The sequence below is a fragment of the Euphorbia lathyris genome, chromosome 8 (genome assembly GCF_963576675.1).
Source record: "Euphorbia lathyris chromosome 8, ddEupLath1.1, whole genome shotgun sequence".
In the NCBI taxonomy this organism is placed as follows: Eukaryota; Viridiplantae; Streptophyta; class Magnoliopsida; order Malpighiales; family Euphorbiaceae; genus Euphorbia; species Euphorbia lathyris.
Genome location: NC_088917.1, coordinates 12,698,326 through 12,770,414, shown reverse-complemented (window position 1 = coordinate 12,770,414; position 72,089 = coordinate 12,698,326). Strand labels below are relative to the sequence as shown.

At 34.3% G+C, this 72,089-nt stretch overlaps 2 protein-coding genes and 1 long non-coding RNA gene across 4 annotated transcripts; 1 reads left to right on the top strand and 2 right to left on the bottom strand.

The window, feature by feature from the left end:
* Positions 1-14,118: 14,118 nt before the first annotated feature.
* LOC136202833 (uncharacterized) lies at positions 14,119-17,330 on the top strand. Of its 2 annotated transcripts, XR_010674620.1 has the most exons (4): positions 14,119-14,214; positions 14,303-14,473; positions 15,197-15,391; positions 16,204-17,330. It is a non-coding gene; the product is annotated as an uncharacterized lncRNA (long non-coding RNA). The 2 variants fall into 2 exon arrangements; XR_010674619.1 differs by lacking the exon at positions 14,119-14,214 and having other exon boundaries at positions 14,226-14,473.
* Positions 17,331-19,841: 2,511 nt separating this feature from the next.
* On the bottom strand, positions 19,842-40,706 carry LOC136203851 (uncharacterized). The gene is made up of 28 exons (XM_065995078.1): positions 40,071-40,706; positions 39,786-39,978; positions 39,438-39,597; positions 38,555-38,691; positions 38,279-38,382; positions 38,029-38,104; positions 37,722-37,813; positions 37,586-37,641; positions 37,055-37,091; positions 36,794-36,892; positions 36,578-36,682; positions 36,412-36,484; positions 35,587-35,750; positions 34,883-34,937; positions 34,684-34,728; positions 33,832-33,952; positions 33,551-33,750; positions 26,333-26,424; positions 26,197-26,252; positions 25,604-25,693; positions 25,411-25,510; positions 25,195-25,299; positions 25,031-25,103; positions 22,188-22,351; positions 21,461-21,515; positions 21,263-21,324; positions 20,210-20,299; positions 19,842-20,114 (listed from the first exon to the last, which is right to left on the bottom strand). Exons 1-26 carry the CDS (start codon positions 40,071-40,073, stop codon positions 21,266-21,268), a joined length of 2,514 nt encoding a protein of 837 aa, XP_065851150.1. The 5' UTR covers positions 40,074-40,706; the 3' UTR covers positions 19,842-20,114; positions 20,210-20,299; positions 21,263-21,265.
* A 19,939-nt stretch (positions 40,707-60,645) lies between these two features.
* LOC136203582 (small ribosomal subunit protein uS17) lies at positions 60,646-63,327 on the bottom strand. The gene is made up of 6 exons (XM_065994776.1): positions 63,180-63,327; positions 63,041-63,081; positions 62,828-62,928; positions 61,180-61,324; positions 61,014-61,103; positions 60,646-60,918 (listed from the first exon to the last, which is right to left on the bottom strand). The coding sequence occupies exons 1-6, from the start codon at positions 63,189-63,191 to the stop codon at positions 60,828-60,830; spliced, it is 480 nt and encodes a 159-aa protein (XP_065850848.1). The 5' UTR covers positions 63,192-63,327; the 3' UTR covers positions 60,646-60,827.
* Between the last annotated feature and the right edge of the window lie 8,762 nt (positions 63,328-72,089).

The following is a 72,089-nucleotide window of genomic DNA, read 5'->3' as shown; positions in this document are numbered from 1 at the left end:
AAATAAATGACCAGCACCGGCAAATGAATTTACGGTTGGATGATATTAATGAATGCAACAAAGAGATGAGTTTAAGAATTTATATGGTGGATTCCAATATCATACTTTGAGGAGAGAACACACGTCAACCCGACGCCGGTTATTATCATTTTTCCGTCGTCAAGGCGTAGTGACCACACCGTCTCCACCGGATTCACGTTCACGTAATCAGGTTATATCTAATCTTTTCTTTACTCATTTATTTTGATTTGTTACAATACTCCTATTTTATATTATGTTTGGTACAAATTTTAATATCTTAATTTGGATACTTTAATTTCATACTTTTTCTTTCTTCATTCGTATGCTTATTTTCGTACATTTTTTTCGTGTTTTATCAATTTTTGCACCAATGAGGACATGGTCCAATTTAAGTGTGGGAGGAGATATACATATATCATTTTAGACATACGAATAAATGCAACAAAAAAATATTTTCACAAATGCAACATATATTGCAACACTATTTTATTAATTTAACATTTTTATACATTTATAATTTAATCATAAATTAAAAACATAGATTATGATTATTTTTAGGTTATCATTATCGATAGAAATAATATTTCTATACGGGTAATATTTTCAAATTTTTCACAAATCTTCGACACGATTTTAAGTAAAAATTGTCTCGAGTAAATGTATTTAAGTAAAAATTCTTTATTTTCAATCTCTATTTCATATCATGAATTTCATGATACAATAAATCTTATTTTAAATTTTCAATTAGGTTTATAGGCATTAAATTGAACTAACAATTTTTAGCTCGGTTTTGATTTTGTCTTACATTAACACCAATTGAAGTTTTTAAGGAAACTTTAGCCATAATACATGTTGAATTTTAAGTCAATATAGGATGAATGTGATATCTTTCTTTTTCCCAAGTTACAATTTATAATTCATATTAATTAATCAATAAATCGTATTCTTGACTTTTGGCCATGATTGAGACCAACCTTATCACAATCGAGGTATGAAAGGGAAGAAATAAATAAGTAAAGCGTACTTTTGGCCACGGTTACGACCACCCTTATCACAATCGAGGTATGGAAGGAACGTTTAAATAAGAAAAAATTAAGCGTGTTTAAAGTTTAAAGTAACGATTGCGTCCACCCATGGCATGGTCGGTACCTCTTAAGCGAACACAAATAAAATGCATATAAAGTTACGGTCGAGACCACCCTTATCACGGGCGTAACTAAGCAAGTAAATTAAACTTAATACTCATATATCATAATTTAGGTTTGGGAAAGGAAATTTGGTGCTTTGAAATGCCTTGAGATGAAAGACTCAATAACATGTGTGCTTACATCGTCCCGAATACTTCAATTTAAACATTGAAATACAAGACGAATGATATATCGTATTTATACTAAGTTAGTTTGATGTTTTGCGTATAAATTTGCCATGCGAAGTTAGTCTTTTCGGCTTAACTAATTTAAAAAGTAAACACAAAGATATATGTTTTATTTCCAAAAAGAGATTAGTTAAGGAATAAGTTCAGTGAAATTTTGCTCGGGACTAGCAAAAAATTAAGTGTGGAGATTTGTTAAGCCCAAAATATACCTTAAATATCATTAGTAATTACATCAATATTGTTACAAATTTGTGTTATTTATATCTATTTAGAGTACTTTTACTTTCGAATATGTTTTTTTCTTGCAAGGTACCTAAATATTTGGTAAAATCCAAATAGGAACGAAAAGAGCTCGAAAACAGAAGAAAAACCTTACAAAAGGAGTCAAAAACAACAAAGATCAATTACACCAAAACGAGGACAAAGACGAAGTCAGAAATAGAGAAAAATGCAGATTATCAGCAGAGAACCCAAAATCCTCGGTAGAGAATTTGGGGCCGTGACCGCGAATCCACAATCCTCGGTCGCGACACGCGTTCCTCAGCCACCTCCTTTCCTTTCGTTTCAAAGACAAATTCAGCTCCCCATCCTCGGTAGAGGATTTCCATTCTCGGTAAGTGCAGAAATCCTGCCAAAGTACAATGAACACATGTTAAAATCCAAGAAACGCGTTCGTTCGGGTGGATAAAGACGTCCTTTCACAACGGACACGACTCTTAACCAATGGACACAATTCTTCACAACGGACACGACTCTTAACCAACGGATACGTCTCTTCACAAAGGACACATCACTTCAGTCACAACCCTTCAACATCTATAAATAAAGAGTTGATATGGAGAGAAAAGATGTAATGTAATATTGAGAGAGTTAGATTAGTGCAGAGTTTATGCAGAAACTCTGACTCAGAAAAGAGTCAGAGTTTAGATTTTATTTCTGTTCAAAGCAATATGCTGTACACACATTGTTTACTCAATAATAACAAGTTTAGTAGCGTTTAGACATTGTTCCAGTTTAGTTTACATTTTGGTGGTAGATGAAATTATTCTCCATTCCAAAGATTCGGCGAGAAGAATTAGTAAAAGGATCCGCCCCTGAGTCTGACAAACTCTAAGGAAACCCAAGGAAAGGATTGATCAACCGTTCACTTGCAAGCCCTCGAAAGTTTCCATGCGATTTCACTCTGTAAACTTGTATCAAATTCATATTTCATCTAATAAAGTCCGTTCTATTCGATAGATCTTTATGCAGCACTTATGGTAACCAATCCACTAAAGTGACTGCTGGTGTTTTCATTAAAACGTAGTTAATTCAAAATCTTTACAAGAAAACTTTATTGGACACTTAGGCAAATTATTATCTCGGTAGAGTTTTAATTTGGTTAAGGACATTATGCCGGTTAAGGGTTTTGCCGCGTTCAAAGCCAATTAATTAGAGGTTCCGTCATTTATTTCATCGTTATAATTTATACAAAGTTTAAAGTTGTTTTCTTTGCTTAATGCAAACGAATACATTTATTTGTTTTTCTAAAAAGTTCTAAACGTTCCTGTCTTGCAAATTCACTTTTAAATCAGAAATAATTTCTAACATCTAAATACTCTAATCTAATTATATTTCTAGCAATTTCAAAACCAAATCCAATTTCAAATAACGTTTATCTATTTAATAAACCTTAAGTCGTATTTAAACTGAATTAATATAAGTTTTCGTTAAAAGGCGTTCTCTGTGGGATCGATATCTTTTTATTACTACAAGCGAAACCGTGCACTTGCGGAAATCGCTCAACACTGATCTTTCTTCTCCCCCATTTTGCCAGCACCGGGTGGAGGAAGCTTGAAGGAGTCAAGTAGAACAGCTCTTGTGAGCTCAGCAGAAAAGGTCTTCAACCGATCAGCGCTTTCATCTATTCCATCGAAGATTGGGGCGCCGTTATCCAAAACTTTTGGATCAATACCAATCTGAGCAGCGCTGAGCATACTCAGGACGAAGGCTTGTCCCTTTCCCAGCCAAGTTATAGTATCTGTCAACACAGCAAACGAGTTGTGGAATGTCTTCAGAAGAGAAGTATCGTAATGCTCGCGCTGAAGATTCATGTGACGTACATGATCAAAAAATTTCTGGAAAGTGGTCAGTATTTGATCTTGCTTAAGTTGGTCGGTGTCCATCTCTTCCTTATGGAGATTCAGCAGACGGACAGCTTCGCTGAGTTGCTCCATTGAGCATTGAGAACTGTTTGCAAGCTGTTCGTTGGTCTTGATTGTTCGGTGTGAAGCTGGGCGAAAAGCATCTTAACTTCAGAAGAAGTTGCATACTTCGCATTCTCAGCAGCCATGGTCTGAAGTTGTCCTTGGATGGCGTTGATGTGTTGAGCCATGGATAGTTGGACTTCTGCCAGCTTTAGAAGTGCATCCTGATTGGATTGCTGTGCTTGCATTGAGGTCAGCATACTGAGCAGATCCTTCACCGACTTCACTTCATTTAGAAGTAAAGTGACTTGGGAGAGCTGAGTAGTGTCACTGGACACAGACACATCAGCAGGTGCAGTGGGTTGATGAAGGTCGTTGATAAGAATCTGGACTGAGTTGATCAGGTGTCTTCCAGACTCAGTGGCAGTTATGAAGTTAAGAGCTCCTTCATTATTTGCGCTGGGTGTAGCAGTTTGACCGGTAGGAGGAGGGATGAGTTCAGCGTTGGAGTTTTCCGGAAGGTCAGTGACTGGAGTTATATTCTGAACTGATGCAGATGGTGGAGTTGATAGATCAGCAGAAACAGTTTCTGGTACACAGCCAGACTGAGTTGGAGCAGTACTGACTGGAGCAGAAATATCTTCGAGATTTTTCTCGGTTTGAATTATAGGGTCGGCAGTGACATTGATGTCGGCTTGTTCCTGGGTAGAAACAGAGGCTTGATTTTCTACTGATGGAGAGGGTTGAATTGATGGTGCAGGTGGAGCAGGTTTGCGGAAGAATTTGAGTTTGATCTTAGATGGATCATTTGTTGGTGCGCTGACGGGTAAGTCTAAGGTACTTACCTTCACCAATCTTCTTCTTTTCTTAGATAGAGGAGGGTCAGCTTGAACATCCCCTGAGTGAGATGGAGAGACTTCTTCATTCTGATCAGCATTGTGCTGGTCAGTTTGATCCTCGTGTTGTTCAGCTCCATCAGCTGACTCAGTGTGAGTTGGGTCAGCTTGATCATTATCACTAGCTGTCTCTTCAGAGTCAGCTTCCTCTTCTTGCTCGCCTTCTTCTTCCTCATCACTATCATCTTCTTGCTCAAGCTCTTGCTCAATCTCAGCAATGAACTGATCATCCAGTTCATCATCAGCATTATTCTGCTGCTCAGTTTCACCTCCTTGACATTGTGTATGGTGAGAATCGCTGGGAACAACAAAGTCAAGGGGGAGAGCATCAACGGGAGTCAGAGAGGAAGACTTCTGCCTCTTTTGAGGTTGATTATCAGCATCTGTGCTTGCCTCAGCTGCAGACTCACCTTGCCTGCTTCTTTTCTCAGTTGACTGAGTTTTCTCCTGACCTGACTCAGCAACTGGCTTAGTCTTCTTGGCCTGAGGCTCATCTATCTTAGAAGGAGTCCCACTGGCTTTCCTCTTTCTATCAGCAGGAGCCTTTGTTCTCTTGCCCTTTGTTGGTGTTGTCTCCTCAGCAGGCTGCTCACCAGATTACTCAGTTGGTTGCTCAGCTGTCTTGCCTTTCTTCAAAGGCTGACCATACTTCAGGGCACGCAGTGAAGCTGCCGTGATTTCTGAGCCCTTGACTAATTCTTCTCCTTGCAAGTCCACCTGGTGGTCAACAAGGATTTTGGTGATTAGAAAGCCCAGCCTCAAGTTGTTTGTGCTTCTCAGGAATCCAGCAATGAGAAACACAGGCATGTTAATTGGCTTGTAGGTCAGCATATGCCAGATGAAACACTGCTCGAAGTTGGATGCTGAGCTGGTGCAGTTAATCTTCTGGTAGATATAGTTGATCAGTAAGTAATGAGCCATTTTTTTTATGTTGGCCCATGGATGAGCTGGAGACCTCTCCTATGTGCCCTTCAGGCTTGCAGAAGGTCTGGTCATACTTAGTGTTATCTTGGTCACCATTTCTTCTCAGCTTTACTCCTTCATTCTTTAGGCTGAGGAGAGATGCTAAATAGGTAGGGTTTATGAAGATTGTCTTCCCTTTTACCTCAGTCACAAGGTAATCCTGGTCTTTGATGTCAACCTTGAGTTTTTGGTAGAACTCCATAACAAGGTCAGGATAGGTCGGGAATCTGAGGGAAAACAGCTCAGTCCATTCGTTCTTTGAAATCCATTCGCAGAAGGGCTGTTCAGATTCTACGAATGTTTGGGATACCCAGCATGAAGGTTCCACCTTCCATTCTCTCACATTTTTGAAAACCTTGGTGTAGGTTCTGGGTTTAGCTGGTTTTGCTTGGGCAGCTTTTCCTTTGCTCTGCCCAGTTGTCTTAGCAGGTGAGGGCCGAGTGGAGATATTTGCTTTGGGTTGTTCATCGGTGTTGGTCTTAGAACGACCGGCACCGGAGACATTGAAAGAGAGCTTCGACATTCTTGAAGAAGAGTTTGAGTTCTTAGGGTTTGAGAGTGATTTTCTGAATTGCTAGAAGTTCAGTACGCGTAAAGAACAGATAGTGGGGAAATGCCCACTATTTATAGATTTTTAAATTAGAATTTGCTTTAATTTTAAGTTGGTTTTGCCCTTGGGTTGTCCGATCGGCAGAAATCATGACAGTTATGACACATTATGACATATTCGGCGCATACGTCATCCTAGGTGTCAGTGTGCGTGCTTTAGCATTGATTGCGAATGATTATCTTACTCAGCGTTTGTAATTACAAACGTTCCATATTCTGAGTAGTCAGTTTTGTTCAAACGGATAGTTAGAGTAATTTGTTACTCGGTCTGAGATAACTTACTCGGTGTGCATCTATTACTGGGCATGTGATATTTGATAATAGGCTTTAAACACTCAGCATGGTATTCACTCAACATGCATACATCACATTTGTACTTAGGAATTTAAGACAGTGGATTAAACATACCAATGGCTTCTCTCAGTATATTGAATTGCTCTCGTGCTAGAGGCTTTGTAAAGATATCAGCAAGCTGCTCATCTGTTGGAACATAAGTCAGCTTGATTTCTTCTTTGAGTACATGATCTCTGATGAAATGATGTCTTATGCTGACATGTTTCATCCTGCTGTGCTGGATTGGGTTCTTTGATAGGTCAATTGCACTTTTGTTGTCGTATTTGACTTCAATTGTCTTTGTTTGAACACCATAGTCTTCAAGCTATTGCTTAATCTATAGGACTTGAGCAACATAGCTTCCAGCAGCAATGTACTCAGCTTCAGTGGTAGACAAGGCTACTGACGCCTGCTTCTTGCTGAACCATGATACAAGACAGCTTCCTAAAAATGGCATCCTCCAGAGGTGTTTTTTCGTTCCAGCTTGTCCCGTCCATAGTCAGCGTCAGTGTATCCAATGAGTGTGAAATCATGAGTATTGGGATACCATAAACCTGCATTCACTGAGCTTTGCAAATATCTAAGGATCCTTTTTACTGTTATGTAATGGGATTCCTTAGGGTTAGCTTGATATCTAGCACAATAACATATTGAGAACTGAATGTCCGGTCTACTTGCTGTTAAGTAAAGTAAAGAGCCAATCATACCTCGGTATAACTTGCTGTCTACTGACTTACCATTCTCATCAGCGCAGAGGACAGTGTCAGTTCCCATAGGAGTGGATATTGGCTTACAATGTTCTAATTCATATTTCTTCAATATCTCATTGACATATTTAGTTTGACTGATGAAGATGCCATTCTTTCCTTGTTTAATTTGAAGTCCAAGGAAGAAGTTGAGTTCTCCCATCATTGACATTTCAAACTCAGTCTGCATTTGCTTACTAAATTCCTTGCACATAGATTCATTAGTAGCACCAAATATAATATCGTCAACATGTATTTGAGCCAGCAGGGTATCTTTACCCTTTCTCTTAATGAATAAGGTTGTATCAGCCTGACCCCTGACATAATTTCTAGTTAGCAGGAAGCTGGTCAACGTCTCATACCAAGCACGTGGTGCTTGCTTGAGGCCATACAGAACCTTTTTGAGTTTATAAACGTGGTTTGGGAACTTAGGATCCTCAAACCCTGGAGGCTGATTGACATAGACTTCCTCGTTTATAACTCCATTAAGAAATGCACTCTTGACATCCATTTAAAATAATTTAAAGTTCATGTAAGATGCATATGCACATAAAATTCTAATTGCTTCTAGCCTTGCCACTGGGGCAAAGGTCTCACCGTAGTCAATACCTTCTTGCTGACTGTAGCCCTGAGCTATAAGTCTTGCTTTGTTCCTGACCACATTTCCTTATTCATCCAACTTGTTTTTGAAGACCCATCTTGTTCCAATGGTCTTCTGACTCCTAGCTCCCATACATCATTTCTTCTGAACTAATCGAGCTCCTCTTGCATAGCGTTCATCCAGAATTCATCGTGCTCAGCTTCAGCGAAGTTCTTCGGCTCCTGAACTGAGACGAAGGCCACGTTGCTGAGGTACTTCCTGAGTTGATTCATTGTCATCAGGGTATTCCCAGCAGAGTCAAGGATTGCACTTTCTGAGTGCCCTCTTGGGATTCTTATCTCCTTGGGTAGATTTATGTCTTGTGCTGTGTTTCAACATTCTCTGCAGAAGTAGACTGGTAAATGAAAACAATTTTAGGTTCACTCTTACTCTTGGTCAGCCTTTTAGTGAATGACTCAGTAGCTGGTTCTTGATCAGCAGGTACTGAGTGTGGATCATCTTCTATCAGCGGCTGGTATCTACCTGCAGGGTTAGTTTCATCGAACTCCACATGTATGGACTCTTCTAAAACTTGAGTTCGCTTATTAAAAACTCTGTATGCTTTGCTGTTTGTTGAGTAGCCCAAAAAGATAGCCTCATCAGCTTTTGAATCAAACTTTGCTAAGCTATCTTTGGTATTCAAAATAAAACATTTACAGCCAAAGGCACGAAAGTATCCAATGTTGGGCTTTCGTCCTTTCCAAAGTTCATAGGGGGTTTTCTTTAATATAGGTCTAACTAGAGCCCTATTAAGAATGTAGCACGCTGTGTTAACAGCCTCTCCCCAAAAATACTTTGGAAGCCTCTGCTCATCCAGTATTGTCCTGGCTATTTCAACCAAGGTTCTGTTCTTCCTTTCAACAACCCCATTTTGTTGAGGTGTTCTAGGAGCAGAAAAATTATGGTCAATGCCGCTGGCTTCACAGAATTCAATAAGCTTTTGGTTTTTGAATTCTCCATCATTATCACTTCAGATGTGAGCTAACTTTAGGTCTTTCTCATTTTCAATTTTTCTCACCAAATTTGAAAATGTCTCAAAGGTCTCATCCTTGCTACTCAGCAAGATGACCCAAGTGTACCGAGAGAAGTCATCTACAATGACCAAGGAAAATCTTCTTCCACCCAGACTCAGCGGCTGGACTGGACCGAAGAGATCCAAGTGCAGTAACTCTAACGGACGCTTAGTTGAGACAATGTTTTTACTGTGAAAAGATTGTTTGGTTTGTTTTCCAGCTTGGAAAGCGTGGCATAATTGATCTTTTTCAAATTTAAGTTCAGACAGTCCCTCAACCAATTGCTTTCTTGCTAATTTGTTCAGGAGGTCCATGCTTACATGACCAAGTCTCCTGTGCCATAGCCAGTAATTTTCTTCCTTCGAAACTAAGCATACAGTTTTTGAAAACTTTTTCTCTAAATCTAGCATAAAGACATTATCTATGCGAGGGGCAGTTAAAATTAACTCATTTGATTTTCCCTCGTATATTTTACATCCAATAGCATCAAATATAACTTTTCTCCCATTGTCACATAGCTGAGCTACGCTGAGTAAGTTATATTTAAGTCCGCTGACTAGGGAGACAGATTCAATAGTAGGGTTACCTCTAATGGTTCCTGACCCTACTATCTTACCCTTTTTGTTGTCTCCAAAACTTACGCTTCCTCCTCGTTTACGCTCAAACGTGATGAATTGAGTTTCATCACCAGTCATGTGCCTCGAGCATGCGCTGTCAATATACCACATCTTTGACTTCTCAGCACACCTCAGGCTTACCTCATTTGATTGCTCCTCATTGTCTGATTCATCGGAGGGGTCAGCATGCTCAGAAACGCATGGCTCAGCAAGTTCGTTAGCCATAAAGCATATCTTTGCTGACTCGGTGGCCTCAACTTCTGTTGATTAAGAATCATCGTTGTCACTCCAAGTTGCCACCATTGCCTTTTTGCCATTCTTTTTGTCTTTCTTCAGCGTTGGGCAGCTTGACTTAATGTGGCCAGTTTGATGACACTCAAAGCAAGTAATAGGCTTTGAGCTGTCCTTTTTGTATTTGCTGTCGCTTGAGTCAGCTTTATACTTGTCAAACTTTCTGTAAGGCTTCTTAGAATATTTTTCATTCTTTCTGAATAGCCTTTTCATTTTTCGTGTGAACATGGCCATCTCTTCGTCATCTGTTGAGCTCCCTTCAGTGGAGTCAGCTTTCATGACAAGAGATTTCTGCTTCTTGTCTTCAGACTTTTCTTTCACCTCAAAATTTTTGATTGAGATCTCATGGGTCAGCAGTGAGCCGATGAGTTCATCATATTTGTAGGTGGTGAGATCCTGAGCTTCCTCAACAACGGTCTTCTTTGCTTGCCAGTCTTTAGGAAGACTTCTGAGAATCTTTTTGACTTGTTCTTCCTCAGTGAAGATTTTTCCAAGTCTCTTGAGCTCGTTGATGATGTTTGTAAATCTTGCATTCATTTCAGAAATACCCTCATCATTGTTCATTTCGAACAGCTCGTACAATCTCATCTGCTGATTCACCTTGGACTCCTTTACTTTGTTGGTTCCCTCGTAGGTGACTTCCAGCTTTTTCCAGATCTCTTGTGCCGACTCACAACCTTAGATTTTATTATATTCTGCAGCATTGAGCGCATAGTGAAGCATATTAATAGCCGAAGCATGATTTTGAAGCTTCTTGAGATCATCCTCTGTCCATTTGGCCTCAGCTTTCAAAACTGTTTGGCCAGCCACAACTTCGACAGGTACAAATGGGCCTTGGACTATAGATAGCCAAGCACTCATATTTGTAGCCTGGATGAAATTTTTCATCCTATTCTTCCAGAAGGTATAGTTAGACCCGAAGAATAGGGGAGGCCGAGTAATGGACAGCCCCTCATTTGATTGCTCCTCATTGTCTGATTCATCGGAGGGGTCAGCATGCTCAGAAACGCATGGCTCAGCAAGTTCGTTAGCCATAAAGCATATCTTTGCTGACTCGGTGGCCTCAACTTCTGTTGATTAAGAATCATCGTTGTCACTCCAAGTTGCCACCATTGCCTTTTTGCCATTCTTTTTGTCTTTCTTCAGCGTTGGGCAGCTTGACTTAATGTGGCCAGTTTGATGACACTCAAAGCAAGTAATAGGCTTTGAGCTGTCCTTTTTGTATTTGCTGTCGCTTGAGTCAGCTTTATACTTGTCAAACTTTCTGTAAGGCTTCTTAGAATATTTTTCATTCTTTCTGAATAGCCTTTTCATTTTTCGTGTGAACATGGCCATCTCTTCGTCATCTGTTGAGCTCCCTTCAGTGGAGTCAGCTTTCATGACAAGAGATTTCTGCTTCTTGTCTTCAGACTTTTCTTTCACCTCAAAATTTTTGATTGAGATCTCATGGGTCAGCAGTGAGCCGATGAGTTCATCATATTTGTAGGTGGTGAGATCCTGAGCTTCCTCAACAACGGTCTTCTTTGCTTGCCAGTCTTTAGGAAGACTTCTGAGAATCTTTTTGACTTGTTCTTCCTCAGTGAAGATTTTTCCAAGTCTCTTGAGCTCGTTGATGATGTTTGTAAATCTTGCATTCATTTCAGAAATACCCTCATCATTGTTCATTTCGAACAGCTCGTACAATCTCATCTGCTGATTCACCTTGGACTCCTTTACTTTGTTGGTTCCCTCGTAGGTGACTTCCAGCTTTTTCCAGATCTCTTGTGCCGACTCACAACCTTAGATTTTATTATATTCTGCAGCATTGAGCGCATAGTGAAGCATATTAATAGCCGAAGCATGATTTTGAAGCTTCTTGAGATCATCCTCTGTCCATTTGGCCTCAGCTTTCAAAACTGTTTGGCCAGCCACAACTTCGACAGGTACAAATGGGCCTTGGACTATAGATAGCCAAGCACTCATATTTGTAGCCTGGATGAAATTTTTCATCCTATTCTTCCAGAAGGTATAGTTAGACCCGAAGAATAGGGGAGGCCGAGTAATGGACAGCCCCTCAGGCAATATCTGAGTTGTTTGGTTTTCTGGAAGAAACCGAGTGTTGTTTTCGCCCATAGTGGGGATCAGCTCAAGGTGGTTAAACCTTTTACAGTGAGCTTTGAGGCTCTGATACTACTTGTTGGTCCCTTATAATATCTCAAGTATAGTTCCAAGGGGGGGGTTAGGAACTATTTAAACTTTTTGAGTATTTTTCTTTGATAGGGCAGACTTCTTTTTCTTAAGAAAAAGGTTATAACAGCAGCGCTGAGTAAACAGCAAGATACTGACTTAGTCAACTAGGACTAGGTCAGTTTCTTGGCTTGAGTCAGGAGATAGCACTTGAAGTCTATTCCTGAGCTCAGATGTCTAATGCGCACAACTCAGCTTGACCTCTTAACTTGGTCAGTTTTTGGTTATTTAAGCAAGCAATATATATAAGGAGTTCAAGGTAAGAAATACGTCACTCAGCAGATTTATTCAGGTTCGGCCTCTCTGCCTACTCCTGTCCCCAGAATACGTCCGGGATTTTTGAATCCTCTACTGAGCTCTTTAAAGGTAGAGCCTCAACCCTTTTACAATATTAGCAACTGAGTATAACAAGAGTTCCTTCCTCTATACCTCTACTCAATCCTAATCTCTCGGTGAGTACTATAACCGAGTACTCAGCCTCTCCTTTCTAATCTCTAGAAATGATAAGTGTTTTGTCCTATACAATGATTTGCTAAGACACTTTAGATGATTGAAACAATCACTCTAGACTTTTACACAAATATATGAATTGTAGTGTAAGATTTGCTTTGCTTTTGTTGCAGAACTTTTTGTAGAGTTTTGGTCAGCGTAATGGCTTGATCAAAGTTCTGTGTGGAATGAGAAATCTGAAGGCTCTATTTATAGAGAGCTGTGAGGCATCGGTCATTTCGAATTTCGAAATAACCGTTGGAGGGAAACAGCTTCCTGTCATTGTCACTCAGTCTGTGCACAGTCCTCTCAGCCAATCAGATTCAAGCATCTTCTGTCTTCGGTCAGTACTGAGCAGCTTTTGGTCAGTCCGGCAGTATGTCCCTCCAATTCTGGTAATGTCAACTAGACAGCTTCCTGCGTCTTCTGATCTTTACCTAAAGTGGAACTACTTTGTCTGGAAGTTGCTTCGTGCTCAGCGGCTGTCTTGTACTCTTTGTCGAGACAACTCAGCAGCTTCGTTCCGAAGTTGTTTACGTGGATCTTCTGGATCCTTCCTTGATGAGCTGCGTTTCCTTACTCAACGGCAGCGTTTTGAATACGCGGGCCGAGTGGTTTTGGTCTGTTTGACTTTGGGCTTGACTTCCCCAATGGACTTGGGCCTTTTGATTCATTTGTCTTATAAACATTTAAACTCAACATTGAACAAACACATTAGTTCAAATAAATCAAAGCATTTAAACTTAGTGTGTTATAGATTATTTAATTGCACTTAAATAATTTTGTCAAATCAAAATCCCGTGGAAAGGTGTTTCAACACAATTATCATTACAGAATCCATTATCCCATGTGCTAGTGTCCAATTATCGTTAAAGAATCTACTATCCCATGTGCTAGTGTCCAATTATCATTAAAGAATCCACTATCCCATGTGCTAGTGTCCAATTATAATTACATAATCCACTATCCCATGTGCTAGTGTCCAATTATCATTACAGAATCCACTATCCCATGTGCTAGTGTCCAATTATCATTACAGAACTCACTATCCATTTTCTTACATCTATAAATTGCAAGAAGTCATATGAATTTTAACATACAAAATACTCATCTATTTCTTACAAACACCTTCTAAAATGTCCAATTTCAATTACGATGCCTTCTTTGAGAGTCAACAATCACTTGTTGCAAATTTGTGGGACGAAACAGATGAACATATTGAGCAAGCTCTCTTACAACAAATTGTCAAACCATCTGCACCAATTCGTCGTAGAAGACATGTCAACCGTAATCATGAAGAAGGAGCCAAACGTCATAGAACGAGAGATCTCAACCAAAAACCTAACGGTTCAGTTGCATAATATGTTGGGTGTTCTCATGTCATTGTTTTATTACCGTCCGTTGTTTCGTGCTTTTATGTATTGTTTCGTTTTTAAATCTTGTATTTTTTCGGTTTTGTACTCTTATATTTTATTTTAATAAAAAATATTGTATGTGATATATATTATTTTTGCAATTAATTATATTTTTAATCAAATATTTCAGTGGAAAATAATTTTATATATAATTGATATTTATTTTCTTAACTAATTTATTGATTAAATGAATTATTTAAATTGAATGATGAAATAATGAGATTAATTGTTTGATGGATAGAAATAATAGTTTATTTAAAGTTTGTAAGAGTTTTATGACAAATAAGACCGCTTGGAAAAGTGATACAATATGAGTCTAACGGATACGTGATTGAATGTATAAACTTAATTCAGGTCTCGAGGATGCTTTTTACCATGCTTTCAATGAGTTTCGGTGAGTTTCCTAAAACAGATCTATAAACTTGGGTGTCCTCAATGCAATTTACCCAATTTTTATATATCATTTGCTCTCTTATCTGCAGCGAAATTGCTGTGGTTTCTCCTCCACTCCTTCCTTATCTTTCCGCCGTTTGTCTGTTCGCAATTGGTGGGGTTTGCGTTCCATCCGATTGTGGAGATCTGGTTCCTCCGGCGTAATTTCGCTGGTTAGTTTTCATCGTCGCCGTTCCTACGCTCTCACATCCCAATTCCAGGTTTTGTTTTCTCGATTTCTTCGTCTTTTATGCAATTTCTCATTTTTTGCCAGATCTATTAATGTATTGTAAGAACAATCTTTCATCAATCAAAAATTCAGAAATTACTCTCAAAACTCTTTGAGAGTTAGGGTAAATATAGTTTGAAAATTATTTTGTGTCAGATCTATTCATGTATTGTAAGAACAACCTTGAACAATTTTTTCCTCTCCATCCCTCTCAGAATCACATTGTAAGATAAGTCTGCATTGCCGTGGCTAATGCAGGATTGGTCGGCGGGGCTGATTTTACAAGTGCCTACTCAATTTTTGTGTCTGTGAATATACTTGTTATCGTTTGCCTGGTGCAAAAACCAATTTTTATGTAAAAAAATCAAAATTAAGTTAGATTTGGAAGTAAAAGTAAGATTGAGTTATCATATATGAATCTAGTTGAATTTTGTAATTAAATACAAACTCAATGATCTGAACCTTAATTTGTCGAAAACCGATGCGAAACCATCCACAACACGTAGTTCTAATGGCCGGGGACCGAAAACCATCCATAGGATTAGTTCCAGCGGCTGGGGTTCCTGGCCCCCTTGTCTCTGCCCTTGCTGTGTTGTACGTGCTGAGATGTCTTAGAAATTATAAAAAAAAAGCTATTATAAGTCTTAACTATCATTTAAGCTTTTAATTCAATTTGTTACTCTGCAATTTTAAAATGTTTAACCCTCTCCACTAGGTGATTTTGAAAGTGTAAGAGTTCACTAAGTGTTTTGGTTTCAAGTTGAAGCCAAGAAAAGCAGCCATTGCACAATTTGCCTTATGGTTAAGTTATGCATTTGCACCTAAAGAGTTGCAGCAGAATCGTTTTGGTCCAATGTTAATTGTTGGGCAGCAAGGAGACAGGGCTGAGAAAGGCTTGACATTGCTAAAGGTTTGAACTTCCATCCCTTTGTGTTTTTTTATTCCTACTTATCATCCAAGAACTAAAGGTGAAAATAAAATAGACTCCAAAAGTTAACAATCAAGACCAATTTAGCTACACTAATTTTAGATATCAATTCAGTCATAAACTTAGTAATATTTAATAAAATTGGCTTAATATCTTCCCAGTCTTTGGAATTTGTCCTTTTTTGTCACTTAGCTCCTTATACTTTGTGGCCAACCTTTCAGCCCCTAAACTCAACAATTGTAACCCATTTAGCCCCAAGGGTTAAGTGACAAAAATGGACAAGTTGAGAGGGTTGGGAAGGTATTAAGCCTAATAAATTAGTCAAAATACAATCTGTCTCTTTTTATGTTTGTCTCGCTTTGGACTGTGAGAAACAGAACATTTTACAATCTTGTTCACTATTATCCCAAGTTTTTGAAATCTTGTGGTACTAAAAATAGAAACCGTCACCATCTTTTGAGTATTTTCTTCAAGAATTTTAGGACATGGTGGACAAGAAATGATTTGTCATATTGAATATATATATATATATATATATATATACCCACTTTATTAGGATGCAGAGGCTTCATGTTTTGTTTTGAGAGTCACTTACAAGACGAGGGCTGATTGTATTTGGACTAGTTTGTCAAATATTATCACGTTTAGAGCTGAATTGATATCTAAAATTTGAATTGGACTAAGTTGATTCCCGCCTGTTAATTTTACGGTTATTTTGACCCTTGATTCGATTTTCCTATATCGAAATGTCCACAAAATCTGTACTTATTGTAATTTCGGTATGCTTCCTGAAGAATCTGGTTCAGAGAAGCTCAGTTCTACCACTTTAAGGAGGTTCGAGACAGAGAAGGCGAAGAAGAATGAACTCAATCTCTCATCATGAGACAGATTACTATGAAATCTACACGAACAGTACAGTTTCCATAGTAATCTACATGAACATTACGGTTTCCGGAATGCAACATGTAAATCTTCCACAACATATTCTTGAATATCCTTAGGCCAGTAGGATGCAAACAGGATTTGTGGATCATCTGTGATATGAACTTCGATGACAGCAATGCAATGCATCCTCGTCGTGTTGATTTCGTCTAAGCATTTCAGCAAACACAAAACATACAACATAATTATGACTGAGAAAGACTTTATTTTTCTCAGTCCTAAACAGGGTTTTGCTTTATATTATAACAAATGAAACATTGTAATTCAGTTTTCAAAGATTATACGTAATTATGTCAAGCAATAATAAGTCTCTAACTTGATATAATTCAAATTATTGCTTCACATAACTTTATATAATTTTAAAAAATTAAATTACAGTGTGAATTTCATTTTATATGTATATAAAGTAAAGTCATGTTTAAGCTTGGAAAAAATAAAGTATTTCTCAGTGATTATTTTGTTGATGTCTTGTGTTTGTTGAAATGCTTAGACGTAAAACCACGATGAGGATGCATTGCTTGCCCTCAAAGTTCACATCGCAGATGACCCTCGAATCATTTTCGCATCCTACTGGCCTAAGAATATTCAAGAATGTGTCCCTAACGTAACAAGATTAGTTTAGTATAACTCAAAAGATTGCTTGACATCATTGTATATAATTTTTAAATATTTAATTACCATGTAAATTGAATTCTATATATATATATAAGGCAAAGCCCTGTTTAAGGCTGGGAAAACTTAAGTTTTTCTCACAGAAAATTATGTTTTGTGTTTGTTGAAATGCTTACGTTTTGTGTTGTGTGTTCGTTGAAATGCTTAGACGAAATGAGAATCACAAATACGAGCACGATGAGGACGTATTGTCTTCCCTCAAAGTTCATATCTTAAATCATGTTAGAATCCTATCGGCCTAAGGATTTTCATATTCAATTTGATGTGATTCAAATTATTGTTTGGCATAATAGTATATAATTTTTAAAAACTGAATTACAGGATTTCATTTATTATATATAAAGCACATCCTTTTTGAGCATTGCTTGCACTCAAACTTCATGTCTCAAATGACCCTCAAATCCTGTTTGCATCCTATTAGTCTAATACTGTTCTAAAAGACACCCAGTCTAGAACACCATTCCAATTTTTTGGAATCCGACGATATAAATTGGTTTATTGAATTTTGGTCAACCAGATGATCCCAGGTGGTCATTTTAAAAAAATTATCCATTTAATTTTATTACAAAATATTTCAATTTTAAATAAATTATTAAATAACAAAAAATTATAAGAAAATACCTAAAATCATCTTAAATATATATATTATTGTTATTAATGTTATTTTATTGGCACATCTTTACTTTTAAAGAACATTAATGTAACAAATATTAATTTATATATATATATATATATTTCTACCTTAAATATTTTATATTATTATTTATAATTATATTTATATAATAATTATTTGAGACTTTATCTGTCTAACTATCACTTAGCATTTTTTACAACCTTGGTCTAAGGACACTCGAGAATATATCACTTAACATATATGAGTTCAATATAATTCAAATTAGGACACTCAAGAATATATCCCCTAACATATATGAGTTCAATATAATTCAAAATAGGGTAAATTTCAAAAAAACAAAAAAAACTCGGTGATTTCATGTTTTTGTAAAAAAAGGACTGATTTTTTCTTTTAAATATAGGACTATGGTTCCATTACACTATTTACGGATTTGGTGAAGATGTCGTTTATTTGCTGACATAACTGAAGGGTAAATATGGGTTTTTAAAAACATTGGCCACTGGATTTTTTTATAACTATTTTGTATCTACAATATTGACTATAAAATCTTACACGAACGCAAATCTCATATGGTTGTTCAAAGCTTTATATATTCAATTTTTCTAAAACCTCATATTTGCCTTCAAGTCACGTCAGCAAATAAACAGCATCTTAACCAAATCCGTAAATAGTGTAATGGAATAAACCACAGTTCTGTATTTGAAAAGAAAAAAAAAAGTCTTTTTTCTACAAAAAAAAAAAAAAAAGTTAAACCATAGGTTTTTTAAAAAAAAAAATTATCCCATTTTTTAAAAAACCAATGTTTGCCCTTTAGCCACATCAGCTTTTTTTAAAAAGCAATGTTTGCCCTTTAGCCACATCAGCAAATAAACGGCACTTTCACCAAATCCATAAATAATGTAACGAAATAAACCAGTCATTTTTCTGAAAAAAGAAAGTAAAACCACATAATTTCTTTTTGAAATTTACCCTTCAAATTATTAGTCGATATAATTGTATATAATTTTTAAAAATTGAATTACAATGGAAATTAAATTCTTTCTGAGTGATAATTATGTTATAAGTCTTATATTTGTTGCAATGCATAGACCAAATCAGTGCCACAAATATCAGCACAACCAGAACGCATTACTCAAAAGTTTATATCTTGTTAGAGTCCTATTGGCACATCATACTAAAATATAATATTTTATCAATTTAAAAATCCACATGGCAAATTCTATTTAAAAATGCTCGGCAACTTCTATTTAAAAATGCTCTAACAGTAAAACAACTTTAAAGGTTGTCACAATGATCCCCACAAATCATTACGTAATATATAATTTATTTAATTATAAATATTATCAATTGAAATGAGAGAGTGTGTCATCAAAAAAGGTGAAACAATAGTATTTAAGTAAATCAAATTTTTTATATTAAAAAGTATTTGGCAACCTTGTTTCAAGGTTGCCAAAAATTGACAAATTTTTGATAACTTTTTTACCACCCAACATCACTCCAATAGTAGACACTCTTTAAAAGTTACAAACTAAATGCCACATCAGTTGACACTATTTTGAGTACCCTCTATTGGATATAAGTCTTGTATACTTTATATACTTTTTCAAAACTGAATTGAAGTGTAAATTTCATTTTATGTATGTAAAGCAAAGGCTAGAAAAAATTAGTCTATTTGTTGTATGTCTTGTATTTGTTCAATTAAACTGAAAAAGTCAATCACTTCTCTATACTTTGACAAAAAATTATTAACCCCTTGAACTTACTAAATGTATGAAAAATAACTATTACTAAACTTCTTAAAATGTATGAAAAATAACCATTAGCCCCATGAACTTTCTTTAAGCGAACCTATTGGCCCATGAAATATTCCAAAATTTCTCCTAACTTCACCACATGGTGGATTTTAAGGGGTAAATATTTCACCTTAAACAAATTCAGTGGGTAAATTGACTTTTTTGAATAAGTACACGGGGCTGGGGAAGTATTAAGCCATTATAAGGGATCCCTAACACGAATGCATCACTAGGACCTTAGATAACATTCATCATTCACCTGTGCATAACCAATGAATGCCATCAAAAGATAAAAGGCATTGATCATGTGCCAAATTACCATAGCACAGAAAAATTTCAGGAACTGCACCTGTGACAGGTTTTTCCAAGATAATCGGCAAAACAACAGGGGTAGAGTGCAACGATTGAGAGCAAAACTTATAACTTTCCAAGAACAATAATATTTGATCGTACAAAAATGGAACATTCAACATAAAAATTAAATTAAGTGTCTGATTGGGTAAAGACCGGCTGAAATTTCATATAACTATTCCTCACAAAAACTAATCGAATTCAATAAGAGCCCTGCATAACTCACATAGCTGTGAATGCTTTCTTTACACCACCAGAAGAACCAGCTGGTACCACTTTTAAGACGTTGAACCTTACAGTCTTGGACAAAGGCCTGCAAATGGAAGAAGATCCATATTCTGTTACCAAACAAGACGAGGTACTTCATAAACATAAATAACAAGCTTATATGAAAAAATGAAATTTAACCTGCATTGGCCAATAATAACATGGTCTCCCTCTTTCACACGGAAGCATGGTGATATGTGTGCTGGAATGTTGGAGTGTCGCTTCTCGTACCTAAAGGTCACGAGACAAAGTTAGGATAACCATGGCTACAACGTGGAGCATAAAAACCAAAATTGAAAGAAAAAAAAAACAACTGCTAGAAGCTAAAGAAAAACAACAAACAACAACAGTTAAACTAAACAAACCTTTAAATATCTTCTACTTTTAGAACCCTACAAATTCATTTTTGTTCTCTTTACAAAATTAATTTAATTAAACCACATCTATAAAACATTCAACTCTTCAAGAGAAATTTGATTAAATCCATTGTTCCCTTCTCACAAAGTAAGATATTGATATACCCTTCTTATACCTTTTACATGAACCTATTACACATATAGGTCAATACGAATAAGTAACTATAATCTTTACCAGGACTTACATACAATTTTTCTTTATAGTTTTATGTATAATTCGGTTTATTAAATTTATAGTTAATTTGGTCATGCACGTGTTAACGATTTAATTTATATATTTAAACGAATTTTAACAGATACATAAATAGATACCTTAAAATTAAAACATGGAAAGAAAATGAAATTTAAAATATATTATAACAGGACTGATAATACATATGATCAACGGGTATTTCCACGGATATATTACCCATTGCCATTGACATTGTTGTCCATATTAAATCAAAACAGTCAACTATCAAAATTCTAGCTATTGTACAACACTTCGTAGCTAGGCACAATTTTTCTATATGTTAAATGTTGTCTACTAGTACCATCTTGAGGTACCAAATGCATTATAGTACTGTTACAAGGGCTAAACTAAGAAAAACTCCAGAATGGTCCGGGAAGAGACTGGTCTTAAACTATTCAGTTTGTGATACGTCAACAGGACCAAACTCTAGAATGGTACGGGAAGAGATTGGTCTTGGACCATTCAGATTGTGCCATGTCAATAGGACCAGACTGATCCTGGACCATTCAGATTGGGACAAGTTGTCTCACTAACATGGAACATTACCTATCAAATTCCCTGCACTGCGGCGCGAACACGTGGAAACCGGTTAGCCCACCGGGAAAATCCTGCACCCATTCAAAATAACTAATCTCAATTAAACTAGAATATCAATCAAGACTCGCGTTACTAAAATAAAAAGAAACAAATAAAATAAACAGCTTTACTTAAATTATTCGTCGGTATCAAGATTTTGAGATGTACCTGAGGTCACAATTTCAATAAGATCCATTTCTCCTGTAACAGCATCAGACTTTTCCTGCAATGGGTTCAATTGAGAGGCCTGAGAGTTTATCATTCCAGCTTGTCATATCTTAAAGATTCTCACCGTAAAGAGAACGTCTACCATACTTCTCGAGAAATATATTCGACCAATCAAAAGACGGATGCAATAGCACTTCATAGGACATTATTGGTGTTAAAAAAATAAATGTATGCAAGTGGCAACAATTGATTGGCCGGATATATTGCTCCGGGAATGTTATAGAATTTATCCACCTTAAGAGAGGTGAGGAATAATGCTAGATTTAGCTTGATGTATATGTAATGGTACAATGTAGATGAAAGCTGGCGTGACAATTAACTAATAATGGATAGAAGTATGAAAAGCATCCTGAATTTGACTGGTTGGATAAATAAGTTCAAGGGATAAAAATAAAAATAAAGAATCTTGGTTTTTCATATTTGCAAAGATGAACCTGTGGTTTAAAAGTTGGCAAGTACAGGTATGAGGTTTCATCAATTTGTTATGTAGTGTGGATTTAGGGGGCTAATGAGACAATTTAAGCAAGTTCATAAGGCTCAAGAGGCATCTCCAAAGTTCAGGGGGGGCAGTCGGATAATCTGGCCATGAGCCGAGATAGACTGCAAAGTGAGTTGATGCATTAAACCTAAAAAAAAACGTGTACACTGTAAATATCATCAAAATTACCTTCTGAGAAAAAGCAAAACATCTAGCCATGAGCTGAGATAGACTGCCAAGAGAGCTGATGCTGAAGCTGGGATGATTTAGAAGAGCCTCCTCCGACGTGCTATCAAACAGCAGCGCACAAATACTTGAAGCCATCATAATATCAGATGCATCATCAGTATTTTCTGGGAGAAGAGAAACAAAGTTCAGAAACTTCATAAATGAAAAATACATGCTTATAATTATCAAATGAAGTGTCACATTCAACGTTCAAATGTTAGTGCAAGGTTATTTAATTAATTTAGTATTATTTTGGGTGTTATTGCTTGTTTTAGTATGATTTATCTCCATATGACTCAAATGATTAAAAGGAGCAGAATTGGACTTAACTTGAAGAAACTTTAGACTTGAGACGAAATTGGAGTTAGTCTTGCTCAAGACTAGCTGAATCAAGAGAGCTGAAACGATAATGGAGTTAGCCTTGCCCAAGACTAGCTGAATCAAGAGAGCTGAAATCTTTCCAAATATGTCAATTGCGAATCTGTTCGATTTTATCACGTTTTCAGATGTCTATTAAGGAGTTTTGAGCCTACAAATCAGGAAGGAAGAAGTCAAGTAGTATTAGAAAGTTAGAATATTTATTTTTTATAATTAGCTAGGATTTATCTCCTAATTAGGGTTGGAGAATTCCTATAAACAGGAGAGGATCTATCTGTAAATCATTCAATTTTAATTCAGTTTTCATTCCGTTTTTAGTTTTTAGGTTTAGCTCTTATTTTTATTTTGTTCTCTCCTTCACAAGGGAGAAAGGTTGTTCTCCATGGCTATTCATAGCTAAACTTCCAATTTCGGTTAAGGGTTAATTCAAGGGCAGGTTTTCTCAAGTATTGCGAGATCGTTTTACTTCTATAATTCTTCTCTATTCATGTCATTTATTTATTCGCTGTGTTTAGGGATTTCATCACAATTGTTAATTTATATTTGAGTAATAACGGCCGATTGTTCTTTGACTAAATTAACATACAACTATTTGATTAAACTAGGGAATCAAAGAGTCATTGTTTAGTTGAATCAAAGCAGATAGTGATTGATAACATAAAATCGAATCTTGGAATGTATTCGGAGATAAAATCAGACTGACAATCTGAAATTCCTTTCTCCGCGTAACATTAATACATCAAGATTCAATTTTATCACATCAAGTGAATAAATAATTAAGTTTCTGAATCGATATCGCTGAGAATCGGTTGGCCACTGTTATTAGACTCGTACGAGTCGACAACAAGTCGATACGAGTCAAGTGGATTTCGAGTCGACTCTATGGTCTGACTCGAAATCCACATGAATCGGCCATGACTCGGCCGAGTCACCCGAGTCGGTCGAGTCATGGCCTTGGCTTAAAAAAAAAAATTAAATCGAGAATGTAAAGAGTCCCATTTTTATCTGATTCATGAATGTTGTGAGGAAATAATAAATGGCATTATTAATGATTGTATTGTAAATTGAAGTACATTTAATGCCAATAAACGTGCAGGTCTGTCTATCTATCTCCTATGTGAATTCATTTGTTATTGTTTGTTACAATTTACAAATGAAAAAAACGTACAGGCATAGGTTTTTTAACAGTGAAAAGAAAATCAAATGACTCTTCAAATAATTAAGGCTCTTAATTAAAAAGATTGACTCTTCAAATAATTAGGACTCTTCAATTATTTGAGAAAGGTTATATATTTCAAAACCTCTCTTATATATTTCATTTTTAGACTCATATTTAAAATTAAATATGGTTAATATTTTATTTTTTTATAATATTTTAAAATTGATCCGTATCTTACGATTCGATACAATTCACGAGTCTCGATTCACAAAATGAGATTTCGAGTCACGATTCGTATCTCGATTTAACAACTATGCCCTTGACTGAAATCTTCTTTACTGTTTACATTCAATCCCAATTCTATTTCGTTGTTTTTGTTAACTTAGTTAATCAATCTACTCAAATCCCCTTTTATTTAATTTTGTTATTTTTTTGGTTATTAATTTAGTTAAATCAGTACTAATCCTTTGGGTTCGACCTTTATTTACCCTTGTGCAAGCCTATTACTAAGGGTGGATTCGACACCCGTCACCAAACTACGGGTAATAGGAACTCGTGTCAAAGATCAAAATAGAAGTTATCATTGGGGCTTATCTATTAGCTTAAGCTTTAAAGTCAAATGGTACTTGGCATGGAATCAGAGTCTCTTAGGCTTTGATTGGATGAAAGATTTGGAGGGGTTAGGAAGGGTCAAGCACTAATTTTATAAGGGTTCAAATCTTGGCACTTTATTTCTTAATGGAATCAAGACATGATAAGATGAGCTTGTGTTGTACATGCTACGAGTCCAAGGGATATTAGCGTGCGTGATAGAGGTAATAATAAAAGCTATTCTTAGATCTTACCTCTCACTTTTAACTTTTTAGGTGGAATGGTTTCTTGACAACTCGCAAGTGTGAGAATATTTGCTTGTAACGAAATGAAATTCAAAAGATCAGCCCAGGCTTCATTTTGAACTTGCTATCAACTAGGAAAGCTCAATTGCAACTCCAATAACTTAATACTGTTATCGGTGCTGCTAAAAATTCAGTAATTCACAACAGATATTCCTTCGGTGCTAATGCCTGGTTGAATTGGAAGAGAAGAGAATCAATTGAATTTTTATTTTTTTAATACAGAACAGATATACCAGTATGAAAACTTATTTCGAAATTATTTTTGTAAGTCATGTAAAATTTCTCTTAAGACATTCCAGTTTTACTTATCATTCCAGATCTACTAATGATTTTGATGCAGGCATTGCATATTAGAACTATTAATTGTGTACCTGACCAATATCCCAAGGCTATGAGAAGATCAACAACAGTTGCTTCATCCACCGAGAATAATGCTTGCTCTTTCTGATTGTGAAAAATATACAGATAATAATTAGAAGGTTTTATTATTCTATACTGAAGGTCTAAGGTTGATACATAACAAAGATGAAATTACCTTTAAAAGCAAATTCATAACTGTATCGCATGCTAAGAAGATGGAGCTATTATCGTCAACTGTACAACGACTTGGGCCAACAACTTTTATGAGGTATCTGAAAACCTGTAAATATCAGCATATCAAAATATCAGTAAAACGCTTTAACACCAGCCTGGGGTGAAGAGAAAACCATGGCGCTCTATTTGACACGATTCCAAATAAGTTACAACTTACAGCTTGGTAACTGCCAGAAGAAATTAAAGCTTTGCATCCTTCAGTGTTCATTGTAAGTTGACACAGCACTGGAAGTAAAAAACATACAGAGAGAAAAGGACTGCAATCAAACAAATAGTTTCAATAAGTCGTTCTCAAGTTAAATTTATATGTAAGTATAGAATGTCATAAGATGTGTGCTTCAATAGCAAACCTTGGTTCGTCATCAGCTTCAATTGATAGCATATAACCCAAAAGTTCTCTGACCTTATCCTTGCAGGCATCAGGTGTTTCTGCAAGATAACTGAACCAAATAAAACCATCAGCATATTATTACATAGAAGCACAAGGTTTCGGAAAATTCATTACATACACTAATAGGAAGCCTATCAGCATGCATTAGGAGTGGAATAGTAAATTTGATTTTAAAAGAAAATTCGATTCAGAAACGAACAATAGCATCTGATTTTCTATGATAAATGTTCTCCCATAGGCAGGAATGCAAACACTAAACTTTCAGAGACAGAAAAAGAGCAATTACAACCACTACCTGCAATTTTATAGAACAACCATATGCAGAGGACATGCTTTATATGTGCCAATGCATAAATTGGTAGAAATGCATTGATTAGCTACATCAATGTGCAAACTAGATTATTCTCAGAGTTTGATTCAGCTTATCCCAAATACACAACTTGAAGAAAGATAACTACGTTTCCTATCAACAACGCTGAGAGCGATGAGAGCTCCATATCGATATATTCAGCTCAAAACAACTGTAGGTAGAGAAGAATGCCTAAAACATACCTCCCAACAAGACGTACAGAAGCAAGGAGATCATCTTCCTTCTTTTGTCCATGTTCCTACAGATCACAGAAGTCAATAAAGCTAAAGCACACAACTTTAACCACACAGTAACTTTTAACACTACACAGCTCCTTACCTTTGCATCTTGCAGATACTCTAGCACCACATTAACTGACTCCTCAATCCCACTGATCACCTTTATGCAAGTGTTGTCATCAATAAGTCCCCCTGCACAAAAATTAAGCGAACTTTCATAAAAAGAAAAATATTTTCATTGGAGAACAGGGACTTACATTTGATTGATGGAAACAAGAAACAACTCATCATTTGTAGCTCAAGGGTACAGGAGGTTACAAATACTTGAAAAAAGGCTTTTGTTAATATACTCTCTCTGGCTGTCAATAAATTTTCAATTAATCCATTTATTGGCATTCATGTAAATTAGGTGGGGAACAACTGAAAGAGGGGCACCAACAGCCTCAACAACGACCAGGAAAATCAACGGGCTCAAACATAAACAGCTTCAGGTATTTAATCTGGGTGTTGAATTTTCACCATCTCCACCAATAAAAGAAGGTAAGTAGTGATAGAATGTTTCATCTTGACGCAAATGCTAGTCTATAATAAGAAAATTGAATTTTATCAGGAAAAATGAACTAATTGTATTTATAGATACTTCTGGGCCTAAGCCACAGTCATGAGTCTTTAAGCAAATTATCGAATCCATATCCACAACATGGTCTAAACTTCCTGAGTTTGTCCATTAGGGATTGCATAGACGGGGTGTGTGGTTTCCTCGGAAACAGTGATGCTACACCACTAAAGGTACTTGAATGTTAACGGACTGAGGAGTTACAACGGAGGAGGATTACAAACTTCATGGACAAGTTGATATATTTTTAGTTTTTCTATCCTTGCTTCCGAGCTAATTAATAAATTGCAACACTTAATTTATAAATGATAGACATCAACAAATAGATCCAAAATCGAAGACTCTGAATTCTTTGAAAGTGAACAACCCAGTGAGCTCTACAGGCATTTAACAGAATACAGACCAATGTATGGAATTATTCTTGTGCATGGGGATTTCGATGAGTTAAATTAACATGCTCCAGAACCAGTAGATATTATGCTACTGGCCCTTGAGCAAGATAATGTAATTCCTCATCCAAATCACTGTGCACAACAATAATTTCACACAATGGATTGTATTCCGTCAAAAGCTCATCAAGTTTATCACATTTAAAGAATACAAGGTCTTTGATTTTGTACTTATTCATTAATCTCTACCATTTGTAAATCAAGTATTAAAATTTATTAATTAGTTTGGAAACAAGGATAAAAAGACTAAACATAAATCTACCTGTCCATGAAGGTTTGTAATCCTCATCCGTTGCAACTCCTACGTCTGACAACCATCCAAGTACCTACAATGGTGTGGCCTCATTCTCTCCGATGAAATTGCACACTCCATCTAGGCAAACTCTAATAGACAGTCTTGAGAAGTTTACACTAGTTGTGAATGCATGATCCACTAATTTGCATCAAGGATCATGAACCCAACAAGTGTCTACAATTGATCAATTCATTTTTTTCTAATAGAATTCAATTTTCTTTATAGAGTAGCAATTGTTTCAAATTAAAAACTAAAAAATGCATCACTTCTTAGCTTCTTCTGTTGGTGGTGCTGGAGATAGTACATATTCATCATCCCCAACGAAACAATTGTTAACCTGAAATTGTTCATGTTGGGCCTGCTGATCTTCCTGTGTCTACTGATGCTTCTCCTCCTCATGTTGGGCCTACTGATCTTCCTTTGGTAGAAGTTGAGGTTGTTAGTGCCCCTCTTGCAGTTGTTTTCTACCTTAATTACATGAATACCAACAAATACATTAATTAAAAATGTATTGTGTTCTTCAAAAAAAAAAATGTATTGTGACAACCGGAGTGAACATATAAAAAAGAAAAAGTTTTTTTCCAAGTCTTTGTAATCTCTAGTGTTAGAAATAACACCCTTGAGCTCTAGATGAGGAGTTAGCTCATGTTTCCATTAATTAAAATTCAAAAATCAAATGTAAGTCCTGGTTCACCAATGTTGCCTGGTTGCTTCTCCACTCAACCTTAAAATATTTATGTATCATTCAACTAAATACTTGAAGATATTTTGGATAGGTCCCATAAACAGAGATTAGTAGATAGGCATAGGCTAATGTCACGATTATTAGTTTAATTAAGAGGAATTATTTAGGTATTAAATTAGGTGGTTAATTGAGTTATTATTTACTTGTTATTTCTTTAAATAGTTGTTATTTAGGAATGTTTTACAACTGTAACAGTTGTACTATTCACAGCTGTAGGAATTTGTACTGCTGCCACATCAGCAGTAGCTTTGCCTATTTAGAGTCTTTCCTTGTAAGTTGCTATTATCAAAATATTATCAAATGAAGTTTATCTTCTTCCTTCCTATTTTCTCTCCTCCCTGCTCTCTTCTTCCCTAATTCTTTGGGTCTGTCTTCTACCTTATTCTTTTCTCCCCTTTACTTCTATTTCTGCCCTAGTCCTTGACAGTCAGGATCTCTAGTCCTGACATTGGTATCAGAGATTTCCTTCCTCCGGTCATGGAAGAATCTATTCAACGATGGGAACTACTTTGCAAGGAGCAACAAAACCTCGCAGAACTGTTTCGTAAGCAGCGACAAAACTCTCTTGAACGAATCAACATATCTCTCATATCCTTGGCTCAACTGATTCTAGAAAAACAAGGAGTTTCAAATCCTTGTTTTGTTGCCTCCCAGCTGTTTGATGTAATGTCTGAGAATAAAGAAGAGGAAACCTTGCAAACCACCTTCCAGCTGTTCGATGAAATGCCTAAAAGGAAGATGGAGCTAACAAATCCCTATGTGCTGGGAAACATAGAAGATGTGCTGGAGCAGGCTTGCCTAATGAAGCAGACCACTACTGTAAATGTCACGCAATGTCAGGGTGAAGCTCTAAAGCATCAAATGGAGAAGGTAAGCCCCTCTGTTACTGAGTCTTACTCTCTACCATGTTCTGTCATTGATTTAAACCCTGAACCCCAGTCTGCTGTTACATCTTACACCCCAAACAATCTTAAACCTAACCCAACTTTTAGATCCCCATTAATCACTACATCTTGGACCCAAAACACCCCAAACAGACATGATTTTGATCTGTTTAGGATTCAAGGTCAGAATCTTGTGAACCAAATTTTGTGCAAACAGAAGATTGAATCTAAGCATTTGCATATGCCTTGTGCTCTTGAAGACCCTATTCTTGGGGTTACTTTTGCATGCAAAGATACTAGCCCCAACAAGCTGAAGTTGGGGGTCGGTGCTTATTGGACAGAGAAAGGGAAGCCTCTTAATGTAGTGAAGCTTCAAATGGAGAAACCACCTGACAGATTTGATAAACTACCATATGACCTTGGTCCAAATGGGAAGGGATCAATTGATGATGGTGATCTGCAAACTATAAATCCTTATGTTGGAAATATTCTTCTATGGACATTTGGAAGACGTGAGTCTATTCTTAGGGTGAAGATAAAGGGACCTATTGATGGGTTTTTTGTTGCTATCAAGGATAACATATGCACGCCAGATATGCCTTCTACTGGTGGTTCCCGTTTTTTGGAGAACTTTCGAGCGTCGTACGATGCTAGATTGGTGAAGAAATTAAAGGAGAAGGGTGCTATTGTGATTGGGAAGACTAATCTGGATGAATTTGGTATGGGGCGTGCTACTGGAGGTACATTTCTGGTTACGTCAAAACCTTGGGGTTTATCTCAAGTTCCAGGAGGGTCATCAGGGCAATTTGCTGCAGCTGTTCCTGATAGGCAATGTGCGGTTTCACTTGGAAGTTATACTGGTGGAAGCGTAAGACTACTAGTGCCAATTTGTGGTGTTGTTAGTTTGAAGCCAACCTATAGCCGCGTCTCAAGATTTGGGCTCTTGGCTTATGTGTTTTCTGTTGATGTTATTGGATGCCTTGTTAAATCAGTTGCTGATACTGGGATCCTTCTTCATGCAATATCTGATTATGATATATGCGATGCCACCAGCAATGTGGGAGCGGTTCTTCATTTCATATCTCAATTAGCTTCATCCCATCTTGTCGAATCTAGACTACAGAAGCGGTTGAAGGTTGGTCTTATTCGAGAAACTTTTGATGACGACGTAGATTATGGAGTAAAATCTGCAATTAGTAATGCTGCCCCACACCTAACAGACTTAGGGTCCACCATGACAGAGGTATTGATAGAAGTAGTTGAAAATCATATGTCCCAAGTGATAGTTGTAGATGAAATAGGTACAAACACTGAAGCAATGGTTGCAAGTACAATTGCAGAAATTGGGATGGTGCATCATTCTTTGGGAATGTTTGTTGGAGGAATACAGAGGGTGAAACTAAGGAATGAAGAAGCAAAGCACAGAGGAGTCCAGAAAACAGTGCTGGGAAGGAAGATTTATGAAGATGGATCACCTTACAAGAGACAGGATGCTAATTATGGCAATATGCTATTAATTTCAATCGGGGAATTCGCGAAGGATAAATTGCTGCCAAAGAATGAGTTTACAAATCCAATAGTCTCTCAATGTGTAAATGTTTATGGTGTTGTTGGGCTTAAGGACCCTTTGATAGTTAAGGTTTCTTCGTTAGTTTCTCTAAATGAGGTTGAAGGGACATTTCCTGATGGAGTCAAACTGATTACAGTTCATGAGGTTACTACCAACGAAAATGGAAACTTAGAGCTAGCTTTCTCTGATTATCAAGCAACCTACATGGGTCCAATTGAATTGCTTGCAACCCCACGTTATGAGCACTTGCTTAAGTTGCTAACGACTATGAATGATGACCAGTTAGAGCCTTCAATTGTATTCTTAACAAGGTCAATATTGTTGAAGCAAGTGCGAATTAAGGCTCTCCAAAATGGACATATCTCCATGGTCATTGGAACTCACAGTTTAATATATGACAGTGTAGAATTATCTGCTTTAAGTATAACAGTGGTGGATGAGCAGCGCCTCTTGGGTATAATCCAAAGAGGAAGGTTTAATAGTAAGTTATATTACAACGCTGTAAGTAGGATTGCGACAGCCATTATTGATGGGTCTTCAAAAGGTGATGTCAACATGGAAATTATGAGCACAAGGGCTAAGCAATTGCTACAAAGCATTTCAGAAAAGAAGGGAAGGCACGTGAACTCAGCTGAATACTCAGAGGAAATACCACAAGTAGTTGAACTTTTTAAGAATCAAATTAATTTGGCTGAAGTCAAGTTCCCACTAGGAAATTTTGAGACTTTCAAGGAGTTCTTCATACAGGACTTAACACTTGGTGCGAGACAACTTATTTTCATAGTACATGATAAAGTTGTTGTTTGTGCATCTCAATGTTGTCTGATGGAATTTGAAAATGTCGAAGAAAGTGCAAGATTACAGATTGAAGGCTGGAAATTTTCTACTAGAGCCCTGAAGGGAAAGGAAATAAGCTCTACCATTTGTGTTGATGGATATTTAGTCATATTTCCATTGGCACCACAGGATTATAATCGATTTCATTCTCCAATTTCTGGAACCATAGTGCAATTTCAAGATGTGCCTGGGTATTTACACACAGTCAATTCTGTAGCTGTCAATAGTGAGTACTGCACCATTTCCACAGAGAACAAGCTGATTTTTGTTTGTATGGATGCAACTATTATAACTTCTGCACTTTACCTACTTACTATGGTATTTTTTAGAGCTGTTGCAACTATGGACAAGTTAACAGGTGACGATTTTCAAGGGACGGTAACAATTCTGGTGGCAGTTCTCTGTTTTTTCTACATTCTTGGGGACAAGAATGATCTAAAGGAGGGGGTATTGTCACGATTATTAGTTTAATTAAGAGGAATTATTTAGGTATTAAATTAGGTGGTTAATTGAGTTATTATTTACTTGTTATTTCTTTAAATAGTTGTTATTTAGGAATGTTTTACAACTGTAACAGTTGTACTATTCACAGCTGTAGGAATTTGTACTGCTGCCACATCAGCAGTAGCTTTGCCTATTTAGAGTCTTTCCTTGTAAGTTGCTATTATCAAAATATTATCAAATGAAGTTTATCTTCTTCCTTCCTATTTTCTCTCCTCCCTGCTCTCTTCTTCCCTAATTCTTTGGGTCTGTCTTCTACCTTATTCTTTTCTCCCCTTTACTTCTATTTCTGCCCTAGTCCTTGACAGTCAGGATCTCTAGTCCTGACAGCTAATAGGTAGGAATACATATTTCTGGTGGAATTCCCTTCAAATGTAGCATAAAAACAACAACATTCAATCATCTATACAAACAGAACAAAGCCAGAAGAAATTCTCCGAACTGAACAAGAAAAACAAACGGGGAACAATTTATGAAGCATATGCTAGCACTCTCTCTCTATATATATATATAATATAAGCTATGATGCACGGACACTTCGGAATCATCACGTATCGCGTGTCCGATACGTTTCCGACACTGATACGGCCGGACACTCCAGGGACACCGTGTCGGGGCCGTGTCTGTAATTTCGGAAAGTTGGACACGCGTATCAGTGAAGGATACGCGTGTCCCAGGAAAAAAACCCTAATTCTTCAAAACCGAAAAATCCTTTCCGATTCCGATTACATCCTTTCCTATTCCGTTCATCTCCTTCAAAACCGAAAAATCCTTTCCGATTCCGTTCATCTCCTTCAATAACCGATTGATTCTTATTCCATTGGAGAGTCAGAAACTCCAAAGGACAGGGACAGGGGGAATTAATATGCCATTAATACAAAAACTCTCAAACTTCTCCATCCATCTATATAAATAGGGCTGCTAACATTCTAAATTCTTACGTTCCTGTTCCTACTCAAATTTCTAATTGTTTTGCTTGGAGATTGAGTATATTTTTAATATTTATAAATTTGCCCCAATATTTTTAATATTTACATGTGTCCCCCAAGTATCCGTGTCCTGTGTTTTATAGAAATGACGTTTCCCGTGTCCGTGTCCGTGTCGGATACCGTATCCGTGTCCGTGTCCGTGCAACATAGAATATAAGCAGTCAATTATATGATTTTTGTAAGAGAATCGGTGGTATCGAAAGTGTTGGACCCTAAACCTCAAAAGGTAAGCGCTTAAAGTTTAAGTGTAAAGTGAATGACAAGCGATCTTCAAAATTGGATCAAGAAAATGAAATGAATGTAATGCAAGTTCACTACATACTTTCACAATTGCTCAATATGACTATAGTAATTGAGTAAGCTTTAAGCTTATCTAAGCATACACAAAGAAGGATATTGTACAACTTTCCTGGGCAAAATTTTTCACATTACCTTCACTTTCAGCTATTGATGATATCAATTTGATTATCCTCTCTATCAATGAAAAAGCTATAGCTACTTTTTGTTGCTTTAAGATGATAGTTTCTGCATAAGCTGAAGTATTCTTGGAAGCTTCATATTTCAAATAGGCCAGCTCATTGAGCAACACAGCAACTTCGACCCTGGAATACTCCAGCACCAACAATAGACACCTGAAAGCATACTAGTAAGAGACCAATAACAAAAACCACCGACAAACCTCAAAGTAAGAAAAATTCGCATGAATAACCTACTTGTCACGAGGCAATGATTCTTGTAAATCGGGCAAGTTTGACTGACCAATCAGCCAATTTTCCCCAAACAGGGACATCATCGATTCAGCCAAAATAAGGGCATGAAGCTTTTCGGCAGGTGCTGTGATTGAAAGGCAAAAATGAAATGTTTCAAGTTTCGTTGAAATGACAAACTACGTGACATGTAGATACAAAATAAAACTTGAGAAAATAAATTCTGAAAACATTATATATACACACACACTGGTGATGGGAGGAGAGGAAGCAGAAAGAGGTGAATAAAGAATCATTATTGAATGGATTTTAACAGATACATAAATAGATACCTTAAAATTAAAACATGGAAAGAAAATGAAATTTAAAATATATTATAACAGGACTAATAATACATATGATCAACGGGTATTTTTACGGATATATTAACCATTGCCATCAACATTGTTGTCTATATATTAAATCAAAACAGTCTACTATCAAAATTCTAGCTATTGTACACTTCGTAGCTAGGCACAATTTTTCTATATGTAAAATATGGTCTACTAGTACCATCTTGAGGTACCAAATGCATTATAGTACTGTTACAAGGGCTAAACTAAGAAAAACTCCAGAACGGTCCGGGAAGAGACTGGTCTTGAACTATTCAGTTTGTGATACGTCAACAGGACCAAACTCTAGAATGGTACCAAACTCTAGAATGGTACGGGAAGAGATTGGTCTTGGACCATTCAGATTGTGCCATGTCAATAGGACCAGACTGATCCTGGACCATTCAGATTGGGACATGTCACAATCCCAATGGCATACAACCAGTTGGGACAAGTTGGAGAACTTCTCACTAACATGGAACATTACCTATCAAATTCCCTGCACTGCGGCGCGAACATGTGGAAACCGGTTAGCCCACCGGGAAAATCCTGCACCATTCAAAATAACTAATCTCAATTAAACTAGAATATCAATCAAGACTCGCGTTACTAAAATAAAAAGAAACTGAAATAAAATAAATAGCAGTACTTAAATTATTCGTCGGTATCAAGATTTTGAGATGTACCTGAGGTCACAATTTCAATAAGATCCATTTCTCCTGTAACAGCATCAGACGTTTCCTGCAATGAGTTCAATTGAGAGGCCTGAGAGTTTATCATTCCAGCTTGTCATATCTTAAAGATTCTCACAGTAAAGAGAACGTCTACCATACTCCTCGAGAAATATATTCGACCAATCAAAAGAGGTATGCAATACCACTTCATAGGACATTATTGGTGTTAAAAAAATAAATGTATGCAAGTGGCAACAATTGATTGGCCGGATATATTGCTTTGGGAATATTATAGAATTTAACCACCGTAAGAGGTGAGGAATAATGCTAGATTTAGCTTGATGTATATGTAATGGTACACCGTACATGAAAGCTGGGGTGACAATTAACTAATAATGGATAGAAGTATGAAAAGCATCCTGAATTTGACTGGTTGGATAAATAAGTTCAAGGGATAAGAATAAAAATAAAAAATCTTGGTTTTTCATATTTGCAAAGATGAACCTGTGGTTTAGTATGAGGCTTCATCAATTTGTTCTGCCGCGTGGATTTAGGGGGCTAATGAGACAATTTAAGCAAGTTCATAGAGCTCAAGAGGCATCTCCAAAGTTCAGGGGGCCAGTCGGATAATCTGGCCATGAGCCGAGATAGACTGCCAAGTGAGTTGATGTATTAAACCTAAAATAATGTGTACACTGAAAATATCATCAAATTACCTGCTTAGGAAAAGCAAAACTTCTAGCCATGAGCTGAGATAGACTGCCAAGAGAGTTGATGCTGAAGTTGGGATGATTTAGAAGCGCCTCCTCCGAGGTGCTATCAAACAGCAGCGCACAAATACTTGAAGCCATCATAATATCAGATGCATCATCAGTATTTTCTGGGAGAAGAGAAACAAAGTTCAGAAACTTCATAAATGAAAAATACATGCTTATAATCACCAAACTACAGGTAATAGAAACTCATGTCAAAGATCACAATAAAAGTTATCATTGGGGCCTATCTATCAGCTTAAGCTTTAAAGTCAAACGGTTCTTGGCATGGCATCAGACCCCAAGTCCAAGGGATATTAGCGTGCGTGAGTATATCAGAGGTAATAATTAAAGCTATTTTTGTGTCTTACCTGTCAGTTTTAACTTTTTAGGTCGAATGGTTTCTTGACAACTCGAAAGTGTGAGAATATTTGCTTGTAACGAAATGAAATTCAAAAGATCAGCCTAGGCTTCATTTTGAACTTGCTATCAACTAGGAAAGCTCAATTGAAACTCCAATAACTTAATACCGTTATCAGTGCTACTAAATGAAAATTTCAGTAATTCACAATAGACATTCCTCTGGTGCTAATGCCTGGTTAAATTGGAAGAGAATCAATTGATTTTTTTTTTTAATACAAAACAGATATACCAGTAAGAAAACTTATTTCAAATTTATTTTTGTAAGTCGTGTAAAATTTCTCTTAAGACATTCCAGTTTTACTTATCATTCCAGATCTACTAATGATTTAATGCAGGCATTGCATATTAGAACTATTAATTGTTTACCTGCCCAATATCCCAAGGCTATGAGAAGATCAACAACAGTTTCTTCATCCACTGAGAATAGTGCTTGCTCTTTCTGTTTGTGAAAAATATACATATAATAATTAGAAGGTTTTATTATTCTATACTGAAGGTCTAAGGTTGATACAAATAACAAAGATGAAATTACCTTTAAAAGCAAATTCATAACTGTATCGCATGCTAAGAAGATGGAGCTATTATCGTCACCTGTACAACGACTTGGGCCAACAACTTTTATGAGGTATCTGAAAACCTGTAAATATCAGCATATCAAAATATCAGTAAAACGCCTTAACACCAGCCTGGGGTGAAGAGAAAACCATGGCACTCTATTTGACACAATTCCAAATAAGTTACAACTTACAGCTTGGTAACTGCCAGAAGAAACTAAAGCTTTGCATCCTTCAGTGTTCATTGTGATTTGACACAGCACTGGAAGTAAAAACATACAGAGAGAAAAGGACTGCAATCAAACAAATAGTTTCAATAAGTCGTCCTCAAGTTAAATATCATATAATAAAACATATAGAGTAAGCATAGAATGTCATAATATGTGTGTTTCAATAGCAAACCTTGGTTCGTCATCAGCTTCAATTGATAGCATATAACCCAAAAGTTCTCTGACCTTATCCTTGCAGGCATGAGGTGTTTCTGCAAGATAACTGAACCAAATAAAACCATCACCATATTATTACATAGAAGCACAAGGTTCCGGAAAATTCATTACATACACTAATAGGAAACCTATCTGCATGCATTAGGAGTGGAATAGTAAATTTGATTTTAAAAGAAAATTCTATTCAGAAACGAACAATAGCATCTGATTTTCTATGATAAATGTTCTCCCATTAGGCAGGAATGCAAACACTAAACCTTCAGAGACAGAAAAAGAGCAATTACAACCACTACCTGCAGTTTTATAGAACAACCATATGCAGAGGACATGCTTTATATGTGCCAATGCATAAATTGGTAGAAATGCATTGATTAGCTACATCAATGTGCAAACTGGATTATTCTCAGAGTTTGATTCAGCTTATCCCAAATACACAACTTGAAGAAAGATAACTACTTTTCCTATCAACAATGATGAGAGCTCCATATTATATATTCAGCTCAAAACAACTGTAGGTAGAGAAGAATGCCTAAAACATACCTCCCAACAAGACGTACAGAAGCAAGGAGATCATCTCCCTTCTTTTGTCCATGTTCCTACAGATCACAAAAGTTAATTGAGCTGAAGTACACGACTTTAACCACACAGTAACTTTTAACACTACACAGGTCCTTACCTTTGCATCTTGCAGATACTCTAGCACCACATTAACCGACTCCTCAATCCCATTGATCACCTTTATGCAAGTGTTGTCACCAATAAGTCCCCCTGCACAAAAATTAAGCAAACTTTAATAAAAAGAAAATATTTTCATTGGAGAACAGGGACTTACATTTGATTGATGGAAACAAGAAGCAACTCATCATTTGTACCTCAAGGATGTTATTTCTAATACCGGAGGTTACAAATACTTGAAAAAAGGCTTTTGTTAATATACTCTCTCTGGCTGTCACAATAAATTTTCAATTAATCCATTCATTGGCATTCATGTAAATTAGGTGAAGTGTCAAATTTAAGTTGATTATGCAACACAGCAAACTGTCTCCCTATTGAGACCAACTGTAGGAGAGAAAGAATGGTGAAAGCTGTCAACTTGTTAGAGAAGAACACAAGTGAAAATTGATAAAGACCTGGCCTTTGGAACCATTAACATATTATGATAGAACAAGTTGGAATCAGAAATCCATAACAATGGACTAGATATTCAAGTCACATGCAAAATTGAGAAGTTACCATCATTGAAAGCTCTTGCAGGTAGCTATTGATGATGGAATCCAGAGAAAGCTTATTAAGCACAGATTGTAAGATTTTCATAGCAAGCTCTATGATGCGTGAACCTGAAAGATATACACTTCACATGGCCTAATTACTAATTAGGACCTAAAATATGCCCAAAAAATCCTCAACCAAGTTGAACAAAGGCATCTTCCTTGAAAGCAATGTATTTTGAAGAAAACTTCCATTGTCTAGGAAAATAAAACATTAATAACAATAAGATTTTTCTTTTACCATCAGGTAAACTAGACATTTGATAGGCTAGCACTTTAATGCCTCCAGATTCATGGAATGATTTGGCTCCGTCTTCAGAAGATGCTGCTACTTGGTATAAGAGTTCGCAGCATTCTTCCAGAACTGCTCCGCTTGATCTGTCATTTTTTATAAAGATCATAGATCATAAATCAATAGGTTGGTATCTTGGGCCACCCAAATAGTCAAATTTTGAAGAGAAAGAGAAAGTGCAGCGTTTTTTCACAAAATTATATATCATCGTATAAAACAGCATATCAAAACACCCAATCCACACCAAAACTGCCAATGGTTATTTGTGCAAGATAGTAAATCAACTTCTTAGCTGAAAAACAGCATTAATTCCTAATAGGTTCCCTTCTTATTCCACACCTAGGATTCAAACTAAAACCATCAGTCAATCTTCACACTACTACTGAATGACTTTTTTCATCATATGCGTTGCAAATCTAAACCACATCACTCAAATTTCACTAGTCCAGTGCAAAAGAATGGATCCAAATCTTTAATTAAGAAGCCAATCAACATGATCATTGACTTCCATTATTGAGATCAGTCATGGAGGTGAGCCAATTTTTCACTATTGTGTCACAATCACTCACCATTTCCCACTTCCCTTACTTTTTTCACAGCCTTAGCTGCCAGTCCAAACACTAATCAAAGCTTTATGCCAATAACAACAAAAAAAGATGCAGACTGAAGTTCACATCAATACGAAAGATTAAAAAGATATGATTCAGACAACAATATAAATGGCACTTAATCTTTGAGTGCCTCAAATATAAAAATCATGAATTCCTAATATGCACAATTATTTTATCACCCTTTCCAACTTCATATGAAGAATTAATAGAAATAAGCTTACGTTGATACTAATTCCAGTATCAATGGAATTTTCGAAACCATATCTTCTGAAGAAGCGATTTCAGGAACACGACAAAACGCAGCAAGAACAGTAACCGATAACTGTAAATATGCATCGCGATTGTTGGCTCCATTGCCACTTCCACTTTCTTTACTCATTCCTAACCAAAAAAAACCAAGAAAATACATAAACATAGACATCAAAACATAATCATAATCATAATTTCTAAGAGTTAAATAAATTGAAGTAGCAGATGCTGTAATAGGAAGAACAACAGGTGATGTAATGGAGAAATCGAGTAAATACAAGCTCTAATCATCGCATTCATAAACCAGACAGAGACAATACCAGTTCTCAGGAGCCTATCGAGAAAGGTCACGCCGACAGCATCATAAACCCTACGAAGGGAAGCGACGTCGTCTACTTCACAAAATTTGGTTACTAGCAGCAAACCAGCAAGGCGTTGCTCGTCTCTATCGCCTTTTAATAGCTTCAAGCAATCGTCGAGAGTCGGAGAGTGCTGTTGCTTCTGCTGCAACTCCTGCAAAAGATAGCAGTGAGTGAGGGGAAAACTCAAGAGTTTTGACATTTTAGGGATTGAAAAAAGGAAAGGAAGTCGAAAGAATAGCAAACCATGGAGGTCGAGTACTGAAGATCAGAAGAAGAGAAGATGTTAGGAATTTCTGAAGCAATGGCTGTGAAATTGGAGGAGGGAAGAGAAATAATCACTTTCGTGTTTTTGAAAATATATTCAAGTTTGAAGTAGAAAACACCAGAAAACAGGAAGATGATTTTTTATGGAAATTTAAATTAAGGACATAAACGACATGCAAATTAGAGTAAAACGACATTGTCCTATGAGCCGAGTGTCACGGGGTAAAAGCCGATCACTCTAAATTCTCATGTGGCGCCAAGACTTTTCCAAACTTATAGTTCGCCAATCAATATTGATGGATTGCTTTTTTACACTTATCCATCAATTTCTACGTATAAAGAGAAAGGTTATGAGAAAGAAGTTTGTTAAAGGTTTTAACCAATGTTATCGGGCTCGGACCAGATCGGCCGGATTGGGAACCGGTGAGGAATCCGGTTCGAGCTTGACTGGTTCAATCATGTTGAAAAGCCCGGCATAAACCGGAGTTTAACCGGCGACCGGAGGTCGAACCGGGAACCGGTGCAACTCCGGTTCAGTAGGCGCCTCCTCTAAATTTCGCGAACAATACAAAAACAGCTTTGAAAGGATTATAATATAGAAAAACATCTAATATCAGTAATTACTCTTTGAAATAGTAGAATAGCAGAGAGAGAGAGAGAGAGAGAGAAAGAGGCGGTAGAATAGCAGAGAAAGAAGAGAGAGGCGGTGGAACAGGTGAAAGAAGATGAAGTGGAAGTAGGTTTTTGGAGTCGCATTTAAAAAGGATGATGGGCTAGGTTAGCTTTTATTGGCCCTAATTCTAAAGGCCTAAGTAAGTGTATGGAAGCAACTATGTTATGACAAATCTGGAATAAACTTTAGGTTTTTGATCAAATACAAAATTTTATTAACTTTAATTGTAAAATTAATACGAAATATGGTATTTTATGTAATTTTCTCTTAGTAAAAATAGGTAACTTACTATTTTACACATATTCATTAGGTGTCATTCTACTAAATAAAAATAGATTTTAAATTAATTATATATAAATATTATTTATTTATTTATTACGTCATCCGATCCGACCAATCCGAGTCATCCGATCTAACCAAGTGACCCGTGATCCAGTTATAAATCCGGTTTGATGTCCGGTCCGGTTCTGATAACATTGGTTTTAACCAAAAGAAAGGTTGTGAGAAAAAACTTTGTTAAAGGTTTTAACCAAAACAAATAAAAAATTTTCAAACTAAACTTTGAAAATTACCAATTTCGATATAACTTTAGCCTCTTGATAGATATGTCTAAAAATTTATTGGAAAATTATAAAAGTTGGCTTAAAAACATGAATTTAATATCCTTAAAACTACGAAGGATAAAATTAAGTAATGGCTCAACTAAAACTAACGAGACAAAGCAATAAAAGGAGAGTTAAGGAAAAATAAAAAGAGACCAAATAAGAAATTAACCAAATGAAAAGATAAAGAGAGAACCCAATTGGAAAACCACGTGTCTACACCACATTTTAACTGAAGTTGACTACTCGTTCTCAATTTTCAGTTTACCCTGAGTTGGGATGTGCTCTCCCTTAATTAAAATTGGTTTCTACAACTTTTTTTCGATATCGAGTCCTTCCTTTGATGGTCTGATTTGCACCTCTCTCGACCTGATGATTCGAGCTTGTCTATTTTTCATTATGAAGTGATGTCCTTATCATCCACTCTCTGTTTTGCAAAAAAAAAAAAAAAAAAGATCCCAAATTGCTTGTTGAGTGTGAAATAGATACATCGAGTTTGATGGATTTAAACGCTCACATTGAACGAAAGGGATGTCGTTCTCAACCAATTTGCAAGAACCATTTGATAAGTATTCGAGTTAACTTTCTTCACAATTTTGAAAAAATTATTTATCCAAGGTCAAAGTTTGCCACTTGGTGTGCTTGAAAGCCTTTCATGGTTTGAATACACAGCAACATTTTCCCCAACCTCAAGTTGCGGATTCCTTGATGCTCATCCTCATTGGCTTTCATCTCATCATTATTCTTCCATGCATCACAAACATCAAATAGAATGTTTCGTCGACACTTGTGAACCCACTCATTAGATGTCTCATGAAAACTCTTCATAGCACCATATTATTTTGTATATGTCCACTCTAGACTTTTCTACCTTTCTTGTCATTAGCACAAACATCATTCTGCCATTTTCGGGTTGCTCTTGCCTTCTCTTTATCCACCTAGACACTATTCCCACTCACCACATACTTCATGAACACCAAATCCCTCGTCTCAAGGTCACAACCCAATTCACTTTCCACGTGCTATTTTCCAAGATAATGCGTCACTATCCCTTTTTTACATCAACCAACCTGTTATAAAATACCCCAAATTCTCTACTTTTATTTCATTCTTTTCATGGTTTAAATTGGTTACATGTTTTTCCAAATTTTTCGATTCATTTAATTTGCTACTCCATAACACATTTGATCCACAAACATCTCTTATGTCACCATTTCTTTCAGCATCACACATAAATTGATTTTTCTTTATTCTCACAGCAAATATCAAACCTAATTTCACTATTTCCTTCTTTAAGATCAATATCAACCTTTTATTTTAATGAAATTATTTCTAATGGGCATTTTCCCAAACACATAAAAGACATTATTTGCAATATAGTTTTCTCCAATCTCACCGCGTAAAAAAATCAATTTCACCAATGTATTTACCCATTAAAATTTATTTCTCCTCGTTTATACAAATATCAAAATCCTTACTGGTAATTTCACTATCCGTGAACTCAAAGTGAGAATTTGAATTTTCATCAATCATACTAACATCCAACTTTTCATTCACAACTTCAATATTCAAATCTTAAACATAGGAATTTGAAAATAAAAAATAGGGTTACTTTTTTAGTTTTAGGACGTATGAGGAGAAAATGATGACGATCCCTTGGAAAAACAAATGATTCATCTTGTCATAATAACAGACTTCGTTTTTCCTCTATTCCTTCGTCTCAAAAATTGTTGGAACATTTCTTGAGAAAAAGTTTTGTCTCTTCCATTAAGGTTTTTATCTCCATCCTCAAGGATTGGTATTCATTTCTTTTTTTTTTTAAGATCTTCAATTTTTCTTCTAAAGAATTCCACTGACATGCTTTCAACTTTAATAAAATCAAGTACTAAAAAAACTCACCTTAGGAGATGATCCAACTCTGATAACAAATGATGTAGAAAGGGTTGAGCGAAAAAATGTTGTTGAAAGTTTTAACTCTAAAAAAGCAAACAAGCTAAAGTTGGAGGTATTGAAACCCCCAATTTTAGGTATAATCCAATCCTCGAGATAAATTTAAAAATCCATTTGAAAGATTGACAAAATTTGACTTTCAACTTAAAAGAGACAATTTTATACCCATGAAACCTTAAATGGTAAAATTACACAAAATCCAGCCAAAAGCAATTATAAACAAAATAATAAAGAAAGTTAAAAGAGTTCGAGCACAAAGAAATGAAATGAGAGACCAAACAATTAATTAACAAATGAGAATGAGAGTCTCATCTGAAAAAAATATGTGTCCACGTCTTAACTAAAATCAGCTCATTCGACTTGTTTTTGACACCAAATCCTTCCTATGATGGTTTGTTTTGTGTCTCTCCCGACCTGATGATCTAAGCTTGACTATTTTTCATTTTTCATTGAAGTTCTGTCCTATAAGTATGGATTAATCTAAGCTAAGATATCTCTGAAAATTGTTCCGCAAGCTCCCTCTATGTATCGAGCATCGACCCTCGTAGGAGCGTGTGTTATAGATTCTGATGGCCCGTAGTGTTTATAGGGCTTATTCGCAATGAAGACATACATCTTTCTTTTCTTAAGGTCTAATATCGGCCTTCAGCACATGAATGACTAGGGTGAATCAACTTAAACTAATGTCGATTCACTAGCTCAAGGAAAGATGGAGATCTCACATTGAAGAGACTTTGTCTCCTGTAGTAGTTCTTATACCGACTTAGGATATAGATACAACAACTATTGATATGTTCTATTCACCACCCTTTGCTAAAATCTTTTTGAGCCTTTCCTATGTTTCGGCCAGTTCGCTTAGGGACCAACTATCTTCCCCTTACACTAAGTTGGATGAAGATGACAAAGTGTTTCTTCTTTAAAAATAAAACTTCGACTGGCTTTAAAAACAAAATTTGATTGGCTTTAAACGACGTGGTTTTAGAAAGTGTATTATCCACCATTGACAACCAATACCAAATGAGTTGTCAATAGTTAGTATAATTTACACTCATGATCCTTTAACTTTTCTCTTATTTTTATTATGGTTGTTGAAATTTAGAACGAATATCATGACTTTTGAATATTGCATTTTTACTAACACAATGACTTCATTTACCATTAACCAAGTCAAAATGATGGATGTTGTCCTGAAAATAGAAAAGCCCAATAATTAAGGTTGTCGAAATCACGTTTTTTATTTTTCAAAATCACTATTTCTTGAGATTTCTCTCTCTAAGTAGTCAAATTTTTTTAATGCTAACCGAATAACATTTAAATGATATTGAATCCAGCAAGTTTAAGAAATTTAATTCTTAAAATATATTTTCATTAGTTTATCGTAGATAGTTACTTGTTATTGGAGTGATCATATTGATTAACTCTAAAATGAGTTGTGATATTAGTAAAATGCAAAGTTTATAAACTATAATATTTGGTCTTAAAGTTCATGGCTAGAATAAAAGTAAGCTTAATACATTATTTGCTTTCTGAACTTGTTCAAAAAACTTGATCGCCCTCCTGAACTTTCAAAGTATGCTGATAATCCCCTAAACAATTGCATAAAATATCCAGATAGCTCCCTCAATTTGCGTAAAATGTAATCAATTAATCACTTGGTTGCCAAAAAAAATAAGTTGCCCTTAGATTGTTATTACATAATTCACATAATAGATTAAAATATATTAAAAAATGAAGTTCTTATTTACTGAACTGTAAAATTTGTCTTTTCTAATATTAGAATCGCATACCCGACTTGGTTGTTTTACTTTTTCAAGACACGTGCAACACACGTTCCACATATAACTTATTTTTTTTGCAATCGAGTGATCAATTGGTTACATTTTATGCAAGTTGAAGGGACTATATGGACATTTTATGCAAGTTCAGGGAGCTATCAGAACACTTTAAAACTTCAATCTTTTTGGATAAGTTTAGAGGGAAATAATGTATTATGTCACAAAAGTAAGTAAGGACAAAGTCATGCATAGTTCAGCTCAACATTTACACAACACAATAGAATGACTAACTACATTAATGAGCTCTAAACTTGATCCAAAAAACTGATATACGAAGTAAATTTTAGAGATGTCTCATTAGTTCTCCTGAACTTACTTAAAGTGAACTATTGATCTCGTGAACTTACTTAAAGTGATATATTAGTTTTATAAACTTATTTAAAGTGATATATTGATTTCGTGAACTTTTTAAAGTGATATATTAAATCCTTAAACTTTATTTAAGTGATACACATTTCAACTTTTCCAACTTTTTGTTACGTTCCCATATAAAAATAGAGAATTAATAATTATGTCAAATTAAACAAGTTTAAGTGATTATAATAAGATATTTTTTAAGTACAAAGATGAATAGGGTTTTCTATTTATTTTCAGCTCAATTAATTCACTAGTTTATCAATTTGTGAAGTTTATTTAAGGGTTAAGGTGCAAAAATACTCCTAACGTTTTGGGTCGGGAGCAATTTTACCCCTAACGTATAAAATAGTGCAATTTTACCCCTAATGTTTGTAACCAATAGCAATTTTACCCTTAACATTGATAAATTAGGTTAATTTGATAAATAATTCATCAAACTGTATTCTCAGCTATGAATCTTGTCATCTACACTTCACATGCGTGTCATTTTATCAGTAACAAATCACAAACATATGTTGAGATGTAAAAAAAAAAAAATACTGTCTTTTGTACGAATTAGACAAAAAAAATTCAAAAAATTCACCGAATTTATAAATATTAATCTCCAATTCTATTATTAAATTATAAAAAATATGAAATCTTTTTTTTAGAATGAATTGATATGTAATTGATGCAAAATAAAGAACAAAAATGTATATGTTTATAAGAATGTCTGAAATTGACCCAAATTATCAACGTTAGGGGTAAAATTGCTCTTGGTTACAAACGTTAGGGGTAAAATTGCACCATTTTAAACGTTAGGGGTAAAATTATTCTTGACCCAAAACGTTAGGGGTATTTTTGCACTTTAACCCGTTATTTAACTAATTTCAATTTATAAAAATTGTCGCTAAATTAGTGAACAAATTGAGACCACCCCAGCACTATTTTAAGATGCATTGTCGATTCATCTCATTCAGACAATAGATTAACATGGTTTTAATTAATTAATTAACATTCATGAATCAGGATACATTTGTGCTTATTCGAGGATAAAAATATAATTAGGTGGAATAATTTATAAGCTAACTATATTTAATTTATTTATTTTTATAATCCCTAAGAGGGCGAGCCTTGGCGCAACGGTAAAACGTTGTTGCCGTGTGACCTGAGGTCACGGGTTCGAGTCTTAGGAGCGGCCTCTTGCCAATTAAAAATTGGCAAGGGAAGGCTTGCCCCCAATACACCCTTGTGGTGGGACCCCTCCCCGGACCCTCGCTCAGCGGGGACGCGTAATGCGACCGGGCCGCCTTTTTTTTTTTTTTTTTAATCCCTAACTACATCAATTAATCCGATTCTGTTGGGAAAGTAGGAGAAAAACATGGGTAGTTTAAAATAGGTTTAATATATCAATTTGTCCCTGAGCTTATCCAAAAGCGTTGATTGGGAGCCTAAAATTTTAAAGTATTTCGATAACTCCCTCTATTTGTATAAAATGTTCAGTTAGCCTCGTGAACTTGTGTAAAATGTAATCCATTAATCACTCAGTTGTAAAAAAATAAGTTAAATGCGGAAAATGTATTATACACGTCTTAAAAAGAGTAAAACGATCAAAATCGGAATATGCAATTCTAATAAATTTTACAGTTGAACTATGTAAAAGCATTTTAAGGCATGTGCAACACATCTTCTGAATGTGACTTACTTTTTTACAACCGAGTGATTAATTAATTACTTTTGAGTAAATTTAGAGAGCTAACTAAATATTTTACGCAAGTTGAAGGGATGACTTTGAAAGTTGAGAAGTTGAATGAAATTTTATAAAACATAATGACAAATAAAAAACCAAAAGTTTGTGTTGGTTTGGTTCTATTTTTCAGTGTTATTTTTTATATATAGTTTTACTTCAAAATTTAAATATAAAATGTTTAGTTAAAATATAAAAATAGTTTTTCACAGTTATTTTGAAAAAAAATGAACTAATATTTATTAAAATGATAAATAACTACTAGAAACAATAAATAATAGTTATTGGGGGTGAAAATTCATTTTTATTTTTATGCTAATAAAATGATGATAAATTTTAATATAAACTTTGATAAAATAAAAAGAATAAAATTAGAAAAGTTATAAAAGGATAAAAAAAAAAATGGTCTCCGCGAGGGATGAGCCTCTGTCTCGTTAGGATAGACAGTTTGTAGGTCATTTCGGCGAGACGTACCTTCTGTGCAAAAATTCAGAACTGGTGTTATTTTTGTGGCATCTTGTTTTTTTTTATCTTGTTACACATTCATTAGTTATGTTTTTTGGGATAATTACAAATCTAGCCCAATTAAGAGGGGTCATTTATATATCTAACCCATTTTGTTTTCAGCTTACCAAATTAGACACTTTCAACCACTTTGGACAAAATTACCCTTAGTTCTATTCGATTGATCGATCTACTCCTGCTTCTTCTTCTTCTTCTTCTTCTTCTTCAATTTCTGATACCAATCGTTAGCGATTTTTGAGATTATTGACGTATTATGTTCAATTTATAGTATGTTTTTAGTTTATACGTCTGCTTTTCTCGTTCGTCTTGCCTCATTCTTCATTTGTAATGGTATCGTTTCAATTTCCTCTATTTTTCACAATTTTTCTCAATTTTCCTCCATAGTTGTCGCATTTGTGACGAAATTTATCGCATTTCGTGACAAATGCGACAACAGTTGCTGAATTTCGTCGCACATGCGACAACTCTTGTCGCATTTGTCGCATTTGTGACGAAATACAATAACTTTCGTCACAAATGCGATAACAATGGAGGAAAATATAGAAAAGCTATGAAAAATAGAAGAAATTGAAACGATACCATTACAGATGAAAAAAGAGGCAAGACGAACGAGAAAAACAAACGTATAAGCTAAAAACATACCATTTCTACGGGAAATTGAACATAATACGTCAATAATCTCAAAATCGCTAACGATTGGTATCAGAAATCGAAAAAGATGAACCGAAGAAGAAGTTGAAACGAAGAAGAAGAAGTAGATCGATCGAATAGAACTAAGGGTAATTTTGTCCAAAGTAATTGAAAGTTTCTATTTTGGTAAAATGGAAGTAAAGTGTGTTAGATATATAAATGATCCTTTTTAATTGGGTTAGATTTGTAATTAGCTTTTTAGTGGAAATATTAGGGAGTAGAATGTAGGTAGTCATGTGATATGAAGGTAGAAGATTCTTAAATCACCATTCTAGCTGGGGAACCCAACTCCAAGGGCAAAAAATGCAACTATTTCTCAAATTGATTTTCAAAATTTTTTTGTTCAGAGCAATTAAGTTTTGTTTTAAAGTTTTAATATTCAGGGGTGTTTGGTTAGACCCTTTTTTTACTCATGTCTACTTTTCCACTTAAAATGTGAGAGTTTCAAATGTTTGGTTAGAGACCTCCTATTTACTTTTTATATATGAAAAGTAGTTTTTCACAAAAGTAGTGAATGACGGGTAAACCAAACGGATCCTTCATCCGCAAATGACGGGTAAACCAAACGGATCCTTCATCTTTAAGTCTTTAATTTCATCTCTCAAATCCTCAATTTATTTGAAATCAAGTGTTCATCAATCTATCATTATCATCTTCTCCAAAAATTATAAGCTTCATTCGACATAATTCCAAGTTTCCAAAATATCAAATACTTCTTTAAATTATTAATTCCTTTTTCATTTCCATATTCAAGTATTGAACTATTCCATTCCTTATTTCACATTATTTTTTTTTTTTTTTTGCTATTCTTGAATTTTCACATTTGATACACTATGTTCTTCATTTCATTTTTTATTCGACATCTTAGAGGCAAGTTACAACTCGTTTTTGTTAAAACCTTCGGTCTATATTTGCTCAAATTTCCGTTTGATCATCCACAACAGTTATCATTCGTAAAGACGAAATTAATTTCAGCTCCAAACTTTGATGAATTGTTAATTCATTTTGAGCTTCAAGTTTTTTATTTTCAATTTCGACTTTTTCAATAATTCCATTCACACTCAATTCAATTACGACTAAATTGTTGTTGTTAAACGTAATTTCTCTACAAAGTTAACGTAGTTTTTCAGTTGTAATTATCGTTTTCTTTTCCGATTATTTGTAATCAAAACAATATTTGTAAAATCAACAAAAAGGGAAAAAAAGGTTCATTACAAATACATACCTTGTGGTATCGCCGATTTACAGATGGGTACATGCGATCTTTTTTTTTTTGCAGAAATTTTGGATGTTTTTTTATTTGGCCGATAACAACCTCAAAATGAAAATTTTCAAGAATAAAGTTGTTTAGTATCATATTTACTATGGAACCATATTTTTAATTTTTCAAAATCACCATTTTTGGAGTTTTCTTTCTCTAAACATTAACTTTATCTCCTATAAAAACAACACGTAAATGACCTCAAACCTAAAAAGTTTAAGAATTAAAGTTGCTTAAAATATTATTTAACTCCTGAAAATTTTCATTTTATTATCGTTATCAGTCAACTTCTGACAAAGTGAATCCAAATGCAAAATTTTGTAAACCACAACGCTACGTTTGTAAAATAAAAATATCATAAGTATATATCTGCAAATCGGTAAAACCACATTAATCTATATATAATTAACCAACAAAAATTCAAATCTTTATACTAAATTAATTTTTTTTGTTGTGCCATGCTAAAAAAATTTCTTTATAGTGAACTAGAAACCAAAGAATTTTTTTTATTTTTTTATTTTTCAATCTTTAAATCTTTTATTTTTTAGATGTTATTTTGCAACCCAAAGGAAAACCTTTAAAATGTTTTTTTTTTAGAGTTGACGACCCTAATTGGACTACTGCTAATAATATAAAATAATTCAAAGTCATCATTTTCTTTCTGCCATTTGCTATACACGTGCTATAATAGCCGATTTTCTACTTTTTCTATTGGAAATTTTAAAAATGTGCTTTTTTCTTGAAAGTTTAAATAAAACCTTTGTGGTTTCACTAATTTTTAGATAAATAATTGTAATTTATTTTTTTATCAAAACGATGATTGAGGTTTCATATTTTTAATAATACTATTAAAACTATCTTTAACGACCTAAAAATGAAAATTTTCAAGAATTAAAGTTGTTCAATGTCATATTTTCTATGGAACTACATTTTCGATTTTAGAAAACCATTTTTTTTGGAACTTTCTCTCTCTAAACATTAACTTTCTCTCTCTTTACCAAACATCATCTAAATAATCTCGAAATAAAAAAGTTGAAGAATTAAAGTTGCTTAGAATATTAGTAGTTCTTAAAATATGTCATTTTTGAAGTCGTCAAGGGTGATTTTAATAATATCAATCGAAAAAGTCCTTATTTTGTTAAATTTGAAGACCTTAATCCTCGTTTTGACAAAAAGTAAACCACAGTCCTTTATCTAAAAATTAGTGAAACCAAAATTTAACTCTTTTTTTTTTAGGGTTAAGGTACCAAAATAGGCCTAAGGTTTTTAGAAAAGTATCAATTTAGGCTCAACGTTCAAAATAGCACCAATATAGGCTTAACGTTTACAACATAATATCAATTTGGGTTTAACGTTTACAATACAACATCAATTTAGGCCTCACGTACAAAATAGCACCAATATAGGCTTAACGTTTACAAAATAATATAAATTTAAACTTAACGTTTACAAAATATATCCAATTTAATCTAAACGTCACAATTAAATTAACCATATTATATTCTTTTCCTATTAACTTTATATGTTATCTTTTTATTTAGTTATATATTTTCTTATTTATTATAATACAATTAATTAGTATTCTTGCCCATTAAAACCTTATATTTGTTTTTCATCAACCATTCCATAACCCTTAAATTATATGACTCATGTAATATATGGAAACTAAAAGTTTCGAAATATTGTGGAAAATTCAATTACTTTTAATTTGTATATATTACATTAGCAATGAAATTTAGTAGTCATGGAATCATTGATGAAAAACAAATATAAGATCTTAATGGACAAAAATACTAATTAATTGTATTATAATAAATAAGAATATAAAACTAAATAAAAAGTAACATATAAAGTTAATAGGGAAATGAAAGAATATAATATGATTAATTTAATTATGACATTTAGTTTAAATTGTATATATTTTGTAAACGTTAAGCTTAAATTCGTATTATTTTGTAAACGTTAAGCTTATATTGGTGTTATTTTGTACGTAAGACCTAAATTGATGCTATATTATAAACGTTAAGTCTAAATTGAAATTATGTTGTAAACGTTAAGCCTATATTGGTGCTATTTTGAACTTTGAACCTAAATTGATACTTTTCCAAAAACCTTAATCCTATTTTGATACCTTATCTTTTTTTTTTAATTAGGAAAAAACAGGGCTACACCAAGTAGCTAACTAGTGTGTCTAAATAATCCTTTCTAGGAAGAGAAAGGAATTCGGCAAGAGCAGAGGGAATATCACTACCAAGAGAGACTCATGATTAGCCTTTTATTCTCTTCTAGGTGGATGTGGCCGAGCTTCATAGTACGTCTGGAAATTTCGTGTTGGAGTTGTGTTCGTATCGTGTCATTTTCATGTTTGTATTGAAAAGATTAAATCTAAATCCAATCCAAAAATTTCGTATCATAATCGTATTAAACTGTTCAACTTAGTGTCGATTTCGTATCGTGTTTTTGGATTATTTATAAATTTGTTATGCATATATATTAATGATAACTTTAAGAATATAAGAAGATATGTTACTTTTTTTTTTTTTTTAATACTCAATCTCATTTTTATAGTAGTATACAGGGGTGCACACAAAAATCCGAAAAACCGAAAAACCAAACCGAAAATAAGGTTAACCGAAACCGATGGACTAATGTACGGTTTTTAATTTTTAAAATAGTGATTAATGGTTACGGTTACGGTTTTCATATTCTAAAAACCGCGGTTAACCGAAACCGACCGAATTCAATTAAATATATAAAAATATATTTATTTATATTTATACTTATACATATAATTATACATTATCCCACTTAAAATAAATATAGGGATCAATGGCAAAAATTTAATAAGAAACACTAATTATTTTCGGTGATTAAGACTCAAGGATGGAATATTTCATTCTAAATGTTGTGTACTACTCCCTCCGTTTTTTATTATATGACGTTTTGGACATTTGAATTTGTTCATTTTTATATGTCGTTTTGTATTACCAATGCACTTTTTACAATACTTTCTCTAATTTGCCCCTATTTATTGTAAGAGAGAGATATAGTTATTAATGCAAATTATCTTAATTAAGTCATAAAAATTAATAAGAGAGAGAAATTTTGCATAGAAAGTAGAGATCCAGGAGAAAAGTATTAAGGGTACATTAGTCATTTTAATAGTCTCATTAATATTGCATTGGTCTTGATGAAAAACCTTAAACGACATATAAAAAAGAATGGAGGGAGTATCAAATTTGTCATAAAGTAGATAATTAGTGAAATTAATATAAATGGATAGGGTTTAGTTGGTAAAGCACGGATGATAAGGATTCTAGTCCAAAAAACATGGTAATCTAATGCCTTAAAGAGTTGTTGTAAGGGAAAAATGCAGTGTCCAATCCATAGTCCACATGTACATAATGCACGCACATCTCCTTCTCTGTCGTTAATCTCTTCAACTCGTTATTGACTCATCGTTCCACTCACAATAAAAATTAGAAGTTTTATTATTATTATTATTTTATTTACTAATAGTTAGAAACCGAAATAAAAGGTTAACCGACCGAAATAATTGGTTAATCGAATAGTGGTTAACCGAATTTAGTGGACTAGTGTATGTTTATTGTTTTCAAAAAACCGATAAAATGGTTAACCGACCAAATTAACCTTAATGGACTGGTTGACCGACCACGTGCACCCCTAGTAGTATGTTAACACAAACTATCGAAAAGCCCGCTAATATCATGTTAAGTAGTCATATAATGTGTTTATAAAATTTTAGGAGGCTTGAATCATATTTGTATAAGTAATAATTATAATTTTATTATGGTGAAACTCTTAACCTGTTGGTTGAGAGCTTACTTATGACCCTAGAACTCATGAGTTCGAATCACATAGGATGAGGTGAGTTGAGGGTTTTTTTCTTTCTCTTTAATGTAATCTTCTTTTCTTTAATATAAATGCATTGTGCACAACTTTAAAAAAATAGTGTTATAATTTTATTATCTTTATTAATAAAATGATATATAAAAATACGAGAGAATATAATAATAATTTGAAATATTTGTGTCATTTTTGGATTAGCATGTCAACCCTAACCCAACCAAAAAATCTACGTATCAATTTCATGTCAACACAAAAATAACACATTACCTACTAAGCTAAATCCAAATACTAAAATTATGTATAGATTTTTTATTTTGTGTACTTTTATCATCTCTACTTGCTACTAGTAAAATAAAGTATAATTGGTTTTAAAAACCTATCACACACCTATAGTTATTTCATTTGGACCTTATGTACAAAAAAATTTATTGATTTGTTATCTTTAAAAGATAAGGTGACATACAAAACGAACTTACGCATTTTTTTTATCTATAGCATGCACATGACACTTCATCTGTCAAAAATGAAATATAAGGTGTCAAAAATGATGTAACTATTTCTTCTTCTCGCATGTGAGGCATCATAATCAAATTACAATGACCTTCCTCAGAGCAAGTGACAAACATCCATCTCTACAACATGGCACATATCTCCATCTTGATAAGCCCCAATGACGAAAAAAGCTTTACACTGGTGCGTAACTCGAAGCTTTATCCACCTCGTTGACCAAACCAATACGACAAGGTCTAGGATGTGGCTCAGGAACCAAACCAAACTTGCTCAAAGCGGCTCGACTAATGACATTCACTTGGCTTCCTTCTTGGACTATCACCTCTCATTTCTTCCTAAGAACTAAGCACCAAGTTTTAAACAATTGATGCCTTGGATCATGCTCGTCCTACTAGACATTAGCACTCTCGTCAACAAATAAACAACATGTCCATCGTCCTCCTCATCACTTTCATAGGTATCCCCATTTTGGCTCCACTCGACGTCCTCCAACTCATCTTTATCATAATATAACCTTTTTCCATCATTTTCATAAGTAACCTCGTTTTGGTTCCATTCAACGTTTCGAAACTCATCCTCATCATGGTAAATTTCATCAACTTCATCATAATCAAATTCATCCTCATCATGATATTATTGCAGTAAGTTTCTTTGCAATCGATCCAATTGTAATATCTTTTTCTTCTCGATTAGCAAATGTGGTCGCCCATATTGTTGCACGATATACTATTTTCAATGCTAGCAAGTTTTTTTTTTATTCCTAATTGGTTGATTAATTATTTTCGTGTAAGGATCTTTTTTTTTTCCTCATTTGATCATTTCGTTGCTCAAATAAGGTTTTAGATTTAAATAAATTCTGAATAAAATGATTTCAAATGAGAATATACAATATACTTAAAAGAATATTCTAATTTAGTTTTTCTTAAAGATTATTTTTAAAATATATATTCATATATAGACAGTGACATTATTTATTTTACAAAAGCTTATAATTTTACATATATTTATATTTGAAAACTTATCCAACTCAAATAAGTTATATTTTTAAATTTATATAGAAATTGTACCTTGTATTTTTTTTTTGACAACAAATTGTACCTTGTATTAAAAAAGATAAAGAAGCATTACTATTTTTTTTTACAATTACTTACATTATAATTATAATAACAATAACAATAAATAAAACTGTCCGAGTTACTATTAAAAAACAACGTCCTATAATTATTTTAGAATAAAAATTAATTAACATTTAGAGTCCATTTAGTTTACCTACTATTTAATATTATTGTTATTTTCCCAAAAAACATACATTCTCTAGTTTTTATAAAAAGCTACTTTTCAATTATAAAAGCAAATAGACACTATCTAACAAAACACTTAAAACTCTCTCTTTTAAAATGAAAAAGTAAACAGAAGGTGAAAAAGAATAACCAAACACTTCTCTACTGTTAATATGTAACAAACAAACAATTAATAATAACAGTAAAAAATAAAGAATTGAATTAAATAGGTAAAAAAACAGCTAGAGCACTTCAACCTCTAAATCAAAACTCCACCTAATTTATTTACCCAAAGAATAAGAAGTTATTTGTTATCAATTTATTCAAAGAATACAATATTTGGTTGGAGGAATATTTATGGGCTAATTACAAATCTAGTCCAACCAAAAAGGTCCATTTACATATCTAACCCACTTTGCTTCAATATCACCAAATTAGACACTTTCATCCACTTTGGACAAGAATACTCTTATTTCAATTCATCTTATTTCTCAGATTCTGAATGTCTTTCTCGTCATCCCAAACGGGCGAAAAGACGGTGGTTTATAGAGAGAAGAGATTTTGTTTCGTTCAACCTTTGAAGAACTAGTGTTTGCGGAAGAGGATTAGGAAGGAAATCTTAAAAAATAAGAAAGAAAAAAAAAATCTAACAATTTAACTGCTGTGACGTCGCATTTGTGACGAATTCGTCGCAAATGCGACAAGATTTGTTGCATTTGCGACAACGGTTGTCGCATTTGCGACGAAATGCGAAAGCAGTTGTCGCATTTGCAACAAAATGCGACAGCGATTGTTGCATTTGTGAAGTGGTGTCGCATTTGTGACGAAATGCGATAAATTCGTCATAAATGCGATAACAATGGAGGAAATTGACGAAAAATGGTGGAAAATAGAGGAAATTGAAACAATACCATTACAGATAAAGAAAGAGGCAAGACTAGCAAGAAAAACATGTATATAAGCTAAAAACATACCATTTCTACGGGAAATTAAACATAATACTTCAATAATCACTAACGATTGGTATCAGAAATTGAAGAACATGAACCGAAGAAGAAGAAGAAGGAGGAGGAGAAGAACCAATCGAAGAAGAAAGAAGAAGAATCGAACAAAGAAGAAGATTCGATTGAAGAAGAAAGAAGAAGAAGAATCGATCGAAGAAGAAGAATGGATCGAATAGAAATATGGGTATTCTTGTCAAAAGTGGATGAAAGTGTCTAATTTGGTGATATTGAAGCAAAGTGGGTTAGATATGTAAATGGACCATTTTAATTGGGCTAGATTTGTAATTAGCCCAATATTTATTTAATCCACCTAATTTATTTACCCAAAACCAAAATTTTCAGTTTAATAATTAATTATACACAAAGCAAACAGTTAATAATATTCAGTTATTCCACCTAATTTATTTACCAAAAAAAAACCAAAATTTCAATTTAATACTTAATTATACACAAAGCAAACAGTTATGATACCTAACTTGAACCGGTAAATTACATCATCTCTACTAACTTTTACTTATTTACATCATTAAACATCAAACTTTAACTTATTTTACACTTTTTAACGTTATTATCCCTAAACTCAAATTAACGTCTCAAAATACAAACATCTAAAATTTAAAGTTTTTTTAAAAGCACATTTATCATTGAACCACATTTTTTATTTTCCAAAATCACATTTTTCAAAACATTCTCGTTCTAAACATTCACTTTTTAAACGACATAAAAAAAATTGAAGGATAAAAAATGCTTAAAATATCATCAATCCTTCAATTCTTGTAATTTTATATATTGAAGCCGTCAATTGTCATTTTGAGGCGCTAATTGCAATTTAGTGACTATTTTATGAAGAATGTAAAGTTGAGTAACTTTTATTTTCATTTTGAAGTTTAGTGGACATATCGTAAAAATGAGTAAAGTTCTAACCAAACGACACCTAAACAGCATCAAAACAAAACAAAAATCAAGGCCTAATGCTTCCCCAACCCCCTTAACTTGTCCAAATTAATCACTTTACCCCCTCAACTCATCGAATGTTCTATTTACCCCCTTAACTCAATAAAAGTGGTATTTCTCATCCCATCAACTTGTCCATTTATTCCCCAAACTCATAGAATATTCTATTTACCCCCTTAACTCCATAAAAGTGGTATTTTCCACCCCTTACAATCCGTTATCGAAGCCTAAATTGATAATTTTTTTTTAAACGTTATACCTATATTTATGCTATTTTGTAAGTGGAACCTAAATTGATACTTTTCCAAAAATCATAGACCTATTTTGGTACATTATCCCTACATATAATGCATTTTACTTGTTTATATTAATGTTCTTGTTATTTGTATTTTTTATTCGTTCTTTCTCTTTTCAACTTTTTTTACTACTATAAAGGGATAAGAAATACCATTTTTAAGGAGTTAAGAAAGTAAATAAGATCATAAGTAGTGAGAAATACCACTTTTATAGAGTTAATAGGGTTAGGATATTCCGATGAGTTGAGAAGAGGTAAAATGATAAATTTGGACAAGTTAAGGGGTGAGAAATGACATTTTTATGGAGTTAAAAGGGTAAATAGGATATTCGATGAGTTGGAGGGGTAAAATGACCAATTTGGACAAGTTAAGGGGACTGGAGAAGCATTAAGCCAAAAATCAAAGAATTAAAGTTGTTTAAAATATCATAAATTCTTGAAATTTTATATTTCGAGACTGTTAATAGTCATTTTGAAGCCTTACTTGAATTTTAATGACCATAATATGTGAAAAAGTGCAAAGTTGAGTAATTTTTATACGGGATAGGGTGCAAAAATTCTCTAACGTTTACATCTATGAGCAATTTTACTCCTAACGTTTAAAATAATGCAATTTACCCATAACATTGGCAGACAAGAGTAATTATCTAACTTTTATCGTTAAAAGCAATTTTACCCCTAACGTTTAAAATAATGCAATTTACTCCTAACATTAGTAGATAAGAGCAATTCTACCCCTAACATTGTCAAGTTAGATTAATTTGAGAAATAATTTATCAAACAGTTTTTTCGGTCATGAATATTGTTATATACACTTCACATTTAAATTATTTTATCATCAATTAGTAACAAATCATAAACATACAATCAAACGTGAAAAATTAAAAATATATTTTTTTTTGTACGAGTTGGACAAAAAAATTCAAAAAATCTCATCGTATTTATAAATATTAATCTCCAAGTTTATTCATAAAAAATATGATTTTTTTAAAACAAACTGATATGCAATTTGTGCAAATTAATTAACAAAATATTTGTATTTTATAATAATGTCTGAAATTGGCCAAACTTGTAAATATTAGCAGTAAAATTGCTCTTGAATGCTAACGTTATGGATAAAATTGTACTATTTTAGACGTTAGAAGTAAAATTGTTCATGGCTATAAATATTAGAGGTATTTTTATCTCTTATCCTTTTTATATTACGCTTTGAATTTTAGAGACCATACTGCAAAAAAAATAAAGTTCAGTGTTCATAGTTGTAATTTACCACTAAACTAACGGAAAGCAAACAACTTAATTTTTAATTAATTATACGCCAAATCAAAAAACAAACAGCCTTTAAAAGATAGGGCTAATTACAAATCTAGTCCAATTAAGAAGGGTCTTTTACATATCTAACCCACTTTGCTTCCATCTTACCAAATTAGACACTTTCAACCATTTTGGACAAAATTACCCTTAGTTCTATTTCAATCATCGATCTACTTCTTCTTCCGTTTTTTCTTCTTCCGCTTCTTCTGGTTCTTCTTCTTCTTCTTCTTCTACTTCTACTTCTTCTTCGTTTCAACTTCTTATTCGGTTCATCTTCTTCAATTTCTGATACCAATCATTAGCGATTTTTGAGTTAACTTCCCGTAGAAATGGTATGTTTTTAGCTTATACGTTTGCTTTTCTTGTTGGTCTTGCCTCTTTTTTCATCTGTAATGATATCGTTTCAATTTTCTCTATTTTTCATAATTTTTTTCAATTTTCCTCCATTATTGTCGCATTTGTGACGAAATTTGTCGCATTTCGTCACAAATGGAGCTGTTGCATTTCGTCACAAATGCGACAAGAGCTGTCGCATTTCATCACAAATGCGACAGCTCTTGTCGCATTTGTGACGAAATGCGAAAAAGTTGAAGAAAGAGGCAAGCCCAACAAGAAAAGCAAACGTATAAGCTAAAAACATACAATTTCTACGGGAAATTGAACATAATACGTCAATAATCTCAAAAATCGCTAATGATTGATATCAAAAATTGAAGAAGATGAACCAAAGAAGAACCAGAAGAAGAAGAAAAAGAAGAAGATCGATGATTGAATAGAACTAAGGGTAATTTTGTCCAAAATGGTTAAAAGTGTCTAATTTAGTAAATTGGAAGTAAAGTGGTTTAGATATGTAAAATGCCCTTCTTAATTGGGCTAGATTTGTAATTAGCCCTAAAAGATATCACATCCACGCGCATCTCAACGGCAAACCACTACTCCAGTCCACCACGCTCGCCCCACGGTTTCTTCGTCTCTGTTTCCAGCTTATATATATACTCAAACTCCTCATCCTTATCCACTCTTCATCTCAAAACTCATATAAACAGCCTTTAAAAGATATCACATCCTCATGCTAACGTTTGAGTACCCTCTATTGGATATAAGTCTTATATACTTTATATACTTTTTCAAAACTGAATTGAAGTGTAAATTTCATTTTATGTATGCAAAGCAAAGGCTAGAAAAAATTAGTCTATTTGTTGTATGTCTTGTATTTGTTCAATTAAACTGAAAAAGTCAATCACTTCTCTATACTTTGAAAAAAAAATTATTAACCCCTTGAACTTACTAAATGTATGAAAAATAACTATTACTAAACTTCTTAAAATGTATGAAAAATAACCATTAGCCCCATGAACTTTCTTTAAGCGACCTATTGGCCCATGAAATATTCCAAAATTTCTCCTAACTTCACCACATGGTGGATTTTAAGGGGTAAATATTTCACCTTAAACAAATTCAGTGGGTAAATTGACTTTTTTGAATAAGTACACGGGGCTGGGGAAGTATTAAGCCATTATAAGGGATCCCTAACACGAATGCATCACTAGGACCTTAGATAACATTCATCATTCACCTGTGCATAACCAATGAATGCCATCAAAAGATAAAAGGCATTGATCATGTGCCAAATTACCATAGCACAGAAAAATTTCAGGAACTGCACCTGTGACAGGTTTTTCCAAGATAATCGGCAAAACAACAGGGGTAGAGTGCAACGATTGAGAGCAAAACTTATAACTTTCCAAGAACAATAATATTTGATCGTACAAAAATGGAACATTCAACATAAAAATTAAATTAAGTGTCTGATTGGGTAAAGACCGGCTGAAATTTCATATAACTATTCCTCACAAAAACTAATCGAATTCAATAAGAGCCCTGCATAACTCACATAGCTGTGAATGCTTTCTTTACACCACCAGAAGAACCAGCTGGTACCACTTTTAAGACGTTGAACCTTACAGTCTTGGACAAAGGCCTGCAAATGGAAGAAGATCCATATTCTGTTACCAAACAAGACGAGGTACTTCATAAACATAAATAACAAGCTTATATGAAAAAATGAAATTTAACCTGCATTGGCCAATAATAACATGGTCTCCCTCTTTCACACGGAAGCATGGTGATATGTGTGCTGGAATGTTGGAATGTCGCTTCTCGTACCTAAAGGTCACGAGACAAAGTTAGGATAACCATGGCTACAACGTGGAGCATAAAAACCAAAATTGAAATCACTTGCCTCTGGTATTTCTGGATGAAATGCAGGTAATTGCGTCTTACAATGATGGTCCTGTTCATCTTTGCACTGTGGCAGGTACCAGCAAGTATACGGCCTCTGATAGAGACAGTACCAGTGAATGGGCATTTCTTATCAATATATGTCCCTGCAACCACAATAAAATAGCTTTCAATGACAATATACCTCGTTCAGCTGTAAATTTTGCACCAATTTTCATATTCATGGTCTACAAGTATCAAATTTCACTACCATGCCATCCACTCAAACCAGTAGATACGAGGGGACTTTGAAGAAACACACAAATTTAGAATTTACAAATTAGAATTTTATCATTTCTGTTGTTTGCCAATTTCTTTTATACTAATTCGATCACTGCATCACATGGTCATATCAATACAAGAAACAAGCTAGCTATGGAAAAAGAAACTGAAATGAAAATTATATTTGTTAAACATATAACAGGAAAGAGGGGGCAACATGTAAATATTAAAAATATATAGACATTTATAATGTTTAAAAAAATAAGGATGCATACCTAACTACATATATCTACATCAAAAAATTACATAAAATCACACAATAGAGGGGGAAAAGTGATCTTTTTTCATTTTGAAAGCTTGTAGAAGATGATCTAGAAAATATTAGGGCTTTACTAAACATGTTTAGCATTGATCCACTTCTGAAAACACATTACATCCTAGGAAACCAATTTCCAAATTTAAAGAAACAAGTTCCCAATTTTCTAAATTACAGAACCATGAAACGAAACATATGGCAAAAGTTTCAGTTTCTAAAATGTTTCTGCCACGTTGAACACTTTAAATCAAAGTTATTGTGCAACATTCCACTAAAAAAATATAAGTTATTGTGCAACATAAGGTACTTCCTACTTCAGAAATAATTGCATCTACAAATCTATTACTTTCACAAGATTGCCAAACCACTATTTTATTATAGACCTGTAGCAGCTAATATACAACAAGTGAAGGGAGCTTAGAATTAACACTAATAGACCTGTACATAAACACTAGTTGTCTTTTTAATGTCATTTTCATTGAATACTCCAACACAGCAGAATGGGCCAATTAGAATTACTGTAAGTTTCATTATAAAATTTCTGCAAACTATTCTGAACTAGAACACTTACATCCCCATTCCCCACAGACACAAGTACATTTTTCTTCAAACCTTTAAGGCAATCTTCTTTGTAGTTTATGCTTTGTCAGGATAGGGTACATGGAGGGTTATAGAGAGGGAAAGGAAAGGTTTTGACAGGAAAGTGCAAATAATTTGGGGCTTTAAGATTTAGAACAAAAAATAAGACAGATGCCAAAAGTCTAAACTACAACAAAAAAAAATTAAACTAAACAAAAGATGCAAAACAATCAAATATATAAACATCAATTTCATAACAATGAAAAATCAATTTATTTTGTAGCTTTAAGATTTGGAACAAAAAATAAGACAGATGGAACAAGTCTAAACTCCATAGAAAATTTAAACTAAAGCAAAAAAATCAAATATATAAACATTAATTTCATAACAAAGAAAAATCAATTTATTCCTGAGGATCTTATTCTAAAGATGCAAAAAATTGAGATCACCAACAAAAGCATTACAATTAAATGAAAGATAAAAAGAATCAAACCATCAATGGCCTCTCTGGGAGTCTTAAAGCCTAAACCAATGCTCTTCCAAAACCGATTGCCTCCTTTTCCAGGTCTCTTTCCTTTCCCCGACTTCTTCGAGCTACAAAATCCCAAATCTCCTTATTTTAACAACCGTTCAACAAAATACAAAACCTAGCTAAGAAAATCAAACCGAATGAAAAAAAAGGAAGGATCGTAAGGAGTAAACTTACGCTAAGAACACCTTGGGCTGCTTCAAGAATGCCTTCTCTGTCTGTAACAGTAAAATAAGAAAAAGCAAAGGAAAATCATTATTTACACAATAAAGATAAGATCGGAGGAAAAACGGAGAAAGAAGCGAAGGAGCTGAACCTGTTCGGCCATTGCTACGGATTGTGGAGAATCGAGAAGAGGGGAACAGCAGAGGAAGCTCAAGTAATAAAAACCCTAGTCTAATAAGGCAAACCGCGGCAGCATAGCTTTATATAGTCTTGTTGCCCTAATCAGGTCAATGACTAAATTACCCTTTACAGCCAGTGAGTTTAAGTAATTTATATCTTCTGTCCGAAATTATTGAATTTTATATTAGAATACTGTAATTTATGAATTTTTTCTTTATGACTATAAAAGACTTTTTTTTTTTTTTTTTTAAGAAACTATAAAAGACTCTTTGTATGGGGAATTTAAGTAAATTGCTCTAATTGGGTGTTATATTTCGTTGCATAATTACTTCATTTTTCACATATGTTTGTATTTTAAATTTGTATTTTATAAATACTGTTTTTTTTTTTTTTGTGAAGTATTGTATTTTTAACGGTTTATTGATCTCATGTTGTTTAGATTACCGTCTATGTGATTTGTTTCGGTTTTAATATCGATCTTTATCATTTTCTCTCATTATTGATTTCATGTTGTTTAAATTGCCTTCTATGTGATTTGTTTTGGTTTAATGTGGATCTTTATCATTTTCTCTCATTTTTCTATTTTAATTTTTTTCCCACCTGAATTTAGGGGTAAATTACATATGTGGTGTACAACCTTTACCCTGTTTCACATTTTGGTGTACAATCTTCAATTTTGCACATAAAAGTGTACAACCTTTTAGTGACCTCCCACTAAAGTGTACAACCGGTAATTGTGACCGGTCAACCCTAAGTCAACTCGCCACATCAGCATTTCCATTTAAAAAAGTTGGACCCACTCTTGTGAAATTACTAAAATACCCTTATCTTTAAGTAATTACTAAAATGACATTCTCTCCTTCTTCTTCCTTACCCTTTTTCTTTCTAACACTTCTCTCTAACTCCTCTCTCTCTCTCTCTAAAAAGCTATTTATCTTCCCTTCTCTCTCTAACTCACCTCTCTCTCTCTCTAAACGAAAATATGAATTAACACTACCCAAAAAGTATACAACACCAACTTATTTGTCCAAAAGAAAAAAGATTTGCAGTCTGTATAGAAGGCAATTCCTTTTAGAGAGCTTTACATATCTGTGTAAAAAAAATCGTTGACTGTGTAAAAAATGGAAGCATCAATTCACAGTACATAATGTATAATGGAAAAGGAAACTTCAAAATAGAAATAAATGAACTAAATCAACCTTCATACTAATATAAAAGAAAAAGGAATCGACCACAAAATTGAAAATCGTGGCAGTTGTAAAGTGTGCGATTGCATTAGGAATGACAGACAAAATTGAAAATCACAAATCCCTAATTCCACTCTCTGATCTATCATCAACCCTTAACTTCAATCCATCCTACCTCCGCATAATGAGATGTTTAATTCATCAAAAAAAATTTTGCCAGAAAAATCTGCCATTAATGGTTCCACAAGGTATGAACAAATACCTCTCTATCGCTCTCTATCTCTCTCTCTCTCTCTCTCTCTTGGAAACTACTGGGTCCTGGAGAAAAATAGCTTAAAACCTATGTTTTTGCTAGAAAGTAGTTTGATGATGTTAGCCGGTGGCATTTTCTCAGCTCTCGTGTCTTGCTGAGTGGATCGTCGAGTTTTAAAGGGGTTCGCCATGATTTATGGAACTATGGTAAAGAATTCATTTACTACCTTAAGGTTTTGTCTTTACAGAGATGAGAGAGAGACAATGTTGATATCTTAGAGAGAGAAAGGGAAAGATGGAGAGAGAAAAGATTTGCAGAAAAAAATGGGAAGGGAAGAGGATGATGGTATTTTAGTAATTTATATAAGGGTAAAGGTATTTTAGTCATTTTATAAAGAGTGGGTCCCACTTTTTAAAATGGTTTAATGAAAAATGCTGATGTGCCGAGTTGACTTAGGGTTGACCAGTCATAATTACCGGTTGTACACTTTAGTGGGAGGTCACTAAAAGGTTGTACACTTTTGTGTGCAAAATTGAAGATTGTACACCAAAGTGTGAAATAGGATAAAAGTTGTACACCACGTATGTAATTTACCCCTGAATTTAGTGTATCAGGCTTTTTGTGTATATTGCTTTTTTTTTTTGTATTTCTTTTGTGGTTGTTGGTTTTTTTATGTGTTATACTCTTTCCGTTTCACAATGTTTATGGTTTAAGGAAAATGCACGTACGTAAATTAAGAATTATAATTAATAGTAATATTTTATATAAAAAAATGACATTTTTACCCTCATTTATTGTGGGCTCTTTTAATTTTCTATTTGCATCGTACAAGACAATTGGCGGTAAAGAATTAATTATGGTTTTTTCGAAGAAAAAAAAAGTGATTCAAACGGTAAAGTGCATTAACTTTGGATCCATTTTTCTATGGTGGGATAGTAGTAAAATGATAGCATAATATGGGATTAATTAATATTAGACTTGGGTATGGGTCGGGTTGGACTGGGCTCGGACTAGGCATGTCGGGCTTTAAATAAAACCTGACGAGCCCAAGCTCATTCAAACCCGCAATAAACTGAGTCGGACTCGGGTTCAGGTTGGGTTTGAGCCTAAAATATGAATCTCAAGCCCATCCGTCTAAGCCCATCGGTATATTATAAAAAATACAATTAAAATGTCACACCAACTTTTCTTAATAAAAAAAGTACACACAACTAGGGGTAGCAAAGAGCCGAATCGATACCGAACCTGATTTGGCTCGGCTCGGCTCGAGAATGAAAAAGGTTCAACTCGAGCTCGAAGCTCGCCGAGCTTGGATTTTTTAAGCTCGGCTCGAGCTCGATTCTTTTCGAGCCAGCTCGAGCTCGTTTGGTTTTTACATTTTCAAGCTTGTAATGGGCTCGGTTCGAAAAAAGCTCGTGATTCGGCTCGAGTTTAAAGTTCAAATTTAATATTGTTATTATCCAACTTAACAAATAATTTTCAGAATAAAGAAAAAATAAAAAAAAGTCATTAGATAAACAAAATAAAATGTCAAAACAATTCAAATTTAACACAGTCAACTTGCAACATTTGCAATAAATTTAACATCAAACGAAAAAAGCGAAACGAAAACATCTTCATAGAACAACTATAATTCTAAGAAATGGGAAGAATGATTTCTGTAGGTTTGTCTTCATCATCATCATCATCCTCACCACCACCCTACAAAAATGAATAGACAATATGAAAATTATGATATACCATGAAAAAAATACAAAAAAGACTAACACAAAAGAAAATATACTTACATTGTTTTTGTTCTTTTTTCGGTATCCATAAAAAGACTTGCACCAATCTGCCGTGCAAATCAACATTTCCATTGTTTCCGGTTTCAATTTAGATCGAAAAGGATCAATAACCCGACTCGCAACACTGAAAGTTGACTCAGAAGCAACAGTGGTAATAGGAACAACTAAGATATCCGCGGCCATTCTAGACAAAACACGATATTTGCTAGATTTATCCTTCCACCACTCTAAAGCATCAAACTTATGTCCATGATCTATACAAGTGCCATCATCAAGATACACATTGAGTTCAGATTTTCTAGGCTCGGCGACTTCCCCACTTCTTACAACTTGTAACACTCTAGACATTCCTGGAAGGTTTTCCCTATTGCTAACATTTGAAACTCCAGTTCCAGATTCACCATGTTCTTCCATCAAAGGAGGATACAAACTTTTATACTCCTCATACAATTCATACAATGTATTCCTCACCCTATTGATATTTTCCCTAACAAGATTTGGAGGGAACATTTCTGGAAAAGTAATTTCAACAACTCTCATTTTCAAACGAGGGTCTAACACACCACCAATAGCCATAAGCAAATTGCATTCAACCCAATACTTATCAAACCTTTCTTTCATATTTTTGACCATCGATTTAACAAAATCATCAGAAGAATTAGAATTTTTATCCAACATTACCTTAATATAATTAACCTCACTAAGGAAAAAATTAGAAGTTGGATATTCTGATCCTGAGATAATGTTAGTAGTATCATAAAACACTTTTAAGATCTCAAGCAATTTATGAATTTTAATCCAATCATCGGCACTAGGACAATAAACATATTCATTAACCTCTAAAGCAAGTCTAGAAAATACCTCTTTAAACTTGATTGCACAAGCTAGCATATCATAAGTAGAATTCCATATAGTCTTGCATTCAAGAACCAATCTCCTCTCCTTAAGATTGAATTGTTGAACAAGCTCGGTAAACTTTTTCAATCTTTGTTCACTTCCATTGAGATAGTCCACGGTATCATGGACATTCTTAATAATGGATTTCACTTGCTTGAGACCATGTTGCACCATAATATTCAAAATGTATGCACAACGACGAACATGAAACAACGCCCCACCACAAATCAGCCTCTTAGTAAGTGAGAAAGTATCCTTTATGATTTGGATACAGGAATCATTTGTGGAAGCATTATCCACCGAAACAGTAAAGACCTAAAATATGAAACAAATAATCAATTTTATCACAAAAATTATAACCAATCAATATTATTATAAAAATAACAATAATCAATCAATATTATGTCACTTACTTTGTTCTCAATTCCCCATTCTTTTAAACATTTGATAATGGTGAATTTGCAATATCTTTGCCTTTTCGAGGAGAAGGTAATTGGACAAAGCTCAAGACTCGCTTTTGTAGCTTCCAATTACGGTCAACAAAATGACCTGTAAGAACCATATACTCTATCCTTTGCGGTCTTGCACGCCAGAGATCAGTGGTTAATGAAATTCTATCTATGTCTTTCAATTCATCCTTCAATTTCTTCTTCTCCACCGTATAGAGTTTTTAGATATCACTTGTTATAGTAGACTGTGAAACCGACGTCCATTGGGGCACTCCTCTCCTTATCATATTGTTAAAAGTGTATTTTCGCACCATTGAAAATTGTACTTTTTCCACAACCATCCAAATTGCAATGCCTTCTCTAAATATGAATTTATCAAACTTGCCATCACGTATAGCACTAACAAATCTACCATTTGGTGCCCCCCCCACCACTTGGATCAGTTGGCAAAAAGTTGGTCAAATTTTGCTGTTTCACTCTTAATTTCTTTTGTACACAAGTCTTCAAGTGTCTTTTGAAATGACTTGTAATGTCGCTTTTCAAAACCTTAAAAGTTTTTTTTGCAATGCTTACATTTAGTTTTCCAAGCTCCACCTACGAGTACAGGCTCCTCTAAATCCTTCCACACCTCGGACTTCCTTGCTCTCTTGAAAGGATGGGTTGGGTTTTCACCATCTACTTCGTTTTGAGATTCATCTAGACCGTCTACATTTTCTTCATCCACATCATCTTGAATTTCATCATCAACATTTACATTGAATTCTTCCACAGTAGGTACAGAAGAACCGGGTGTCATTGATGATGGTGTACATATAGAGTTATTATCTATAACAAAAACAATAAACCAATAGATTATATAATTATATATATTATGGCTATGAAAATTTATTAACCATTAACCATTTAATTACAAAGCTAAAAAAAAGACAGTAGACACATAATCAAAATAAAAAAAAATGAAATTAAAGTTTATAGTAATGAGAAGTGAATGTTTGGACAATTATGTTCAAAACTACCAAACGAATGAGAAAGAAAGGGCATAAATAGAAGTTACAGCATGATGGAGCAGGAGAATGAGAGAATCACAAATATGATTCAATATAATAGAGCATAAATACACTATTTTATTCCAAAATCAATCCCCAAATCTCAACTTATTCTTATTATAAAGTTCATACAAACATCTTCCAAAACAAAAAATATTTGTTAAACAAAAATATTTGTTCCTTTCAACAAAAGAAAAAGAGTTAGAAGTGTATTTGATATGGCACAAAAATCCAGTAATTTGCTTCATTAATAGATGAGAACCACAAATACTAAATCTCAGCACGTATATCGTATCCAGAGCGCATGACTTCCGAAACAATTTAAGAAAAAAAATGAATAGTAGCTACTGCCAAAAAAATCCTAGCATTCTAATCACAAGATCAGGAACTGTAAACTGAAAGTAGAAGAAATTTGGTAATTTAAACTTTTAACAAATTCATTCAAGTAAACCTACCAGATCTTTCCATAATGCTTCAGACGAAGTAAACAATTTAAAATTTCACTAAGCAGAAGCATATTGTGAAGTAAATCAAATCAAAAGCTATGGAATGTAAATCTGAAATAGAATAATAAAGGGAGGGAATGAAGACTAACCTGCCATGATGAACTGTGGACTGGGAACGCAATGGCGAAGGTGACGGTGAAGGTCAAGGCGGCAGAAGTGTGTTGTTTAGAAGAGAAAGTGCGACTTAGTTAGAGTAGAGAGGATAGGAGACTATTAGGTGAAATGAACGATGATAAGAATGGGAGATTGGGTGAAGTAGGGTTTCTTTCTATTTTAATTTCTAAAAATAAATTTATTTTATGCTTGGCCTAAGTTTAAAACGTGTTGGATTTGGATAAATTATGTATGGGCCAAAAATATTGTGATAATTTATTAATGGACTTATAACTTATGACTCTTAATAAAATTTAAAAATTAGAATTATTGAAATATGTGTATATATATATATATAATTAAGAATTGGTAAAATACAATTAAAAAATAATCGAGCTTGCTCGCGAGCTTTCGAGTCGAACCTAAGAAAGCTCGTGTTTTGACTCGTTAATCCTCGAGCCAAGCCCAATCGGGTCGAGCTTTGACCGAGCTTTGCCCGAGCCGAACTCGAACTGTTTGCGAACTACATAGGCTCGTGGGCACCCCTACACACAACACAATACTTAATAAGTTTGGAAAAATTCTAATAAACTAATTGTCTATCGAAACATCAAATCCAAAATAAATTACAACATAACAATTAATTTATATTCATATCATCTCACAAAAAATATAATTAATTTATATTTATAAATTAATATATTTATATATAGTATATCGGGTCAGGCTGGGCCGGGCCGATGGAAAATTTATATAGTCCAAGCCCGCCCAGTTTCTGGCGGGCATATACGAGCTTGGGCCAGACTGGGCCAGACACTAATTTCATGTGTCCAAGCCCGATTAAGTGGAACTAGGCCTGAGAGGGCAAGACGGGCTCGCCGGTCCATGCCCAGGTCTAATTTATATTAACAAAAAAAAAACATAAATAGGCAGATCAATTTTAGGAGTAATACTCCAAAGATCATTTGAAACATTGAAGTTCATTACTCAATTCTAAAATTCTTTTTTTTTGTTCTCTAAGAATGTTTATGTCAGATATTGATCTGAACATCTCATATAGGAGTGTTAATCGTCGTCAAGAATCTGATTTTTTAGAAACACGAATGCCTTTATGAAAATTTGATTTGAACGTGTTCTATAATCATACTACAGATTCAAAAAAATCATAAGTTCAAGAGAAGTCTACTTTCAATTTGTCTGATCTTAATGAAGATCTAAATTCTCCAATAAAGTTGAACAATGAAGCTAATTTTAACTCTAATGCACTACAAGAAAAAGGGAGAAAATCTGTTGTCCCGGACTTGGTGTCCCCTTGGCTGTCCCCCACTCCTTTTATGACATGTGTCATACTAATCCTAATCACTCTTAACACCTAATTAACACTGTTAATTCTTACTACTTCTAATCATGATTAACTTCAATGAGTAAGTAATCGTCTTTTTTTTCTTCCCCTCAGAAATTGTTTGCTTCTACCTGAGACTTCTCTATCTTCTAGTTTCTTGATAAAAATGGAGAGAGAAAGTTACAGATATTTTCAGTTTCTAGACCAGTCCAAAACTAGTCCACTTGATAGCAAAATTGATAATCACATGACCTCTTGTTCCATCTCTATCCCTGATAACAACCCAAATTATTCTTGAATAAGGAATAAAGGAAAATTAATAGAAATAATGGCAAACCATTATTCCTTCTAAAAGAGAGATTTATGCATGATTAATATGAAATTAATGACAATTATTGCAGGATTAATACAGGGGTGAATATGCAAATAATGAAGAAAATGAAGGAGTTTCTAGCATTATGCCACACCACGTGGACCATGGCGAGATACGCCATAACGAGATATGCCCGATGAGAGCGAGTAGTGGAGACCCGCTATAGCTCTCAAGGAGAGCGTACATACGCCTTGACGGATCTAAGAATACCAAAAGGCGCCTTTATTACCATCCATGAATGGGAATAAATACAATTAAGTGGCAATTAATAGCCATTAAAGAGGAATAAAGACTTGACTGTTCGAATACCTCAACTCTGAGGGTTTCAATGATAAATGTTGGGATTAATGGAGAATTGATAGCAATCAAAGATGAGTAATGACACAACTCTTCACCTGCTTTCCCATTAATGCTGAAGGTTACAGAAACCTATATAAATACCCCAGCTTCCTAGGATCAAAGGTACACTTACTAATTCTCTAGTTTTGTGCTTACAGTTTATTCTCAGCAATATTACTGACTTTGGCATCGGAGTGTCCCCGACCGATCCCAGCGGCGCCTCACATGGAAGTGCTCCGATCAAGGATTTTTTCACAAGTTATCAATCCCGTAACCGGTAATTAAGGAACCTAAGAGAATCCACCGGTGCCGGAAAACCAATATCAGTAACCGGAATCTGACACCAGCCCAATAAAATTAACAATGGATGATTACGAAGAAATCACAGATGATTTTCACAGCAATAAAAGTCGTGGGATTCCACAAAAAAACCCTAAAAATCAATCCTTTTCTTTCTACCCAGAAACAGATGTATGAAAGTGGAATTCATTCCCAATTTGAAACAACCAAACTCGTTTTAATGCAATCTACATAACTAGTGGAAGAAGAAGAGTCAAGAGAGGAAGAGAAATAAATCTCAGGTAGAAGGAAACGTAAGAGTTAACCAGG

Coding starts and splice junctions, on each gene's coding strand:
- LOC136203851 (XM_065995078.1), bottom strand. Junction 35,751..36,411: donor AGCCTTGGGATATTGGGCAG/GTAAACAATTAA, acceptor CTCTTCTCCCAG/AAAATACTGATGATGCATCT. Junction 21,325..21,460: donor TATTGAAATTGTGACCTCAG/GTACATCTCAAA, acceptor GAATGGGTGCAG/GATTTTCCCGGTGGGCTAAC.
- LOC136203582 (XM_065994776.1), bottom strand. Junction 61,325..62,827: donor TCCCAGAGAGGCCATTGATG/GTTTGATTCTTT, acceptor TTGTGGTTGCAG/GGACATATATTGATAAGAAA. Junction 61,104..61,179: donor TTCATCCAGAAATACCAGAG/GCAAGTGATTTC, acceptor CGTGACCTTTAG/GTACGAGAAGCGACATTCCA.